The sequence below is a fragment of the Glycine max genome, chromosome 14 (assembly GCF_000004515.6).
Source record: "Glycine max cultivar Williams 82 chromosome 14, Glycine_max_v4.0, whole genome shotgun sequence".
Lineage (NCBI taxonomy): Eukaryota > Viridiplantae > Streptophyta > Magnoliopsida > Fabales > Fabaceae > Glycine > Glycine max.
In genome coordinates this window covers 11,027,979-11,100,067 of record NC_038250.2, presented here as the reverse complement: position 1 = coordinate 11,100,067, position 72,089 = coordinate 11,027,979, and the positions used below count along the sequence as shown (strand labels likewise).

Below are 72,089 nucleotides of genomic sequence, written 5' to 3'. Positions count from 1 at the left end.
TCAAATTTTGCCATAACCCATTTAGCTGTTTTTTGCTCAAAACTATTGCTAAAACAAAATTTTGGCTGATTTCTATTTGAGTTTAATTTATATACACTCTTCAATATAAAATATTTATACATTGACATTCGATAAGATTTGCTATTTTTACCACTCCATCCTAATCATTGATATAATTCCTATTAAATTATGAAATTGTCTTAATATTGGAACTAACTACCTCTTTTATGTATAACTGCAATCTTTGAGCAGTAAAGTAAACATTTTCTTATATTATCATACGTTAATGCAGATGACAGCAAACACAATGTCAGAGAGTGCTGAGGAATGTTATGCAAATGGTATGGACTCGTTTGTGTCAAAACCTGTGACATTCCAAAAATTGAAAGATTGTCTAGAACAGTACCTGAGGTGATATATCCATGTAAATTTCCGCTTGTGTATAATAGAATAAGAGCCTAGGAAAGTTTTGCAACGAATGAATCATGTTCTCTCCTCTTTCATCATCAGTGTCTACCTTAAAAACTGTATAGATCTACTCATCTACAATATTCTTTTTCATCTCTCCGAATGCATAATAGCTATTAGAAAGCTAGTAGGACTAGCTGGAGCGTGCAAAGTAGAGGTATATAACATAAGCCTTTCCTATTAGGCTATGTATTGGGAGTTTTGGCAAATATTGGCACTACCAGAAATCATAAGAGCACCCTTTTGAAGGTGATGGTAATATTTTACTTGCTGCTAGTAGAAATTATGTAGAGCTTGCCACTAAAATTAAAGGAGTGAAAGAGGGGTGTGCAAGAATTTATTATGTACATCAGTATTATTGAATAGGATCAATGATCTGACTAGGATTTGAGTCTCCTGCAGTATTGGACGGGGTGCAGTTAGGGAAAGGAAGAGAGTAGGACCCTGTCTAATTTTGCAGGAGATATCATCTCAATTCTCGACTTCAATATTTATACTCGAGATCATTTTACGTTTGTTCAGCAACCATATGATGTGCATAATGTAAATAGGAATAGTAGTGTTTGCAATACATTTTTTTAACAATTTATCTAACACATTTTTATCAGTTACAATTCATGTAACTCCCACCATTTTGGAAATAAAACTATTAAATAGGAAATAAATAAGACTCATGTCCTACAAAAAAGTAAAACCTACATATATATATATATATATATATATATATATATATATGTTGAGATACCCTCTACTCCTCACATGTATACTAATAAAGGAATAAAAATTCAAATATTAATTAAAAGTATTTTTAAAACATTTTTAAATACAAGCCTTTCAAAGGAGTAAAAGGCTCACATTCACTTTCTTCTACATCATATTCAAACTTGTCCAAATAAATAATAAAGTCATCTCGGCTCAAACAAGGTCGTCTAAGCTTCATACAATTAATATAGAACCTATATCCTAATGTCACATCCTATCAGAGCGCTGTGTTCCCGTGTCCTCTAGCATGAGGTTTTTCATAGTCATCCACCTATTCATCTGCTCTCCCGAACACAAAGTTCAAGATTATCACAGGATTCAAACACAAACAGCAAACCGAGAGTGAGTTATCAGATTCCTAACTACTAGAGAGAAACAAGACAACATATAATAGCCAAATACAATTTACTTAGCATATCTCACATTATTTCATCACTTTGTCATTCAAAATTCACTTTTCAATCATCAATCACAATACACAAGAATCACACACTCCGATCAAGACATAATAACACATCAATTTCATAATAAACAATTAGCAAGCGTATGCAACAGTTATGCTAAGACTCAAGCCTATATGCAATGTGGTACCATGTCAGTGAAAAACCTCATCGAGCACCTAGGAGTACATGACAAGACAAACCACACACTAACAAGTCAAGTCACTCTCACTAGGTAATATCATAGGGAGACCAGTCAGGGTCACAATGTTTTGCGAGAATGCTCCAACCATATGGGATCAACATAGGCTTAAAGGAGCACTCAAACCGTGTGACCCCCAAGGCCTACACTCCGAAGAGTCCGTCAGGGTCTCTCCCTCCTGATTCAGGTTCAACCCAGAAAACATTTTAGCGCACAGACTCTATCTATGAACTGTATAAAACACACGACTCCTCAATTGTTCTCAAAATAGTTTTAACTCGTCGCCCTTAAAGGGACTTAACATTAACTCGTCGCCCAAAAAGGGACTTAACATTAACTCGTCGCCCTTAAAGGGACTTAACATTAACTCGTCGCCCTTAAAGGGACTTATAGTCGTGTGATTGTACAATTCATAGTTAATACTCAATGCACACAACATCTCAATCACATACATACACATTTTATCACATACACTCGATCTCAATCACAATGGTATAATATCAAAATAGCATGTTATCACATCTCATGAATCATATTCACTTTACCTATGAACTATGCAATATACACAACTACTCAATTGTTTTCAAAATCATTTTAACTCATCGGGTTCACACAATGGATCCCATCACAATACTCGTCGCCCTTAAAGGGTCTTACAATTGTGTGATTGCACAATTCATAGTTCACAACTCAATACACACATCTCATCTCAATACACATGTATTTCATCATCCGTCACATGTTCAATTTATCACATAATCACAGTTTGAATCATCATTTCATAACCTCAACATAACAATTTATACAAAAGATTTTATCACAACATGGGGTGTAAAATCCCTGAAATAGTTTCTCACAATTATATCAAAATCAATTAATCAAATTCATGGGTTAAACACAAAGACATCAAGAACACTCAAGTTTATCAATCAATTCTCATCAGGACATCAATTGGTACATAGAACACAATAATATTGTATTTATAATCATAAAGAGAAAATTATAATTCAATAAACATCCCAAAATAAACCCAAATTTAGTTCTCTAAGGATCCCTACACATGTTCATTCTAACCCCCAATTGCGATAAATCCCTTACCTCTGCATGGACTCACGTGTCTTCCGACAGCGATAGCAGCATCTCTAACGGTTCCCTGAGATTCCTCCAGTTATTCCTCTGACTGCTCCGATAGAATTCCCAAACATTAGAGAGACGGAGAAGAGATTGAAGCCTCCACTTGTACTGTCTTCATGCAATTTATTTTTCTCCCTCCAAAAATATTATCTCGCAAATCCCAACGGTTAAAGTGTGCGCAATTTAATTTTGAACAACATATCCAAATTTTACTACAATCCAACGGTTAAAGAATCCGGGATCTTAGTTTTACCGAGACAGTTTTGGATTTCTGCGGGAAAATAAAAGGCTACAATGAGAAGGTTTTTCCTCTAAGCTTAGACATGATTTTGAAATTCCCAACGGTGAGAATTTTAGGAATTGGGTTGCGAACTTGGTATTCAAATTTCACGACGATCCAACGGTGAATAATTCCAAGATCATCGTTTTTCTGAGACTAGTTTTGTGGGTTGCGGGAAAAAGAAAGGATTTTGGAGAGGAGAAGAGAAAAAACGAAAATGAGGCAAAGAAGAGACATCATCAGTCTAAAACTGACCTAACATCGCTATTTATACCTAGGGTACACACAACTTATTATTACTCTATTTATTTATTTTTAATATTTTATAAAAAAAAATCTATTTTATTCCTTATCAAATGAATAAATCAAATATATTTTTTTTCTTCAAATCATTATTTCTCATTTTTTATTTCTTTATAAAAATATGATCATTTTTTTAAAACTATTTATTTATAAATAACAATTCTTTTTAAATTAGTTTATGAAGAAATGGGATGTTACATGTGTGTTATAATATATAAAAGTTGAAGCACGAATGGGGATATTGATATTTTAGCTATTCATTAACATACATCTTGCTACATCGGCATTTTGTCATTTGTATCAAATTTTGGTTCAATCTTTCACTTCCTCTTTAAGAGTAAGAGTCTATCAACATCTCCTTCAATCAATCATCTATCTTTCTTACCAATAAAGTCTAAGTTCAATTCCTAAGAATTAAAAAACAGTACCTAATAGGTTTGTACTACATTTAGGTAGGAAGCATTTAGAGAATCATTAAGATAGAGTTAATGTACATCATATGGTTTGTACTATATTTATATGAAAGGGTATTTTGGATGATAAAAAATAAAAAAAAAAGATGATATGTTTAGTAATTAGGAGCTGTAAATAGTAACATTCAAAAAGGAAAAGGGATAATTGGGCCAAGCTCAATTCAAATATGGCAATTATGCTAAATACAACTCATAAATTACTAAGTGTACCCCTTTCATCTTTTCCATGCATTATCCCTTCTAATCCCTATTTGTTCCAACAAGTAGTGTTATTAAACTTGGAGCAGACCAGCCAATCTGACCAATTCAATTGGATACTAGAATTGTGATCGGTCTGAATAGTTATTTTAGATCGAACATGCTCTTGACTTTGTATAACTTGACTCTAAATTGGAATGAATTAGTCTAAATCGTTGGTATTTTGAAAAGAGCACTAAATTGTCCAAATAAAAAAGTGATAAGTAAATTAGTTTGCTCCAAATCATGAATGAGATAACTCCTCTCATGGGTCTTATGTTGTTTAGAAGCATAGGCTACCACCTAATCCTTCTGCATAAGCACACCACCTAAACCTATATCATCTATTAATCCCAATTTTTTTTTTTTTTTTATCAAGAAACCAAAAGGAAAAGACACAAAGTCATAATAACAATAAAATGCTTTAAGGTATTCACAACCCGTCCAATTGAATTAAAACATAAAAACATAAGCATGCACAACTATAATTGGGGTCTAAGGTAACCCCGCTAGCCCAACCATGATCATACTCGTGAACGAGAGAATCTCACTCCCCCTTTACCTAAAAAATGATTCCACGACAAAGGTACAAGTAATGACGGTTCATTGCAATTTTCCTTTCACTTCTTTGTTCCAGGTTTTGATAACACAATTTCCAAATAGAGCAAAAAGAAATGTGAGGAAAGATTAGGTTTTAAAGAGCCTCACAACTTTTAGAGTTGAATTCAGCTTCCTCAGACTAAAGGCCCAAAGGCAGGCATTTAACCTAACATAACTTATTTTTATTTAATTAAAAAAATAACATAAAATATTTAATAATAACTAATATATATATATATATATATATATATATACACATATATATAATATTAAATTGGAGTGTTACAAATTTTCCCCAATTTTTCAAATCTTCATTTTATTTCTAGTGGTTTTACACATCTAGAAAAATTTTAACACCTTAAAAGTGCTAGGCTAGGGGTCACACTCTCTTTTACACACACTTCATTTCATTGGTCAATGTCACTTAAGTTCTTAAATTGGTTACTTGCTTACCAATTCCGCAGGTTCAACCATCTTTTAATTTAATTTTATTATAAGGGTCCAAACTCAAACCATCATCTTCTAATTTCTTCCTTTTCCATCTTTACCTCCCACACAACAAGCTTTTCAATTTTTAAAAAAAATATTTTCCTCTTTTTTCTACCCCCGCTTCTTATCCTTAGTTTCCTCTCTCAAATGCCTCCATCATCGTTCAATTGAACCATTTCACCCACTTTAATCGTATGTTTGGATGGGGGATTTTAACTGGAATATTAAAATGCCTTGCTATAATGTAATCCATTTGGATAGGATATTTTAAAAGTAATTGAAAGGTTAGCATTTTTATGAAGCATTTTAATACACTAAATTAGGAGAATTTCAAATTCTTATAAAAAACGAAGGAGTTAAAATTCCTCACTCGCGAAACACAACACACTCTTTCTCTACTCAAGCTTTACGTCGCTTGCAAATGTGATCTCACTCACTTTGCAATCTCGATCTCTCTCGACTGGTAGGTTCTTCTTTCTATTCATCACGACCCTTTCTTTCTCCCATTGGTAGGTTATTCTCTTTCTCATTTCTGTGCATTTTTTCTCTCAAATTGTGTTTCATTGATTTTGATTTCAGTTTTGTGGATACGACGTTCATTCTCTTTGAAGATCTAAAGCCAACATGGTGCTTTTCTCATCTCCATTATCTAGGGTTTCATTTCTCATATTAGGGTTTGTTAAAACAATTTGTGTTTCATTTTTTCTTTGATTATTGTTTCAATTTGATTTTATTGATTTATGTTTCGTTTTCTATTTCATTGATTTGTTTTTCACTGATTTTGATTTCTTGGGTGTAGATTTGGATGGGGTTTTGGGTTGAGATAGGTTTTGAGCACCATGTGTTTGTGAATATGCAAGAAAGAGAAAGATGGAAATAATTGATAAATTATGCTTAATGATGATATTGAATACAAGACTTGGTACTATCATTGATAATAATTGCTTGTACGTACTTGAAATCAGTTAGAGATAATCAACTCATCAATTTTTTTTATCCTATTTGTCTAGATTCAAAATTTAGAACATAATCAATTAGCTCATTATATAACTTACCCCATGAACTAATTTCTTATTGCAGAATTTTAAACACAAGTAATCACTAGTTATAAATAAAAAAGCCTTGCATCTGGTTAAAAACATACTTAGGCAGATGGTGCTCCTTATTGTTTCTAGCACCTAGTAGCTCCCAAAATTAACGCCCAACTTTGCCAAATATGGAACTACAAGAAGCTTAGGTGTAGCATTTGTAACAAATTGGTTTTATGGATATATATGCTTTCTGCTGATATTATCTTATTTTTCTCTACTTAAGTTTGTTGTTGTAGTGGTTCCTTTGATGATTTTGTTGGATTCCAATTAAAATTCCCAACATAAAGGAGTTAGATTAATCCTGAAATCATTGGGTTATACTAGCTATAAAAGAAACATACTATTTTAATTTCACTGTGATGTTCCGTACAAGTTAACTACTCTAGCAGAACATTTGTAGATAAATAGAAGATTATGATGTTCAATTTCCAGAACCCTATGATGCTTGGTACAAAGAATCCAGTAGAACCACAATTGTTTTTTTTAACATTCAAACTAATTTACCTTCTTATAGCATGACTGTTACAAAGTTAGATGGTTGGCCTCTTAGCTAAAAGGCTTGCCTTCCTTAAAGCAGGAACCCACCCCTATGATGCCAAGAGGCACTTGGTCCTTCTGGTGCCTTAGACATGCCTTTAACTATCCTAAACATACTATATTCATATAATAAAGAAAGTAGGCATTGATTAGCATATCATTAGTACATAACTACTACGTATACCAACTTGTTTTGAAAGCTACAATGAACTACATTAACTTAACCAACCTCTTCTCCTTCTTGTATTGTTTATTCCTTCCATGATGGTTAGGATTTTCAGAGATGGTGATAAATTATTTATTGCTATCCCCACAATAAAATAGCTCTATTACAATTGTGTCCTAATGTATTTGGACTTTTCCTTGCCAAATAACTTGTTATGTTGTTATTGCTACTGAGATATTTTATACTTCAACAAAGGATTGACTTGAGCCATACTTTTTTAGTTTCTCTTTGTCATATTTAATAATATCACTTTTCTTGTGTATGAATCAAATATGACTGAGTTGCTTATAGGTTTTTTTATTTCTTATTTTTTTTCTCTGAAGAGCCTTAATTCTATTAATCTTTTAGAAACTTCACATTTGAAGATTTGTTAGGGGTTTGGATTAGGAAGAAATGGATGCTAGCATAATTGACACTGCAATTGCTTCAAGAAGATGTAAAAGAGAAGAATTTAAGAAAATATTTAATATTGCTATTGTTTGTGTCATTTATATGATTATGGGTGTAGTAGCATGGTATGATAATAATCATTTTGTTAAGGAACCATCCCGTAATTGGCAATTGGAACAACGTAATCACCTTAATTGTCTCATTAGAGGGTCAGAAAAAAGTTATATTGAACAATTGAGGGTTAGTAAGAGTGTATTTTTCAAGCTTGGTAGAATATTACAAGAAGGCAATGGATAAGTAAGAATACAAAATGTTCCAATAATTGAAGCAGTGGCGATGTTTTTACATATCCTTGCTCACAACCTTAAGTACAACATAAGGCAATTTGATTATTATATATCTAAAGAAACAATAAGTAGGCAAGTCAATAATGTCTTAAGAGCTAAGTCCAATTCATTCTTCACTCTCATGAAAAAATTCCATGGATCTCACGCTTAGCACATATGCCCCCCACGCTTATTCCTAAGAGGTCAAAGAACAAGTTATTTTCTTCTTGTTTTAGGCTTAGCGCTAGAACATGTTAGGCTTAGCACCAGATTTGGTGCTTAGTGCTAAGGTTTGTGGCACTTAGTGCCAAGAGGTCATATAGCTCCCATGCTCTCTACCTCTTCAAAGCTTAGCTTCAAAATTGATGTTTATCATCAATCTACGATTTTGCAGAATTTAGGTCGCAATCTGTGTCTTTTGGGGTCTCTCAATTCATTCTCAAACACCCAACATGTAATTAAGAATCTAGAATTGATTCCTAGCATGTTCTTAGTCTTTTCAAAGTAACACATGCAACACCAACAACAAATCACTAATGAAACAATTATCCCTAAATCCCTAATTCTTCAAAAAAAAAAAAAAAACAATAAAGGGAAAAGCATAGCATTAATCAAACAATCAAGATACACCAAACAATTAATAAATTTGTGCTTTAGAGTGTTCACAAACTAACCTTTCGTAAAATAAAATTGAAACATAAATTCTATTAGGGTTTAGAGCCAATTCCTCTACCCATGGCTAATGCAACACTTACAAGCAAGAGTTCATACTCCTCCTTACCTTGAATGATGAAAGTGTAAGCAGTACTTCTTCGATTCACACTCATAACTTTTATGACTCTTTGTATGAAGGTTCTCTAGAAGACACAATAGTGACAACACACGTTTCCCAAAGAATTTAAAACAGAGAGAGACTTTTAATAAGAGTTTCCATGCATCTTTGTATGAAGGTTTTTCGAGTAGGAGTAATGTACTTGATAAGGTATGTGCCTTTTAATAAGAGATTTGGTACCTCTTGTACCCCTATTTAATATATTTTTATCTTTGACGGGTAAAAACATACATTTTATGTGGCCAAGGTTGTTTGTTTTTTCTTTAATGCATGATATATTTTCTTACCATCGTTGTCATGTAGAGAAACATTGGAAAGTTATTAGCATATTTGGACCCTTTTTTTCCTTGTCACTAAGGAGTGGATTTGGAGCAATTTTTTCAAAAATCTTTTTAGAGTGAATAAAAGTATTGTAACTAATTGATAAATAAACTAAGATTATATATACAAAGATAAAAGTATTTTTATAATATTTATATTATAAATATAATTTTTTAATCTTTGGGTTATAATGTAACTAGTTTTACCAATTGTATAAGGTTATATTGTAAAACTTGTGGTCCACTTGGAAAAATTATGGGTGAAGAAATCCAAGTGCTAGATATAATTAATATATTTTCCTAAATCTCTTATTAAAAGGCACATATCATGTCAAGTACATCACTCCTATTCGAAAAACCATTATATGAAGAGGCATCGAAACTCATATTAAAAGTTTCTCTCTTTGTTTCAAATTCTTTGGGAAAAGTATGTTGTCACTATTGTGTCTTCTAGAGAACCTTCTTATGAAGAGTCGCAAGCTGTGAGTATGAATTAGAAGAGTATTGCTTCAACCTTTCTACAGTTTCATTATTCAGGGTAAGGAGGAGTGGAAACTCTTGCTTGTAGGTGTGGCATTAGCCATGGTTAGAGGAATTGGCTCAAAACCCTAATAGAATTTACGTTTCAATTTTATTTTATGAATTGATTAGTTTGTGAACAATCTAAAGCACAAATTTATTAATTCCTTGATGTATATTGAATGTTTGATTGATGGTGAGCTTTTCCCCTTTTTGATTTCTTGAAGAATTAGGGATTTAAGGATAATTGTTTGATTGGTGACTTGTTGTTAGGTTTGTGTTTGTTACTTTGAAAAGACTAAGAACATGCCAGCCAGGAATCAATTTTAGAATCTTAATTACATGTTGAGTGTTTGAGGATGAATTAAGATGCCCCAATAGACATAAATTGTAGACCTAAATTTTGCAAAATTGTAGATTAATGATAAGCATAAATTTTGATGCTAAGCTTGGAAGAGGTAGAAAGCATAAGAGCTCTCTAATCTCCAGGTTCTAAGTGCCACAAACCCTAGACACTAAGCACCAATCTAGTGCTAAGCCTAATATGTTCTAGCACTAAGCCTTAAGCGAGAAGAAAACAACTTGTTCTTTGGCCTCTTAGGAATAAGCATGGAGGGCTTATGCGTTGAGTATGGGATCATGGACCTTGTTCATGACAGTGATGAATGAATTAGACTTAGGAGTCTAATTTAACATGCGCTCTGAATTTGTGTTTTAATTGTTATAATTATAGGCCCTTTGTTATTTCTTCTCTAAATTTGTGTTTTAATTGGTGAATGGTATGTGAGTGTTTATGAATGCTAAGATTTTTTATGAATGTTATGTTTGTAGTGGTTGAGACTATTCTCACCCTTTTCCTCAATTGGGTCTCTTTGAATTTATAATTTTGATGCAAAGTCGTTGGCTTTTGTTTCTTTAGGGAAGAGAATTGATGTGGGGGTTGGCTAGGTTTATGGATGAAAATGGAACCTTTGTATTTCTTTTGAAATTGTACTTGGGTTGGTGAATGGACTATGAATGCAAATCAATAATGCTTGGTATCTCATGCTCGTGCCTTCGGTGTGAATTACTAGCTTAAAATAATGGATATTGTGCTTTCAAATATTTATTTCATATTTGCTTTCGTGGGGTATAGATAATTTTCTCTATGCCTTGCCTTTTACATTCGTTGTTTGTTCTTACTTCAATAGAAAATGACAACATTGTATGAGGCATACATATAAAATTGAGCCTCATGTTTGTTCTTACTTTGATAATTTTCTCTACACCCTGCCTTATACTTTAGAATTACACTTGGACCTTATTGAGCATTAGTCAATCATCAATGTTGCACTTCAAATTTATTAGGCCATGGTCAATCATTAGTTTTATACTTAGATCTTATTGGAATTTGGTCAATCATTAGTTTGATACCTCGACCTTATTGAGTCCTGATTCATCATTAGTTTTATATTTGGGTCTTATTGAGCCTAGACAATTATTAGTGTTGCACTTGGACTTTATTAGGTTTTGGTCAATCATTAGTTTTATACTTGTGTCTTATTGGACTTGGTCTATCATCACTGTTACACTTGGGTCTTATTGAGTCATTTTGCACTTCTAACGTTATATTCTTATTCTTTTTTATTTGTAATATATGTTAAATATTTTTTAATAGTCTTAGGTTTATTCTATAACAAAAAATATTATAGATGTATATTTATTTATGATTTTAATTATATAAATAGTGTTTAACCCACTATATTAACATGACAAGTAAAGTATCTTTATTTATTTTAAAAAAACAATTATGTTGTAAGACTTTGTTTTTATGCTAGGTCTTTTTTAAAAAGTATTTTTTTTTTTGAAAAATTACATCCAAAATAATTTATGGTTATTATGTTGTTGTTGAATATTTCTTTATTTCTTGTATCTTGCTTCTATATGGAGAGACAACAGAGTTAGGTTATTTTGTATGTGAGCTGTCTCTCTCTTCTTATGTACTCTATATATATGTCATTCAAAAAGCAATAAAGTTTAAGCTAAAGTGAGACAACTTTTTACTCACTAAAATATCAAAAGCTTCAACTATTGTTATTATTATTATTTATATTTTAATTATATTTGAACTATATACAACACTCTTAAATTAATAATTAAATAGTTGTAATGGTGGAAATAGTATTATCAAAATAGCCAAGTTTTATAATTTTCCAGTGGCGGAATCATTTTTTGGTGACCAATTTGAATTTTAAAGCGACAAAAGTAGTGACCAAACTAACTTAGTCGCTAAGCATTAAAATGTGTTGCGGTCGAGCTATCCTTTAGCCTCAACCCTCAACATCAGTTGCTAAATTTTCAAAAAAAAAATTTAAAATTTAAACCACTTAGCGACTGAATTAGTGGCTGCTTGGGTTGTCACCATGCATATCGGTTGCAAAAGTGCTCTCTGGTTTGTAAAAGTGACAACTTATATAATAGTTGCTAAATTGGTCGTTTTTTGTCACCAATATATTTGGTCGCTATTTTTAGTCTTTAATCTGCATATTTCTCGTGGTGATAGTATTGAACAATTTTGCTTCGAACATATGTTTGTGTGTGTATAGCATAATATACACAACTAAAAAAAAAAGTAGTTTCAACGATTGAAACTCAACAACAGTCCTCTGAAACCCGTCATTATTTTGTTATTTTTTAAATGATGGTATTTTTGTAAATATAAGAAACATTTGAAAGATGGTTGTTTTCCAAATCCGTCTTTGAATAAGGTTGAGTTTTTATATTTTTTGAGTGCTCAGCTCGCGCCCTAACCCTCTTGCATTCCGCTCACTCCGTCTTTGAACCTCTGGAAGCGTCTTCCAACCCTAATTTTGCACTCCTCCGACTTCTGGACTTTCAAGGGTTTCACCAAATTCGTCACGCGCCTCCTCTCCCTCCGTGACGCCTCGCTCGCACTCCTCAAACTCGATTTCGAGCGCCGCGGCTGCATCGAGCCGCAGCTCCTCAAACGGATCGTCAAATATGTCGTTTCCCACAATGTTCGCCAGGTAGGAATCTACGGTAGCATGCTATTTCCGAAATCGCTGAATCTCACGGCGTTAACCATATTCCAAAAATGGTTTAGGTAAATGCTTTCAGGAAAATGTTGGAAGGGAACCGAACATATCCTATTTGCAGGTCTGACTGTCCAGACATATATTAGCTATTACAATATTTGTTTGATTTGTTTCTCTACCTCTCTGTATTATGTTGCTTGTAAATAGATTGGATTTTGACTGGTATGTTTGGGAGTAAGGTTGTGGAGGAAAAGGAAAACAAATTTTTCATTTCTAATAAAATTTTGTAATTTTGGTAATTTTTAAAATAAAGAGATAAAATGATATTCTAATCCTTTGTTTATTTGAATGAACAATATATAACTTTCTGAATTAAAAAATTTGACTGGGAAACTCTTTTGTGAAGCAAGTTGAGATTCCTTTGAAGCCTGCTTCTGTTCTACTGCAGGTAACCTTGTCCAATTCTGCATGCGGCAAAAGAGTTATTTTCATGGATGGGGATATAAAGTAATGCGTGTTTTATCTTTAACCCGTTTTTTCTCCTCTCCTCTGGATTTTACTGGAATCCCTGCTGTTGTTGACCTGGCTTGCGTGCGTGATGCTAGGAATAAGCTTGGCAGTGATTCTAATAAGATTAATCCTCTGGTATACATCATTCTTACCATTTTTCTGTGCTTTTGTTCTCTGAAGTCATTTTGATTTGTAGAAATTTAACAAACAATTTTGCCTATATGTTATATTTGCTATTGTATAAGTGGCTCTAACTCAGCTACAATTGTTGTCAGGTTCCTGTTGATCTTGTCATTAATCATTCAGTTCAAGTTGATGTAGCAAGGTCAGAGAATGTAGTGCAGGCCAATATGGAGCTTGAGTTCTAGAGAAACAATGAGAGATTTGCTTTTCTTAAATGGGGATCAAATGCTTTCCGTAATATGCTTGTTGTCCCTCCTGGATCTGGTATAGTACATCAGGTAAGTTCAAAACAGACATTCCAAATGATTTTATGGATTTTCTTTACTGCTATTTTTTTTAATACCGAGGACTTGTAATGTCTCATTTCAGGTCAATCTTGAATATCTTGGACGCATTGTTTTCAATACTGAGGGCTTGTTGTATCCTGACAGTGTAGTTGGAACTGCTTCACATACAACAATGATAGATAGGCTTGGAGTTGCTGGATGGGGCTTTGGTGGTATTGAAGCAGAGGCAACAGTGCTTGGCAAGGTATATTTACTTGAATTTTGGTTTATTTGTAACGAATTTGTTCTAATTATATTCCTATAAATGTAATGAATTCTGATAGTTTGTGGTTTAGAACTATATGTTTCCTTTAACTCAAAATAAGCTCTTGGAGTTGTTTAGCTAGTGGTGATCCTAATGTTGTCTGCTGTAATAATGATAGCCTATGAGCATGGTGTTATGTGTTGTTGGGTTCAAGTTATCTGGAAAACTGTGTAATGGTGTTACAACAACTGACTTGGTTCTAACTGTGACACAAATTCTTAGGAAACATGGTGTTGTAGGGAAATTTGTTGAATTTTATGGTAATTAAGTTCACCTTATCCTCACATATCTAATGAACCTTTAATCCATTTATTCTCTACCATTAGTCTACTCCTAATCCAGACCCTTGGCCTTGATGTAATGATGAGTAGAGTATCATTTTCACGTAGATTTTTGAGTCAATTAGCATTCACTATCAAGCTATTGCAAGTTGAACTAACCATGAGGATTGGTGTTGATCTAACAGTACCAAAATAAAGAATAAAATGCGACAATGTAGTAGAATGAATGAAATGCAATGGAATTGCAAGAAACTTGGAAAAACACAATATGAAGTTAATACTATGAATGATTAAGTGGTTAGGCATTGGTATCCTTCTACCTTCACTTAATCCAATCTCATTATTCTTTGATTACATCTAATCCATTCAATTATCATTTGAGATCACTAGAATAGGTAGAACCCTATTCCTTGATGAAAACTCTTCAATTTCACTTGAAATGAAGGTGAGGAGGAGTCAAAACCTCACTTTCTCTCACAGCTTTATTAGATTCAAAATGTTACATATATATAGGATACAAAAAAAGAGAGAGGAGAGATGACAGTGACATCTCACTGCTGCCTTCTGAATAAGGCTTACAGATTAAGCTACCAAACAAAGCTAAAATACAAAAGAAATATTCAACATTCAACACTCCCCCTCAAGCTGGAGCATATAAATCATATGCACCAAGCTTGGAACATATAGTCTGAATTCTGGGTCCTCTTAGGGACTTAGTCAAAATATCCGCTGGCTGGTCATTAGAACCAATGAACTCAGTGACAATCTCCTTGGACAGAAGCTTCTCTCGAATGAAATGACAATCAATCTCTATATGCTTAGTCCTTTCATGAAAGACTGGGTTTGAGGCAATATGAAGAGCAGCCTGATTATCACAATACAACTTCATTTGCAACTCTTCACAAAACCTCAATTCTTGCAGAAATTGTTTAATCCACATGAGTTCACAAGTAACCATAGCCATCGATCGATATTCAGCTTCTGCACTAGACCGAGCTACAACCGTCTGTTTCTTGCTTTTCCAAGAAACAAGATTTCCTCCAATGAAGACACAATAGCCTGATGTAGACCTCCTATCCATGGGACAGCCAGCCCAATCAGCATCACAATATCCTGATAATTGCGTATTACCTTTGTCTTCATACAACAACCCTTGTCCAGGAGCTCTCTTAATATACCTCAAAATACGCATGACAGCATTCCAATGGTCCAAATGAGGATTTTGCATAAATTGGCTAACCACTCCCACAGCAAAGGAGATATCAGGTCTAGTGATGGTAAGGTAAATGAGTTTTCCCACAAGCCTCCTATATCTCTCGGGGTCAGGATAAACTTCACTTTGATCTGCCATGAGCTTCAAATTAGGATCCATAGGACTTTCAACAGGTCTACAATTTTGCATACCTGTTTCTTCTAAAATATCAAGGGCATACTTCCTCTGAGAGATCACAACACCATCTCCTGATTGAGCCACTTCAATACCAAGGAAATACTTCAAAGATCCCAAATCTTTGGTCTGAAAATGACTGAATAGATGCTCTTTTAGCTGGCTGATCTTAGTAGCATCATTCCCTGTAATCACTATATCATCAACATAGACCATTAGATAAACACATTTTCCAGGAGATGTATGACAATAAAATACAGAGTGATCAGCTTCACTTCGTTTCAGTCCAAACATGTGAACAACATGACTAAATTTACCAAACCAAGCACGAGGAGATTGCTTCAACCCATAGAGAGATCGATGAAGCTTACACACAAGGCCATACTCCCCCTGAGCAACAAACCCAGGTGGTTGCTCCATATAAATATCCTCCTCAAGATCACCGTGGAGAAAGGCATTCTTAATATCAAGCTGATGGAGGGGCCAGTGACGAATAGCAGCCATAGCAAGAAACAGACGAACAGTGGTGAGTTTGGCGACAGGAGAGAAAGTATCACAGTAATCAATGCCATATACCTGTGTGTAGCCTTTAGCTACCAAACGAGCCTTAAGCCGATCAACCTCACCAGTGGGCCCAACTTTAACAGTGTAGACCCACCTACAACCCACAGGGGTCTTACCAGGGGGAAGAGGAACAAGCTCCCAAGTACCATTATTTTCAAGGGCCTGCATTTCATCAATCATAGCCTGTCTCCAGCCAGGATGATCAAGTGCCTCACGGACAGTGGAAGGAATGGCAAGGGAAGACAATGAACAAACAAAGGAACTGTATGAAGGAGACAAACGGTGATAGCTTAAGAAATTATAAATAGGATGAGGATTACGAGTAGAACGAGTACCTTTTCTGATGGCAATGGGCCAATGTGAATCAGAATGAGGAGAAGAAGTGGAAGGAGAGGGCGGATCCATGAGTGGAGGACTGGTTGAAGAAGGACGAGAATCACTAGGAGAGGCTTCAGGTATTGGAGATCCAATCTGCCTTGTCCTGTGTTGATCTGTAGTCAGAGGTGGTAAGATGACTTCAGGTGAATTTGGTGAGGAAGATGGAACAATACTGACATTTTGGCCTGAGTTATCTAGGGGATAAGGAGAAGGAATAGGAAGAACTTCCTGAAGAGATGAAGAATGGTCCACGGAGGGTGAAAAGAAAGGTGTGTCTTCAAAGAAGGTTACATCTGCAGACATGTAGTATCGTCTCATGGTTGGAGAGTAGCATTTGTAACCCTTTTGAAGACGAGAATAACCCAGGAAGACACATTTGACTGACCTAGCAGAGAGTTTATCTAAACCAGGAGACAAATCATGAACAAAACAGGTACAACCAAACACTTTAGGAGAGACATGAAATAAAGGATCATGAGGAAAGACAAGTGAGTGAGGAATTTGGTTTTCAAGAGAAGAAGAAGGCATCCGATTTATTAGGAAACAAGCAGTAAGCACCGCATCTCCCCAATGATGTATCGGAACATTCGAATTTAGCATTAGGGAGCGTGCAGTTTCAAGAAGATGACGATTCTTCCTTTCTGCAATACCATTTTGTTGTGGTGTGTGAGGACATGTGGATTGATGTAGAATACCTTTGGAAGACAGAAAAGAAGAAAGATCATGAGAGAAATACTCTTTAGCATTATCACTTCTGAAAATTTTAATTGTTTTTCCAAATTGATTCTCAATTTCATTGTAGAATGACACAAATATAGGCAAAAGTTCAGATCTGTCTTTCATTAAATAAACCCAAGTACATCTGGAGAATTCATCAATGAAGGTTACAAAATATCGAAAACCAAAAGATGTAACACGACTTGGTCCCCAAATATCAGAATGAATGGTAGAGAAAGCTGAGTTACATCTTTGTACAGTTTGAGGAAATGACGACCTGACATGTTTTCCTAGTTGACAAGACTCACAATCTAAGACTCGAAGATTCTTAAGACTAGGGACCATCATCTTCAATTTTGATAAACTTGGGTGTCCTAGACGATCATGCAAAAGTTTGGGTTTTGAGATTGCAAAACAAGACCCAGGTGGACTGGATTCCAAATAGTAAAGTCCTCGTGATTCATGTCCTTCTCCAATCAGTCGCCCCGTCCCATGTTCCTGAATAACAAAAGAATTAGCAGTAAAGGTTACTGAACAATTTAACGAACGAGTTAATTGACTTAGTGAGATTAAATTATAGGGACACTGCGGAAGGAATAAAACAGAGTTTAATTTCAAGGAAGGAGACAATGAAACTTGACCACTTCCTTGAGACGCAACCTTGGAGCCATTAGCTACAGTGACGAGGTGAGGAATTTTTGGTAAGGAAAAGGATGAAAAGGAAGACTTATTACCAGAAATATGGTCAGAGGCACCTGAGTCGAGTATCCAAGGACTAGGACCTTCAATTGATTGAGAGATACAAGCTGTTGAAAAACATGGTACAGATGAGGATTGAGCTTGGTTGCTGGGTCTCTCAGATTTGAGCTTCAAATACTCCTGATACTCCTCATCAGAGAACTTAGACTCTGCTTTCTCTGATCTAGAAACCTGTGCAACCTTGTCAGGAAACCCATGCAACGAATAACAATTCTCTTGGGTGTGACCCATCCTCTTGCAGTAGGTGCAATGAGGACGTCCACCCCTTCCATTGCGGCCTCCTCTGCTGTTGCGACCGCCTCCTCTACCACGTGATGCAACCATTGCTGACGTCTCCACACTATCAGTAGGATTTTCATCCTTCGATAAGTGAGGCACACGGAGAAGCCTAGTGATGAGAGAATCCATGGATGGAACCTGATCCCCAACGAGTACTTGATCACGAACATGATCAAAGTCTGAGTGTAAGCTTCTCAGAATAAGGACCATGTAAAACTTGTCCAGTTTCCTGTTCACTTCTTCTAATGAATCAGCCACAAGAAACTTTCTCAGCTCTTCCACGGCAGCCCGAGCCTTACCCACATGAGCAATCATGTCATTGCTGGTTTGCTTAAGGGCTGTAACCTTCATGGTTGCATCAAATAAGCTCTGAATATCATTGGCAAAAATTTCTTGAGCCTTCTTCCAAAAGGAACGACACGTTTTAAATGATCTAAGGATATCCAAAATATCCGGCTCAACTGATTGCCATAACACAGCACACAGTTGATAATCAAGCTTCTCCCATTCGGCTCTTTTGTCACTTGAAACAGAATCGAAAGCTTTCTCCAAGTGGTCATGGTGTCCTTGACCAAGAAACCAAAGTTCTACGGAAGCAGACCATGAGGGGTAATTTTTCCAATTGAGTTTAGCAGCTGTGATGGTTGGAGTCCCGGAGAAGGAGAAAACAGGTCCAGGGGAAGCCATTTTGACCCACAAGGTGAAACCCTAAGGGAGCAAAAAGGTGGAGAGAATAGGACTGTAGCGTTCCAGGTGACGAAACTGGAAACTGAGGGCTGGAACGGACTCAGGAGAAGCCGACCAAGAGAACGGCGGAGGCGTGGCGCGATTCCGGCGTCGGGACGGCGGCGCGTGGACTGCACGCGCCGGAGGACGCGCGGGACGGTGGCGGCGCGTGGCGGCGCGTGGCTGCTCCGTTGCTGACGCGAGTTGGCCGACTGGCTCGCGCTTCCCAAGGCGAGCCTAACCCTGGCTTCGCCAGAGAAATGGCCGCCGGAAAGTGACGGCGGCGGCGGCAGACGGCGGCGGTTGCGGCGGCGACGGCGGCGGGCGACGGCGGATGACACCTGCTCTGATGCCAACTTGAAATGAAGGTGAGGAGGAGTCAAAACCTCACTTTCTCTCACAACTTTATTAGATTCAAAATGTTACATATATATAGGATACAAAAAAAGAGAGAGGAGAGATGACAGTGACATCTCACTGCTGCCTTCTGAATAAGGCTTACAGATTAAGCTACCAAACAAAGCTAAAATACAAAAGAAATATTCAACATTCAACAAATAATTAAGTGGTTAGGCATTGGTATCCTTCTACCTTCACTTAATCCAATCTCATTATTCTTTGATTACATCTAATCCATTCAATTATCATTTGAGATCACTAGAATAGGTAGAACCCTATTCCTTGATGAAAACTCTTCAATTAGAAACCTAATTCCTTAGGGGAACTCAATTAAAGAGAAATATTAAGTTCAAGAACAATTTGGTGAACCAACTTAAATGGTTGTTTCCTTTCTTATTCCATCACTAGGCCAAAACTACAATATGCAAAATGCAAGTTGACTCCTATTTGCAGCCTGTTGACAGGGTTAAGGTAGTAGTTTTTATGAATTAATGATACTATATATTTAGAATTTTAAATAGTTATACATTATATATGTATTTTTGATAAATCTTCATATTAATATACAATTTATGTTAGAAAGATGTTGGATTTAGTTGAGCTTCATCAGCCCCCATTATGTACCCAAAATAGTGAAGGGTGAAACCAGTTTCACTTGTGTCATGAAGTTTGGTGGCTCCTCTGTGGCTTCTGCTGATAGGATGGAAGAGGTGGCTACCCTTATATTGAGTTTTCCTGAAGAGAGGCCTATTGTTGTTCTCTCTGTTGTGGGAAAAACAACAAACAAGGTTTTGCTGGAAATTTTTTTTTGCTCCACTTTTTTTTTTCATGTTGGTTTTTGCACTACTTTGGGTTGTGCTGGTTAAGGATTGTTGTTGAAGAAAAAGGTTGCTTTCTGGTTTTGTTATGCTGGAGAGAAAGCTGTGAGTTGTGGTGTTATCAATGTATCAAGTATTGAGGAGCTTTGCTTTATAAAAGACCTGCATCTAAGGCAAGAGCAATGAGCTTTCTCTTTTTTGCTTTTACTAGTGTAGCATAATAATATTTGAAGAAAGAAAAATCACTTATTTTTTTCCCAAAAGGAATGTTATTTTATGATTGGATGTTCTCACCTGCATCTCAGGACTGTGGATCAGCTTGGTGTGAAGGGATCTGTTATTTCAAGTAAGTTGCTTTTTTCTCATGATGGTTAAGTTGGAGTAGGATCATTTGAATATTCATTAATTTATTTGTTTAGATAAAAAGTTCTTCTTTGATCATTTCACCAGACTGGATCTTGATGTTATATATGCCAATCCAATCTGGATCTTTATTGTTCAAGAGTTAGAATTAACAATTATTTGGTGCAGTGGAAGAATGAAACATTTTCACATGCAAATCAAGAAGAATTTAATGATAAATCAGAGAAATTTTACTTAGATTACCGCTAAACAATTACAAATCAAATGCTTCAAATAGAATGCATAAGGAAAAGGAAACTAGGAAAAATAACTTAGAAAAGGAAACTAAAAAGAATAGAAACGGTAGGAAACTAATTATCTCAACAAAATAGAAAATAATTATCATGTGCTGCATCATTTTATATACAGCCTGAAGCAACAGCTACATTGTATATGCATTAATGTCTCTGATGAAATAGACCTTGTATGAGTAAGATGAAATTGTACGCTATAATTGTGATTTTGATTTGCTGCCACAGGAAAAAAATGGCATTTCATACTTTGACTTTGTCATATCATGCACTTTCAACATTGAATTTCAGCTTATCAAACAATTTAGAGAAAAATAGTGTCACTATATATCTCTCAAATCAAGAAAAAGCTAAGAGTTTGGCATAGATTTTGATTATAATTGTAACATTAACCATGAACTTTGTCATAGCCGCTGCAAGTTTTTCATCTCATTTTATCACTTTATGAACTAAGCATATTTTATTATGTCTTCTTTCTTGCAATTTTTAAGCTTATTTTTTAAATAAAATAAGTAATTTTCTGATGTATTTGTCTATTTTTTTAAGAAACAAACCCTATATATTTCTTTAAAAAGAACTTATATAAAAAATGGTTTTATTTTTTTTTTTTATTTTTTTTTATGTTTAAACAAGCTATTCTAGCATATGATTTTAATCATGTTTTATATTCTTTAAAATTTTTATTTTCAGTGCTTGTCCTATTTTTGTTTGGCTTTACCATCTCTATTCTTTGTTTACCTTGTTTTCATATTTCCCTTTTGATTTTTATTTTCATGCTTTCAATTAGAGCTTTGAATCTTGGTCAGTGATTGTGATTTTAAGTCCCGTTTAATTTGGTGACAAATAAAACGACACCTTTTTTTTTTTTTCCAATTTTGAGGCTACCATGGTAATTCTTGAATGCATTCCCATTGGCCCCTTTTCCTTAATAAAACAACCCTTATATTACTATAAACTCAAATAATTAATTCTCAATTAGCCCACCGTGTTCCCTTTTGGCCAAAGGTGTGTCTGTAAAATTTTGAGAAAGCCAATTAGGATAATGCAGGGAAATTTTTTGTTTTTTCTTTTTCTCGGAATGGGGTTGCTTTGAGGGTCTGGGTATGAGCTAATGCACAGGGACATATCCTATCTATTTTATTATATGTCTTTGTGGTGTGTGATTTAATGTACAGGGAAATTTGGAATTTACCTATGCAATTTGTTGCCTATTTTTCTATGGGTTACAGAGGTTGCAATATACACGTTGCAAGATATGCCTTCATAGTTTATGTTAGAAGATATGTTTCTAGTGTAGAAGTAAAGTGCAATGTAGTTAGCATTTGTTGGTCTTTGGTATACTGGCTGTTTCGGGTTTGATAGGAAAAGTATGTTAAAATTCAGTTTGATGTTTTTTCTTCTTGGGGTGACATTTGTGATAGGCCCTAGCACTGTTTGGCTTAGAGTAGTGCTATGGCAATTGAGATGGTCCGCATATTGTTTTGCTTTTGTGCTGAAAAATAGCTTGAAAGTCCTTGCATATGTCCTCAAGTCGTCTTTATGAAATCACATGAAGCAATTTTTTTTATATTTCTTTTTATTGTATAAGGTACTAAGCTTGCTGTATTTCTTTATTATTGGAATTATATTATGGATGCACGTTATTGAGTGTATTTAAATGGGCCTGCCAACATCTGCCAGTGTCTTAACATTCATGCAGGACATTCTTTATTACTTTCTTACATGGATTTGTTTTGCATAAATTGGTAGTTTAGTTTATTGTTTTACACAAGCATCTACTTTTATGTATTTTGTTGTTAAATACTTCATTACTAAAGAGATTTTAACAATATCCTGGTGATCTAGTTGGTATTAGACCGTGCTTTTATGATAAACCCAAAACTTTTATTTACAATCAATCATTTTTAAATTCTGTCAGATCTACCCTTTCCAAAAATTGTGGGAAACTCATGGTGCATGGTGAGGAATGTATTAGCTCAAAGACTGCAATAGAGATGGTATTCAGGTGTTCAGATTCGGAATACAAGGATCTCTTCCAGTTAACAACTTTAATTATATATTATATATTATATATATTTACACGTTACTTTTTCTCCAATTGTATAATGCTTTGATTCTTCAATTGTCAATCACAATGCCTCAAGCTTTTTTTGTGCTTTGAGTAGCTGTAGGACTTGAGGTAATGAGCTACAAATACATTCCTCACCTTTTAAAAATACATTTTAAGATGGTTCTTTGAAAAATTTACATTTTAAGATGATTCTCTGAAAAAATCGTCTTAGATTGTAGGCATTTTAGGACAGTTTTCCAGAATCCTAAATTTATTTTAATTTTTTTTAAAGAAAATTATATTTTAAGACTGTTATTTGAAAACTGTCTTAGAATGTTGTCATTCTAAGACGGTTATTTTTCCGAAAACCGTCTTAGAATATATAGCTTTTCTAAGATGATTTTATAAGAATCGTCGTAGAAAATTTTGACTTTCTATGATATTGGTTACAAATCAATCGTCTTTGAATGTGTCATAGAATCGATGTAAAAACATCTTTTTGTTGTAGTAATAATTGCTTTTGAGCCTATTTGATGTTGTTGTTGACTAATTTTTCTTTGTATTTTTTTAGTGCATGGGTCCACTGAGACAGAACTTGTCCTATTAAATATCAATTACTTTTTTATAGTAGCAAATTTGTCTGTAGTTCTATATTGAGTTGTAGTAGGAGATTGTGGGATGGAAAAATGATATGTTGCTTCTCTCACTTATTTTTTTGTGTATAATTGTGCAGGTTAATCTGGAGGATATGTCATATGCGTGTTTTCAATTATGTTCCAATATGTACCTAGCACATGAGTGCTTGAGTCTATGACTAAATCTATCTTTCAAAACTTTGTAAATTTTGTCGTGTTGAATTGATGTTCATTTTGTTTTAATTGTTATGTCACACATGTTGTGTTTATATTGACAATACGACTTCTATTTACATTGTTGAATTGTATGTGAAGTGTTATGAAAATTTAATTCATTATCAATACACAATTATATCAACACCCCTTGCCAATGATGATATGCATGTCTTTTATAAAGTGGTTGATTTGGGTTGAAATCTTGGTAGACATGTTTGGTTGTGGTTTGTAACAATAATATATGGTTTTCATTTTGATTGATGAATATAATTAAAAAAGATAAGTCTTAATTTTGTCACAATTTAAGAAAAGAATTTTGTACTTAATCTTTCTACTCTTTGGAAAAATTTAGTATTTTTTGTCAAAGATTTAATAAAAGTAAATTAAATAATATTTATTTTATAAAAATTAATATTAAAATTAATTTTTTGGATAAATATTTTAAAATGAAATTCAATTGATATTTCCAAACAAAGAAATTAAAATACAAAAAAATTAAATTGTTTTATCCAAATAAAACATTTAAAAAATGAAAAATTCAATTGCAAGTAATTTAAATGTCAAGTATTTCAATTTCCTTAAATTTCTAAAATTTTCCATCCAACCGCTAAAGGTTTCAGAATTAAACACAGAAATCATGTTGAGAGAATACATTGTCAAAGTTTTGTCCATACTCAACAATATTTATTACACATCAACAAATGAGGTGGAAAACATTAAAACTTATACTGCACCAGCAGAGTATATAGAATCAAAGTTAGGAGGCAACGAATATCGCCCCTGTAGAGAACGTCATGCGGTGAAACTTGCGTCATGCGATGAAGAAAAAAGCGTGCAACATGCACCCTTGTAGAGAACGACGGTTTGGGTTCTAATTTTTTTTAAAAAAGAAAAAACTTGCAATTTTTTGTGCGTGTGTAAGACTTGATGCGTCATAGCAAGAGATTGAAAAGGAGGGCAAGTAAAAGATGAGGGTTTGGATCCTAATAGTAATAATAAAATTAGAAAATAATTTAACCTGCAAAATTAGTGAGCAAGCAACCATTTCAAAAATTTAAGTGACATAGACCAATAGTATGAAGTGTGTGTAAAAGAGAGTGTTTGGGACTTGGGAGTGTGACCTAACATTTCTACATCAAACTAGTAATGCATATGGGAAGTTATGTGATTCTCACATTATCAACATAATTGACGGACTAAATTAAACAGATAAAAAAATCATGAAAAGAATAAAAACAAGTGTTATAAAAAAAATGAGACTAAAAATTAGGGTTTACTAACAAAATTTGTACATGAATTTCATGACAAACTAATTGATAATATGACAACTCACATCATTATCACAACATAATTAATTTGTTATTTTACAGCAAAGATTAATTTTTTAATGAAGAAATAGTTCAGCAGCTAAGTTTGATAAAAAAAATAAATTGTTGTAAAATAAACGTAAAAATCTCAAAATAAAAATAGTGACAAAAAAAATATTAAACCCTAACAAAATATTTTAAAATTCTCTCATAACATCTTTTTATCACCCTCGCTTGCGTGATAAATCCTTTATACATCTATCGCTTCTTTCTCACATCATCTTTCCACGTAAAAACTCTGATGAAGAATCCCACATTTTAATCGTGTTGTAGGAGGAAGCTTCATGGAAAAGGATTGGCGTTAAAGCATATGTGTACGTTATTCTACCGTGTCAAGTCACTCACGTCCGAGGACAATACATTTTTCGTTTTGACAAGTTAGGTCGTTACCAACTTTATGTGTAAGCCGTCATGACCTAGTCTGATCCTTATTCCTAACTGCATCCAAAGCGTATGGTTCAAATTCAATTTACACCAAAGTGATGGCTGGATCCTTAATTATACGTTAATTTTTTTATGGCCAGAGATATAAAAGTCATTGAACGTACTCTAAGGGGTTGTCTAGAAGAGATACAGGATCTCGCATCCCCAGAAAGCTTTTCCTACTTTGAACAGGGGCACCATCCCTTTTCCTCCCTAACTTGCAGATTTGCATCTATATTTGATATACATATATAATTGCCTATGACTAAACGCTTAAAGGAATTCCGAATTTATACGATGTCTCATGTATGTATAGGTTGGCTGTGAAAGTGAATATAGCTGAGTCCATACCATATATCTAGCATCATCACTACTAAAAAATGATTTTATGAGCGTATGTTTATTGAGAGTTCTAGTGTAAATAAACTGAGTTGGAAATGCACGTTGAGTCCATGGAGAAGGACATGAATTTGATCACAGGAAAGAACTTTATGTGTGATTAAGTCATAAACTAAGAATTCATCCCATAGTCAACTGAAGGGATCGAAACTTATAGAGATAGTTCAGGATCTCATCAGAAAATCAAAGACCCTAACTATGGTGGTCGAATAAAAACAAATATTAATGGAAACTTCTATTAATAATTTATTAACCGTTACAATGATAAACATTACTGTATTATACTAATTATTGATCAATGAGAACTTTTATTAACAGTTAAAAAATAAATGTTAAAATAAAAAAACTCCTTATGAACGGCTTTTTAAATAATCGTCAAATAAAAGTCCTTTTCTTTGTATAATAGTAGTATGGGACTGACCATCTGGGAGAGGTATGAGATGCTACAATTAAAGCAATTTACAAGTGGAAACATTTACACTGACTTGTATGTCCAAAATCCAATCCATCATGTTATCAATTTTAGTAAAGAATTATTCTTTATTTTATTATCATATTTATTGTTTTATTAAATTGTTAATTTGACTAGTCCTTGATTAAAATTAGAGATTATGATAATGAGAAATAAGTCTTTTATAATTTTAATCTAAATTATTTTTTATCGTAGGATTATTGTGAATAAGACATCAATAATCCAAATAAATTAATATATATGTAATGGTCTTTATTGGATAAAGATAAATAGATCTTATTGATTAAATTGCATATATAAATGATGTACATGTGGATGTCATCATTGAACTGACATAACTGTAAATTCTTGATAGTTTATATTACCTTGATATGTCAATAGGAAATTCTCAAGAAGAAATATAATAGTTTCTTTTGACATGAGATTATCAAAGTAATTAACAACATTATTTGTTATATTTTAATTTCGGGAACCTAATATCTTAGGGTACTAGTTGAATGAATAATGGATATGATTAAATACTTGTAGAATTAATGATTAATCAAGAAGGAATCCACCAACTCTAGGTAATGAGTTTGAGCTCTACGATAGAATCAAAACCTTGGTCATTGCAATTGAATGAAAGAAAAAAGAGTTTCAAGTCATTCATTGATTAAATGTGTTAGCTTATTAGAGTTTGACAATAATACTACACTATAGAGTTAAACTTGAGCTATAAATAATGGAAGAAAATATTACATTATTCTTCTATTGATTCTTGAAGGTAAAAGATGTTATTGCATATTATTTGAACATTAGGAGTGTTACTAGACGCCTACCTTGGTTAGTAAATTAATTATGATTAATTTACTATCGGTTTAGTATTGAACCTACGGGGTCACACACAAAAAGTGTTCCAATCTTTGTAAAAGAAAATAATTTATTTGATAATTAAATTAGAGAATTTAATTTAATCAAATAAATATTTTAGTGAAATATTATTATATTTTTTGCTAGCACCAATAATATAATTAATATAAAATAGACGAGTATTATTTTATAAATGTGGAAGTTGTCTATAAAATAAGAATAATATTCTATTGCTACGTATCAGGAATGTGATCGTAAGTAGTCATGTGATTAAGTGTGAATTATTTTTGTCTTATACCAGGAAGCTTCTTAAAATAAAATATATAAGATCATTTTTATTTTTATAAAGATAAAGAAATATGAAATTATTTTAAATCTTTCCTTTTTTTTCTTGGAAAAGAACCCGAATCCATATCTCTTTAATGTTATAAATAGAAGTATATACTTGAGACAAAGTGCACCACACACAACCTAGAAAAGTTCTAGTGTAGTTTTAGATATGAAAATTACAAAGAGGATTTCCTCTATAGATTTCCACTCATCAAAGTAGAGTCTTCACACTATTGAAGAAAAGTTTTGTTACTTCAAAAACACACATCTAAATACACAAACATATTTTTCTCTATTTATTATTGTTATATATTTTTTTAATACAAAATAGATCATTTTCTGCTGCAAGTATTAAGAACACTCCTGTGTAACTGTCATGGACCATCGGAGATTTTAAAAAAGCTTAGTTCGGATAGCAATGGCTGAGCAGCAATTCTGGACATGAGGGACACAAATAGAATGTAAGATCTTTCAGGTGAATCTCTAGGCGGATTCATGTAATCATAAAAGCAACTTAGTTAAATTAACACCTTGCAGTATGCGCAACCCCAAGATTCAGAGAATATATATAGAAAAATAAGAGATCAATTTCTATGCATTGTTAACATAAAAAAATTATATTATAAATTAGTAAAAATCATTTTTAGTATAACTTTTTAAAATAATTATTATAAAAGTCAATAAAATTATTATACTAAATTGGACTTATGTTGAACCAAATCCAATGTTTAAACTAATGACTTGGAATGAACATATATAAATCAACACCCAAGAGTAAGATTTCCAAGAAATGATTATAAGAGGAGAATATTATCATTGAGAGGCCTTGGGTCCATGCAATGAATCTAACCTATTCTAAGTTCTTATAAATTTAACTAACTTTGTTGTATGACAAACACTTTTATTTCATAATGTTACTTTGGTAGGATATTTAGTAGATTGAGTATCAAAGCCTCTTTTATCGATATTCATCTGATTTTTTTATGGAGATTTGGCCTAAGAGAGCTCATCATCATCAGGAGTCCTCGAATTTCAAACAAACAATTTTAGCTAGGACATAAGTTTGGTCTATTTCAATGAGGACATCAACTTAGTCGACCTATTTCAAAATATTATCATTTATCATACTTAATAATTTATTATTTAATGATAGAATATAATCTTTTATATAGTCAGTACATACTCTATTTTTCCTATAAACAAATTGAAGAAAACATATATGTATCAGAGAAATGATATAATATGTATTATATGAACTAAGGAACAGTACAATGTAGCAATTGTTTGTTGGGATTGTTTTATGATATTGAGATAGAAATAAAAATATGGAAATTGGAATTTTGAAGCAACGTAAATGATAGCTCACTTGAGTCAACCTGGTTCAAGGAGAAGATGAAAAATCAGAATTAACATAAGGGGTTAGAGAATGAAGATGAGCTCACGAAGAAGATGGACACAGAAGAGAGAGAATCATACCAACAATATACCCTTCCTCAATGAGTAGAACCCCTTAATAATTCTTGTATCCAAAACAGGTTCAGGTTGAATGATTGGGCCAAATTTTGTTGTTGTAAGTGGCATTGGTAAGTATTGCTGTGACAGACTTCCTTGAAACTTCTTAAGTAATGAAATGTGAAAAATTGGATGTATACATGCAGCCTCAGGTAATTTCAACTTATAAGCAACCTGTCCCACGCGTTCCACCACTTCAAAGGGTCCAAAAAAATGCATTCCCAGCTTCTGATTCTTTCTAAGAGCAACAAAGTGTTGCCTATATGGTTGTAATTTCACCAAAGCCAAATCTCCCACCTCCAACTGAAAGTCTCGTCTCTTCTTGTATGCTTGCATTTTCATGTAATTCTATGCTCTAGCCAAGTTCCCCTTGAGCTTCTATAAAAGGTTGTCTCTGTTAACAAGAGTTTCTTGGAGAGATATAGGATCCTTAGGATGGACTTGATAAGGAACAACTGCAGGTGGTTCTCTGCCAAATACATCTTTAAATGGACTCATATCCAAACTGTGATGATAAGAAGAGTTGTACCAATATTGTGCCCAAGCTAGCATGGGGTACCATAGCTTAGGATTATCAAACACAAAGCACCTTAAGTACATTTCAAGAGTCTTATTAAGGATCTTCGTCTGGGCATCATTTTGAGGATGGTAAGATGAACTCATTGCTAAAGTGGTTCCTTGAGCTTTAAATAGTTGCTGCCAAAAAGAATTGATGAAGACTCTATCACTATCATACACAATAGACTTAGGAAATCCATGTATCTTTGCCACATGATTGATAAATGCATCAGCCACCAACTTGCTATTAAACTCAGCTTTTAAAGCAATAAAATGGCCAAATTTAGAAAGCCTGTCAACTATGACCGTGATAGTCGAATAGCCATGGGAAGATGGTAAATTAGTGATGAAGTCCATAGCAATGTCCTCCCAGATTTGTTGTGGGATGGGTAATGGCTGCAGCAATCCTGTAGGTACTGCTTGATCCACCTTAGCCTGTTGACAGATACTGCAACATCTGATATAGGACTTAATGTCTTCTTGCAATTTAGGCCAATAAAATTGACTGCAAATTCTAGCAATGATTTTATTCCTTCCAACATGGCCCCTCATTTTAGTGTCATGAAATTCTTGTAAAATCTGGTTTCTCAAAGCTGAATTTTCAGGAATCATCAATTTCCCTTTTCCAAATATTAATCCATCCTTTACATCATACTTAGGATCAATGGTTCCTCCATGATCATAGCAACTGATTAGTTCACTCAGTAACTTATCCTCCTTAGTAACTGCTACAACTTTTGCTAACCAATGATTAGTAGGCTCTGACCAAGCTATGAACAAGCTTCTAGACAATGCATCAGCATGGATATTTTTCCTACTTGGTTTATACTGTATGGTGAAATTATAACCAAGGAATTTTGGTAACCATTGTTGTTGTTCCGGAGTCTGCAATGTTTGCTCCAACAACTCCTTAAGGCTTTTTTGATCAGTTCTAATAATGAACTTATGGCCTAACAAATAATGCCTGAATTTGGCCATGGCTTCATTGATAACATAGAATTCCCTAGTATAAGTATATTGCTTCTGCATTCTAGGGGACAACTTAGAGAAATAAGCAATAGGATGTTGAGATTGACTCAGTACTGTTCCATTACTTGAACCAAAAGCATCGGTCTCAAGTACAAATGGTTCTCTAAAATTAGGAATTGCTAACACTGGAGCTGAAGTCATAGCTTTCTTGAGCTACACAAATGCTTGAGAAGCAGAATCAGACCACTGAAAGGAGTTCTTCTTCAATAAATCAGTGAGTGGCCCAACAATAGAAGCTTAATTTTTGACAAATCTTTTATAATAACCAGTGAGTCCTAGAAACCCTCTTAATTGTTTTATAATAGCTGGTTGTGGCCAATTAGTAATGGCTTCCAACTTAGTGGTTTCCACAGTCACTCCTACACCTGGAAAAACATGGCCCAATAATCAATTTGTCTAACACCAAAAGAGCACTTAAAAAATCTAGCATAAATCTTATGTTGTTGTAAGGTTTTTAGCACAAATTCCAAATGAGAGAGGTGATCATTCCATGTAGAACTATATATCAGACTGTCATAAAAAAAAACCAATACAAACTTCCTCAAGACTCTTCTAAATATGTCATTCATAAGACTTTGAAATGTAGTAGGGGCATTAGTGAACCCAAATGGCATAACTAGTCATTCATAATGTCTATGGTGAGTCCTGAAAGCTATTTTATACATATCCTCAGGTTTTAACAAAATCTGGTGATAACCAGACCTTAAGTCCAACTTGGAGAAAAATTCAGCTCCAAACAGCTCGTCAATCAATTCATCAATTGTTGGAATAAGAAATGTATCTTTAACCATAATAGTATTTAATGCTATATAGTCAGTGCACACTCTCCAAGAACCATCCTTCTTCTTGACCATAATAATTGAAGAAGAAAATGGGCTCTTACTTGGCTGGATGATGCCTTCCTCAAGCATTCCTTGCACCAATTTCTCAATTTCATCTTTTTGACTATGTAAATACCGGTAAGGCTTGACTTTAACCGGTTTTGATCCCTCCAACAAGGGTATAGCATGATCATAAGACCTTGGAGGTGGTAAGGATGTGGGAGTCTTAAAAACAGGTTCATATGTATGCAAAAGAAGTGCCAACTCCGGTTCTAAATCTATAGGTAATTCAAATAAATGAAACTAAAAATTGGAAGGTTCAATAAGTTGCATACTGAAAACTTCAGCAATAGAATCAGTAGAAATCATTCTCCTAATATGATGTAATTGAGCCTGAGTAGGAGTACCATCATCATCGCCCTGTAGGGTTATAAATTTCCCATCATGTAAGAACTTAAGTTGCAAGGAATCATAATCCGCAATGTGAGAACCAAGTGTTTTCAACCAGTTAGCTTCTAATATCAAGTCAACAATAGAAATTGGCAGCAATAATACATGTAATTGAAACCTGTTGCCTTGAGCTTGAATGCTAAGTTCTCTAATCATGCCTACAGTAGTCATGTAATTACCATTACCAACCATAACTTTAAACAAGGGTGCTGGTTTTATAGGTAGTTTCAAAACTTTGGCCACTCTTGGCTGGAGAAAATTGTCTGAACTACAACCATCAACAAGTACCCTCACGGGTAAGTTATTGATATGAGCTAAAAATCTAATAGTGCCAACACCAAGAACTCCTTTCAAGGCATTCAAGGAAAGATGGTGAAGATTGTCAATCACAGTTTCAGCAGTACTATTATTATCTCCAGACACAACATCAAAATTCATCTCAGCTTCACCTTCATCATCCTCAAATTGTAACATTCACATCTTCCTGTTTGGGCACTTATGATTAAATGTGAACTTATCATCACAAAAGTAGCACAACCCTTTTTCACGCCTTAATTGCATCTCAGTGGGAGAAATTTTCTTAACAAAATTATTTCTAAGAGGAGGAGTATTAGGAGTAGGCAACAATGAGGGCAAAGATGTTTTGGTAGTATTTTTAGCAGCATTAGAAGGAGCAGAATTGAAATTAACAGTATGAGCAGAAATAGGGGAATATCTATGAGAATAATTGTGGGTCTGATTAGAGTTTACTGGTTGATACTTTTCCTCATATAATTTGGCTAAGGACACAACTCGAATTAATGTCATAGGCCTCTGAGCAATCACATCTCTACGAATATCAACATTTAACCCACTCAAAAAACAATTTAAAACAACTTCATTAGACAACCCTTTAGGTCTATTAGCTAGAGCCATGAATTTCAAATAGTAGTCAGAAACTGTACCAGTTTGTTGAAGTTTGAACAATTCACCCATAGGACAATCAAAAGGAGACGGTCCAAACTGAGACTCCAAAGCATGAGTTAGATCGGACCAGGAATTCACCGACTCCATGTGCTGAAGCATTTGAAACCACGGTATGACATCCTTCTCAAAATGAATCGCAATAATCTTCACTCTATCAGAGTCAAGAGTATGATGATAATTGAAGAAATTTTTAGCTTTGAAAATCCATTCCAGAACAGGTGTATGGCCATCAAAATGGGGAAATCCCAGAGAAATGTCTTTGACAGGCGCAGATGAAGAAATTGGAGTTATCAGAATACCACCCGAAGAAGAACTGCCTGAGTTCGAACCACCAATGGACAAAAATGGGTGCTGAAGTAACATATCCATAGATTTCTGCAGCTTCTCAAAACGATCATGATTTTCTATGTCGCGCTTGTGCTGCTCTTCCATCCACGAATTCAAGGTATTGATCTGAGTTTGCATATGTTGAAGCCTTGTACAATCGTTGTTGTTGTCCGCCATTGATGACAATGAAAACACCAATGTAACAAAGAAACAATATAATATGTATTATATGAACTAAGAAATAGTACAATGTAGCAATTGTTTGTTGGGATTGTTTTATGATATTGAGACAGAAATAAAAGTATGGAAACAGGAATTTTGAAGCAACGTAAATGACAGCTCACTCGAGTCAACCTAGTTCAAGGAGAAGATGAAAAATCAAAATTAACATAAGGGGTCAGAGAATGAAGATGTGATCAGGAAGAAGATGGATGCAGAAGACAGAGAATCATACCAACAACATGCCCTTCCTCAATGAGCATAACCCCTTAAATACACGTTCTCCCTGCGGGCCTTGTGCTCCTTCTCGTGGTCAAGTTTTGCGGATCGTTTTCCACGTGTCCATCATTCCTAAGAGAATTTTCAGCATAATTGTCACCCACGGAATTACTCGTTACAATATATCTCCCGTAGAATTTGTTATCTTTATATAAATTAGCTAGGTACAATACACCACACGTGTATCGCAGTTACTGTACATGATATGTAATTAAAAAAAATAAAAGAGTTGTAGAATGGTTAGTGCAATTTCTTAAAAGAAAAAGAAGAATAAAGGAGAATAGGTAAAGGATAAATCAATATTTTTGTTACTTTGATTAATTTAGTCTATATTGCTCTCTTAGTCAGACCCAAGTATTTATTAGTTAATCAATATAAAGAAACATGAGCTAACCTGAACTTGAAGTGCTAGCTTCATTATCTGGAATTATGTTGGGGGTGGCACACATCAGAGAATATAGGTTTTTCAATTAGTGGAGCTATACGTCACAGATCACACATCCATGCAACGATGCAAGTGGGGGACCAATTGTGTTCTCTCGATCTGTCTGTGTCACTTTTCTCCGGTTGCAACAAAAGATTCTAACACCAAAGGTCTAAAATTATATGTAATTTAATTGCATTGTACACTAAAGTTTCTAAATACTAGTAAATCTCACCCAGGACTAGTGCTGTATCCACTTAATTTGTTACATCATCTAAACATCATTATTATAGCGGTTAATAAATGAGATAACGGACAATTGTTTATGCTCCAAATACTGCATAATTATTAATCTCTCGATCTCTTAATGATTGAGGATTTGAAGAGAATCAAAGGCAATGACGTTTGAGCAATTGAGCCACTAAAACAACTGCTTTAATATTCGTTCAATGACTGCAAACCAATTGAATCTTGTCACAAGTTTCGGAGCATATAGATCACACCTGATATCTCACTATAATGTTGCATATTGCTATATATGGCTGCCACATGAGTTTGATCAAATCAATATATATATATATATATATATATATATATATATATATATATATATATATATATATATATATATGTATGTATGCGCGTGTGAAAGTAATAAATTTACTAATTGAATTAAAAAGTATTGGATTTTTTTAGAAGGAATTAAATGTATTTGATAAAATTAGCTTTTAAGTTAAATAATAAATATATAAAGACATATCCAATTACTTAAATATAACTACATATATTCAAATAATTATTACTATTAACATTTTCATTAATTTAATTCCCATTAAAAAAATTAAATCTTAATTTATTTCAAATAATTTATCATCTTAAAAATTAGATTTGTATTCTCATTTTTAGAAAATATTAATTGAAAAGAGATTATATAAATGGATTTTATTATAATTTTGATTATTTTCTATTATAGAAATTTTTTTATGAGGTTGCTAGAGTGTTAAGGATTTTTTAAAGAAAAAAAAACAAAATTAAGAACTTGCAAGTCCAAACGTTACAAAAAGTAGTATTTTAAAAAATGCAACAAGTTTGTAACATAGACTCGTTAATCCAATAACTATTTTTTTAGTTTTTAAGCTAATTAACTTAAAGTCAACTTTTGTAAAAAAAACAACTTAAAATCAACTTATTTGTCTAGTCAAACAAAAGGCTAAAAAAAAGAGGAAAATTTTATAATTATTTGTAAAAATAAAAATACAGGTATTTTCTCAAGAACAGATGTTTTATGTTGGAAATTCGCTTTGTATCTGAGGCAAAGATCAATTGCTATATCTGGAACTAGATTTGAGCTTGCTTTAGTGGAATGTTCTCTCTTTTTTTATTAATTAATGTCGGATGTTTCTAGTAGCTGAAGTACCTTTTTATCATGGATTAATGACTAATGCATGATTAGGATGATGATCAAATAAAATATATAGCTAAAAAGGAATATAGACTTCAGATCACTTAGCCAATTAGAAAATAAGCATATATAAGTGGTTGAGTGCAAATTTAAATATAGAATACGATAGATATCAGGGACGAGCTAGTAGGAATAAAAGTGACTCGACCCTAAGAAATATGAAGAATCAAAGTTTGGAGAGCATTTCAACTTCTTTTTGCGAATGGGTACAGAATATGTTTTGACGTAAGATAGCAGAATAAAATGAAGCATCAAAGTGGAAAACTGGAAATTAAATTTGCCAATGGTAAAAGGTGATTCCTATATAGATCCAAAAGTGTTTATGTTCCGGCTCTTCACTATAATGAAACTAACTAATCAAGGTAGATAGAATATGGAATCAGCTGCTACGTTAAAGAACATTTAAACTTGCTTTATACATATATAGAGACGAAGAATCACATGATATTAGTGTAACTTACACTAATTATTACAAACATTTAATAACTTTTAATTAAATATTTTTATTTAAAAAACCATCATTATTTTTTTATATATATCAAAATTGATATAATATATTTTTTAAAATATAATAAATTATGAATTATTTGATAAACTTTTTATTGATGTTCAATTTTCATAAAATTTAACACAAATAATTAGAATAATATATAATTATAATAGAATGATTGGATTGATCACATTCACATATTATATAATGTTATTAAATGATATAATAATTGATGTAAACGTGATATTCTATTGGATCACATTTTTCTACTAAATAATTGTGTAAAAGGTGGTTGGAACTTCATTTATTTAGTCAATTCTCGATGTGAGATTTTACTTCACACTTATACTCCAACAATCTCTCCCTCAAGTGTGAGTCTCTTTCATATGCTAGTCTCTCCTTCGAGCGAAAGTCATTATCATCCACGAGTATAGTCATTAGAACCCACATGCTCTAGGTACTTGTGGTACTTGCACCGTCACTCCATCCACGGGACACAACGCCTAGACCTACTGCCAAGAAGACTTTCGATATAAGGGATCCCCTAAGGCTAAGGATTCATCGCTGTCATCTTACTCGTTTGAGCCGGTCACCAAGTCGAACCATCAACTCTAATACCACTCTGATGGGGAAAACAGGCTAACACAATAACAGAGTAATAGGCAGCGGAAATAAATTCCCCCAAACTTACAATAACCTGTGAGGAGCACCAATAAAATATAGAGTGCAAAATATAAATTAAGAAAAACCAGAGACACAATTTGTTTAATGTAGAAAATCCCTCAATGCAATGATAAAAACCACGAGTCGTTCAGACCAAAGAAATAACTTCACTATAATCAATAAAGATACAAGAGAATCTCCAACAAGTGCACTGAAATGTGCTACAAACGGTCAAAGCAAAGCACATCCCCAATTGGTACAATAGAGATAAGAAGATGAAATACCAAAATATAGAGCAGAGAAAGTGAAATACTTATCTCTCTCTCCAGATATCTTTTTAATGATCCAACCGAACAATTTGAATTATCATGTGTTTAGAACCTACTTTCTAAAAATCAACCTGATCCAACGATTAACGAATGCGAAGTTTCAATCTGAAAAACGCTCTCTGGTGGCTATGCGAAAATCACAATGATTTTCCCTCTCTTTTCTCTCAATAATTTGTAATTGTTTTTCCCTCTCAAATGAGTCTTTCTCTCTCTTATCCTAATCTTACCCCTCTTCACTTAAATAAGTGAGACGCAATGGACCTTCTCATTTGGGTCTTTATTCCACATAGGAAGGGAGCTAAAAAAACCCAACAAATCTCTCCCTCACAACTATGTGGAGGTGACCGTCAAACCAACGATCTCACAACAAGCTTTAAACTTGCCTCTTAGTAATGCCTTAGTCATCATATCAGCATCATTATCATTAGTATGAATTTTGGCTAACTCTAACAGCTTAGCATCCAAAGCATCTCGTATCCAATGATACCTCACATCAATATGCTTAGACCTTGAATGAAAGGTTGAGTTCTTACCAAGATGAATAACACTCCGACTATCCACAAATAGTAGATATTTATCCTAAACAAAACCAAGCTCCTGGAAGAATTTCTTCACCCATAGCAACTCCTTGCATGCTTCAGTAATGGCAATGAATTCTGCCTCTGTAGTAGACAAAGCTACACACTTCTACAGCTTGGACTGCCAAGTCACAACTCCCCCTGCAAATTTAATCAAATAACCCAAAGTGAACCTCCTGGAATCAATGTCTCCAGCCATATCTGAGTATAAGTACCCCAGTAAAGTAGGCTTATCACCACCAAAACAAAGCCTCATATCAACAATACCATGAAGATACCTCAAAATCCATTTCACAGCATTCCAATGCTCTCTACCTGGGTTTGACAAAAATCTACTGACTATACCAACAACATGTGCTATATCTGGTCTTGTGCATACCATTGCATACATCAAACTTCCCACCGCAGATGTATAAGGAACCCATTGCATATCTAAGTTTTCAACTTCACTTGATGGACTCTATATAGAACTCAACTTAAAATGAGTAGCAAGAGGAGTGCTCACTACCTTAGCCTTTTCCATCTGGAATCTCTACAACACTCTTTTGATGTAGTATTCTAATGACAACCACAACTTCTTCTCTTTTATGTGACGCATAATTCTTATACCAAGAATATGTTTAGCAGCTCCCATGTCCTTCATGGCAAATGACTCACCATTCATCTTATCGGAGTGGGCTTTTTATCTGATTGTGGCTGGTAACCGCTCTTGAATTGTTGGCATGTCTTCTACTTCCAACAAATCCTAGGTTTTAAAAAAAATTTCTCACTAACAATTGCTTCCTATTTTTAGGAACTATTATATCTTGATTTCCTTTTAACTACTATAATTAAGTTACATATCTAAGTCCACAATCATGTGAAAAATTATTTATTTTAATAGAATTAACTCAACTATGCCTCAATTAACTTCCATGTGCCTACATTATCTAAATTCATCTTTAGCCAATACACCTCAATAACCAAATAACCTTCCATTGACTAACTAAATCAATTCTGAATTCAATTGAAATTGAGTAGGTGTTTGGATGAGTGTCAGAAAAATTGATTTTATTTTGAATGAAATTAATTATGCGAAATTGATTCGATTAAAATTAATTTGAAAAAAATGTGATTTATATTTAAATGTTTTTATTATATAATCAAGTTAAGAGTAAACTTCAATATAAATTTTCTGATCCAACACAAAAACTACTGAAAGTTATTTCAGTTTAGAATTAATTATGAACTCATAATCAATTTTAAAATCTTCTAGCTTTAGCATGAAACCAAATATATAAAAATATATTTAAAATTAATTCTAAACCTATAATCAATTTTTCAGCATCAAACCAATCACATACTGAATCTTGTTTGTCCTTATTCAACTAACCTACCTTATTCATGTTCAGTTGACCTTCTGTTAAGCTATCACTGAAAATCAATTGAATCTCATGCTAGTTGATCAATTCTGTTGAATCCTCAATAGACAAACTTCACACTAGTCCGACACCACTTTTGTTGAATCTTGAATAGTCGAACTTTACACTATATAGCTTACACCAATTCTACTAAATCCTTTAATAGTCAAGTTGCATACTAGTTGACACCAATTCTGCTAAATCCTTAGTAGATGACGTCTAAAGCACATACTTATTCTTTAGCTAATTTCTAAATAAAAGAATTCAATGTTTCATCAGTCGACCTTAAACTCAGTAGCTCTGTTCAGCTACTTATTTTCTTAGCTAATCATCTCAACTAATCGTAAATAAGCTAATATCAATTATTAGTTAATCAACCATCAATAGTTTTTCTGAGTGCCAACAACATGTATGTATGAAACGTGTGTGTGTATTTAGTCAAACTTTTTACACTTATGCCATTTAATAACTTTTTATGCAATACAAAATTGAGTGCATATCCTTAGCAGTGAAATATAGCAGTATTTGGTGCAGTAACTAATTGATTGATAAGCTTAACACCTAAACTATACACCTAACCACACTTTTTTATTATACACACTCACATTTGTTCTATTTAATTTATTTTATTATTTTTCTATTTCTGTTTTTAACAGCACGTTATTTTTCATTTTGACACATTTTATTTTGGTGCATCACGTTATTGTAGCCCGATTATTTAATTTTGGTATGCTTAAGTGGGAGTGGATATAACAATGCCTCATTGCTCCATCTTGTTACTGTCACACTCGAAGAGTGAAGAATACCATGAGCATATAAAAAAATGTGAGACTCCAAAGCACAGTATGCCAGCAAAATTGATTTTTTTTTTCCTGTGTTGAATGTAAAAAGCCTCAGAAACATGAATAGAAATAGAAATAAATAAATAAATAAATAAAATAGAATAAATGTGGGTTGTATAAAAAGATCTAGTGTGGTTAGCTGTATAGTTTAAGTGTTAAATTGATTAATCAGTTGGTTACTGCATCAAATACTGCTCAATTTCACTACAGAGGATCTACACTCTACAAAATTAATCAATCTATAACCATTGAATTGAAAGCTTTTATAAAATTTTAGTACAAATAAAAAATTATTATGACAGGTAATATATTATTTAAAATATATGTTGTACTAGTCAAGTTGTTCACTTACCAAGCTACAATTCGACACATCTACGGGTCAATTTGTTTAAATTTATAAAAAAATGATTTTTTAAGAAAACTCAGTTTAAAAAAGCACTTTTCGAAAGCAGATAGAATTTACTTTTTAAAAAAATAAAATAATTTGTTGTTTTTAAGAAAAAGTAATTTAGACAACCACATAAAAAAATAATTTTTTTATTTTATTAAAATAACTTTAAAAGAAATGGGACATATATTCCCTACTAGTCTACCTAAATAATTCGTTTACTCGGATTGTACACTTCCTAAGTAAAATTTAATGGTTGCACGAGTACCAATAATATTCATGGACATTGGCCACATGCTTATTAACACCTCGGTAGCCTAAGTATTTCCTTTCGTAATGGTTACATGAATTTCACAAATAACTAGGACATGATTATCCAACAAACATAAGGATGGAAAGGATGGAAATCATATTATCTACAAAAAGTATGGAAAGTGATCACTGTCCTTTTTTTTTCACACAAAATAAAAAAAAACTAACTGACTAATTTGAGAAATAGAGTGTCTTTACATATATCACTCTTCCACTCAGAGTTGTTGTTGGAGGACTCAAAAGACAAAATCATAAGTTAATTTGTTACAACTGAGCAAGAGCAAGAGAGAGTACCCGAATTTTGGCAAGTACATAAATAAATGCCCATTACTAAAATTATGATCCAACAAATGTCTAATTTATGTGAAATTTGATATACATGATTAAAAGGATCATTTCAAATGATTTATCAATTGAATTGATTGATTTTGTATTGTATAGAAAGTTATTAGGTTGTGTTAATGAAAAAGTTTGATAATTAAAGTCAATTGATTTTTTTTTCTTTTATATTTCTTACTTGGTATGTCATACAGAAATATAAAAGAAAAAAAAATCAATTAACTCTATATATAAAATGTATTGAAGGGTAACTCTTTATTACGGGAAATAAAATAATAAAATAAAATTATTAGATCATATTTGAATTTAATTATATATATACATTTTTTTGCCCTGTTTAATAAACTAGCAATAGCAATAGGATTATACACACACAAAAAGTCTAATTATTGTGAGAATTGATAATATTTAATTACATACAGCCTTTAGATTAAAACTAATGAAGTTAAGTTTATATTGAGCTCAGTTACTTTTTTTTTTCTAATTATAAGATATAATTAACTAATTTATATTTATTAAGAAAGATAGTTAACTTAGCTATTAACATTAAATTTATAATATTTTTTTTAAATTTATTTTTAATTTTATTATGAACTTATTTATCTTCTACAATCTTTATAGGATAGAAAAAGAAATAATTCAAGGTATTCTAATAAGAAAAATAATTTATGTATAAGAGAGATGAAATAAATTCTTATAATAAGGGATAAAAAAAATTGTTAACTATATCTTATAAATAAAGATAAAAGTAATATATTATAGCTTGACTTTTTTCTTTGTGTGTGATTCTAGCTCGATCTCAAAACATATAATTGATTCTGTTACTATTAGAATAAAAGAGAATATGGATGAAAGTTTGAAAAAAAAAAAGAGAAAAAAAAAAGCTTCAAGTCCCACATCCCTCAGGATAAACACTTGAATAGTGTTTCACTCCCTATATATAGAGAGCTCCTTTCTTCTTTTTTCCTTGCCCCAGTTGAGAAGCATTTCCTCAACTTTTCTTTCTCCCTCTCATATTTTAGCCGATGCATTTCCAGCAAACTTCTTCCTCTTTCTTTCTGTCGCTCTAAAATTTCGGTTGACTATAATAGTGACTTTTTAAGTCATATTTTCGGTTGGCTATAAGAGTGACTTTTTAAGTCATATTTTTCGGTTGGATATAAGAGTGACTTTTTAAGTCATATTTTTCGGTTGGATATAAGAGTGACTTTTTAAGTCATATTTTCGGTTGGCTATAATAGTGACTTTTTAAGTTATACTTTTCGGTTGGCTATTAGAATGACTTTTCAAGTCATATTTTTGGGTGGCTTTAGAGTGACTTTTCAAGTCATACAAGAGGGTGTAATTCTAGAAAAGGTTTCCTCAGTGCACTGGGAATCTTATACAGTGATCTGGGTTGTTTTATCCTGGGGACCTTGTGGTTGATAGTCTGCTTGCACATTTTTTGACAGTGCCATGAAACGTCTTAAAGAAAGCGACATTGTCCGCGACTCAGTCAGTAATTTTTTCGATTTGCCATAAACTATTGTTACAACAACTTTAACACGCTTTCGATTCTGCTATGGCTACCGTAGATATTACTGGCTCGAACAACAATGACCTCAACAAACCTTTTAGGTTTGAAGGGTATCATTTCAAACGTTGGCAACAAAAGATGATGTTTTCTTTAACTATGAGAAAAGTTGTCTATGTTTTGAACACTGATATTCCAATGGTACCTGAGGATGTTGAGAAGGAAGTGAAGGATAAAATGACTATGGAATTAGCTCTTTGGAATGAAAATGATTACCTATGCAAGAATTTCATTTTGAATGGGTTAGCTGATGATCTCTATGATTATTATAACCCATATAAGTCTGCCAAATTAGTTTGGCTAGCTCTAGAAAAGAAGTATGATACTGAGGAAGTTGAGACTAAAAAGTATGTTGTTAGCCGCTACCTCAAGTATCAAATGACTGATGATAAATCAGTAAAGTCTCAATCCCATGAGATACAGAAAATTGCTCAAGAGTCATACATAGCTGTGATAACTGAGATCAATATGATTAGAGGATCAAATGAATGGTGGGTAGACACTGGCGCCTCCCGCCATGTATGCTATGATCGTGCTATGTTTAAAACATACACGAATGTTGAAAATAAGAAAGTATTGCTGGGTGATTCCCACACCACTACTGTTGCTGGAACTGGAGATGTTGAACTAAAGTTTACCTCTGGAAAGACTTTGATTCTCAAAGATGTGATGCATACTCCAGAGATGAGAAAGAATCTGGTTTCTGATTTTCTTTTAAATTAAGGAATAGTGGGGGTACTTCATCCAGTTATCTTCTTGCTATTAATAGTGAAAATCTTGCACAACCAGAACCAGATATAGAGCCTCGAAGAGGTAAGAGAGCAAGAATTGCTAAAGAGTATGAGCCCGATTATATGACCTATACATTAGAGGAGGATCCATCAAGCCTCCAAGAAGCTTTGTCTTCTTTGGATGCTGACTTGTGGCAAGAAGCCATTAATAATGAGATGGATTCTTTAGAATCTAATAAGACCTGGCATTTAATAGACTTGCCTCCTGGCTGCAAACCTATTAGATATGAAATCATTGTTGTGTAACAACTTTGATATGAAAGACCTCGGAGAAGCAAGTGTAATCCTTGGTATTAAGATTACTAGGTCAAAAGAGGGAATTTCTCTGGATCAATCTCACTACATTGAGAAGATCTTAAAGAAATATGGCTACTTTGATTGTAAACCTGCTAGTACACCATATGATCCAAGTGTAAAACTGTTTAAGAACACTGGTGAAGGTATACGACATATTGAGTACGCAAGTATCATTGGTAGCCTTAGGTATGCCACTGATTGTACTAGACCCGACATAGCTTATGTTGTGGGATTATTATGCAGGTTTACCAGTAGACCTAGTAAGGAGCATTGGCACTCTATCGAAAGGGTAAAGAGGTACCTTAAAAGAACCATAAACCTTGGATTACATTATAAAAGGTTTCCCGCTATACTTGAAGGATACAACGATGTAGATTGGAACACTCTTTCAGATGATTCCAAAGCAACCAGTAGCTATATATTTAGCATAGCTGGTGGGGCTGTTTCTTGGAAGTCAAAGAAACAGACTATCTTAGCTCAGTCCACTATGGAATCTGAGATGATAGCACTAGCAACTGCTAGTGAGGAAGCAAGTTGGCTGAGAAGCTTACTCGCAGAGATTCCGTTATGGGAAAGATCGATACCAGCTGTGTTGATCCATTGTGATAGTACCGCGACTATTGCAAAAAAATTGAGAACCGTTATTACAATGGTAAGAAACGATAGATGCATCGTAAGCACAACACTGTTAGAGAATTACTCTCAATAGGAGCTGTTAGAGTGGATCACGTACGCACTGATGATAATTTAGCAGATCATTTGACGAAAGGATTAGCTAGAGAGAAAATCCATTACACTTTTAAAAGAATGGGACTATTGCCCTTACTGCGATGATCATTCATGATGGTAACCCGACCTAAATGACTAGAGATCCCAAGAACTAGGTTCAATGGGTAATAACAAGTTATGAAGTGATATGAGATGAACATGCTGTTATAAGTGAAAGCAGCATGATTCCTGAAGTAACAAGAGGATGAGTTATGAAAAAAAAATTCGTAATTCTTAATGAGATCTATACTCTATGTTGAGTGGTGTACCTAGGCTACAGGAGTACTCTTGATAGACTCACCTATGTGAATGTTGAAGTGGGGGTCGCTTCATATGAAATTTTGGGCAAAAATTTCTAGAGCGCTCACTATACCGGGATAAACGTGCATGACCTTTAACGTACGGGCTTTATAAAATACACCTATGAAAAGGTTGTGTGTGGTTTGATGTCGGAGACAGAGTTCAAGACTTCGAGTCACTCTAGTAAAATCTGAATCTTACTCACTATGCAAAGGTTCAAGTTGTATGACACCTTTGTTTATGCACAATTTTATGAAATCCTCGAAAATCTTCTTTTCAAATTTCAAGTGCGGGATTGTTAGAACAAAAGAGAATGTGGATGAAAGTTTGAAAAAAAAAAGAGAAAAACAAAGGCTTCAAGTCCCACATCGCTCACGATAAACACTTGAATAGTGTTTCACTCCCTATATATAGAGAGCTTGTTTCTTCTTTTTTTCATTGCCCCAGTTGAGAAGCATTTCCTCAACTTTTCTTTCTCCCTCCCATATTTCAGTCGATGCATTTCCGGCAAACTTCTCCCTCTTTCTTTCTGTCGCTCTAAAATTTCGATTGGCTATAATAGTGACTTTTTAAGTCATATTTTCGGTTGGCTATAAGTGTGACTTTTTAAGTCATATTTTTCGGTTGGCTATAAGAGTGACTTTTTAAGTCATATTTTCGATTGACTATAATAGTGACTTTTTAAGTCATACTTTTTGGTTGGCTATTAGAGTGACTTTTCAAGTCATATTTTCGGTTGGCTGTTAGAATGACTTTTCAAGTCATATTTTTGGGTGGCTTTAGAGTGACTTTTCAAGTCATAAAAGAGGGTGTAATTCTAGAAAAGGTTCCCTTAGTGCAATGAGAATCTTATACAGTGATCTGAGCTGTTTTATCCTGAGGACCTCGTGGTTGATAGTCTGCTTGCACATTTTTTGACAGTGTCATGAAACGTCTTAAAGAAAGCGACATTGTCCGCGACTTAGCTAGTAATTTTTTCGATTTGCCATTAACTATTGTTACAACAGTTACACATGCTAATTAAGATATGATTTTTTCAAGAATTGATTTGATTCTTTAATTACTTCAAATTTTTATGCTATATCTATTTTTTTACAACTGCTACATATATTTTTTAGATTAAGCAAATAATATATTTCAACAAATCTAAAAATTATGTATATTTTTCATTCAATTGACTCAATCTTATATATGTTATTATATATCATTGACAAAATATTTTTTTATTTGTAAAATTATCATAATGAATGCATAAATATTAAGAGATAGAATGATATTTTTTTTTATAAACTATTCATAAATTTTATTTCCTTTTATCTTATCTCAATGCTCTTTCTTTGTTCAAAATACAAAGATAGAATAGAATAACCAATGAGTTCTTATAGTAATAATGTATAGTAGTCATCAAAATGTTCACTGCAAAAGAAAACCAAAAAATAACTAAGTGACCCCTCTATAGTTGAATGATACTAACAAAATGAAAAATGGAAAATACTATAAAATTGAGAGTTGGGTATATTAAGTTTGGAAACTTATACTTCAAATTCTTCTCGTTGAAAAAAAAAGATATATATTAAAAAACTGTGTCAAATAGTGTGTCGTTAATATTTCTTTTTTGTCCAATGTTTCCTTCTGTTGGGTGAAGAACTGACGGAAAAACGGAAAATAATATGGGTTGAACTGAGTTGCAGTGTTACCATGACAACCATTCATTTTCTTGCTACATGAGAAGACTTTGCATGCGATTCAATCAATATTTTTTACCTTTCCCTTTCATTTTTTTCATCCAAATATACAAAATAAATTGTCAAATCCTTCTCTCTTTCCCTTTTAATTCATTTTCTCCCAATTCGAAGGGAGAACTAGTTTCATCAATAATTGAGACTATAAAATGATCACATCTGAAATCCAGCTGATGAAACAAAAAGAAAAGGCCTCAATAGCTTTGTTTCCGCTTTGCCCACATTGTTTATTCTCTTTTATCCCCCAGTTGCATGATTGTGGTTGCTTTCACAATATATAATTAAACATCTAATTATGCAGCCTAATGCGCATTCACTAGCTATGGCCTTGGATTGTGACCCCAATAACCCACGTACGTGACTCTTCTAATAGACAATATCTATTGTTTTTCTCTATTCCCTTCTTTTTTTATCTGAATACACCATCACTCAAGAAAACATATATTCCTTTTGTAGGCGTACTGTTAGTACTCGAGGATAAGGTTAACGAATATCATCATAACGTCATTGATGTTTATGCATCATATTCTTTGTAAGGAGTAAAGTCTTTGGTAGGGAATTATAGAGATAATGACCTGTGTTGTTTCACTAATTTGACATGGTTTGATGCGATTTTCATGGATTTAAGTTTTAAAAACTATACTTACGCTGTTTGTTTAAGTTTATTTAAAACTAGAGTTATTTAATAAAATAAGTATTTTTTTTTTGTTTTTTTAATGTATATATATATATATATATATATATATATTACTTTTTTAAGACGTAAATATTTGTCTACTTCTTAAAAAAATCATTTAAAAAAATACTTCTTTAAAATAATTATTTAAGTTTAAAAAAAACTAATCCTTGATATACTTTAGAAATGAATTTGGAATTTTACTTTGTGTTGTGTTTTATATTTTTTTTAAAATTCCTATCATGCACAGGCATGCACATGTTATAGATGAATCACCCGTGTGTATATAGGAAAGTATAATATGATTTTGAGGAAATAAAGTATCCTCTCATTATTAGTATTTATTATATTTTTTTAGGAACATGAAGTATAATATAGAGATGAATTTTTTTAATCATTAGATTAATCTTTAATACATTAACTTTCCACACTGTACTGTTTTTCCCCTACTCTCTCCCCTGTGAACCTCATCGCCAACAATTGCACTGGTTGCAGGAGGTGATTTTTGGCATTTATTCTTCTCCTTTCCTTCAGAGTTCAAACTCATTCATTATTTCACATCCATGGCTCGTTCTTGACAACATCAGTGTCGCCCTCGCCCCGCCACCTTCATCTTCCTCTTTTAACCACCGTTACCAAAACAACAAGAAAACAGTTGAAAACAAGGGGAGGGGGAAAAAGATCTTGGAAAATTGATCTTGAATCAGTAACAAAAATCAAGGGGAGGGGGAAAAAATCTTGAACAAATCTGTATCAAAAACAACAACAACAATGTGAGGGAGAAGGGTCTCACAAACTAGTTCGGAGTGGATTTGACGGTGCTTCCGATTTCATGGTGATTGCATTGGTGACGTCGCGCATGACAATGTCGTGACTCCGAGTGCAGTAGAAAAGAACATCACACCGATGTTGGAGTTGATAGGTTTGGGTACCTACGACGCAGGTTTATTTTGGGGATGGCGGTTTACGCGGGGGCAGAGAGCAATTTTGCGGTGGCAATGTCATGATCACGGTGGAGGATCTCTACCATGTGCGCGATGCAGATCGAGGTCTTAGTTGTGGTGGCAAAGAAGGGATGTGAAACAGAAACAGAAACAAAGCAGGGCGATTTGGGGTCACAATTGTCATGAAGAGGGAGATGATATATCCGATTATATCATTTTGAGTAAGTAAAGTCTTTAAAAATGCAAAAACCTGATTATCCGATTATATCATTTTGAGCATCGGATTTATGCACATGAGACTCAACTCGACCTTATACTATCTTACAATTTTTTTTAATTTTTATGTTAAATAACTCTAATTTAGACTCTTAAAATTATTAATAAACTCGTTTATAATATAATAATAATTTCTTGTTTTTTTCCTATTTGCCTAATATTTTATATATTTTTAGTATGCAGTTAATTCACCCAATAACTTGACCTGATCCAATAGATTGGGTTAGTTCGATTTAAAATGGTACTGCATTAATTAACTATCTCAAATCAATCAATATTCATTAGTTTAAATCTAAATATGCTATACCTATAAACCTTATCTAACCTGACTTGTCACCACTCCTAATAAAAAAATAAAAACTAGAAAGAAGGTAAAGTAATCGCAATTTTTTTATTATAAAAAAACAACTTAAAAAACCGCACTCAATTTGATTCGCATAAAACGAGATACACATTACACACACAAAATTCCAATTCGACAACCAGTGTAAACACTAAACATCAGTAAGCACACACATACACACCTCGTTTCTCTCTGTTTTATAATACCTTGGTCTGAGAGGTTGTTTGCCACTATAAATACCCTCTTCCCCCATGTTTCTCTTTCAAGCCCAACACAAATCCTCCACCTGCTTCTCTTCTTTTTTCCCAAAGCACAAACCAATTAAGCAAAAGTAAAACACAAAAAAAATAAGAGAAAACTAAACTAGCTAGCAGAATGAGAAGCACTCCTATTCCTCCCACCACCAAAACCAATACATTAGCACCAGCAAGTTCTACAGCAGTGGTGACGACGACGACAACGACAAATACAACCTCTGTTGCTTCCCCATGGCACTCTCCAGTGCCCTACCTCTTCGGAGGCCTCGCTGCCATTATGGCTCTCATAGCCTTGGCACTGTTCATGCTCGCTTGCTCCTATTGGAGACTCACCAGAATCACTCAACAAGAGAGTAACAACGACGATGATGATGACGACGATGTTGTCAAAGAGGTTGATGATGATTCTGAAAAGAAGGAACAGCCTAAGGTGTACGAGGAGAAGATCCTAGTCATCATGGCCGGGGATCACAAACCAACCTTCTTGGCCACCCCTTCATCCTCCTTAGGTTGTAGCAATTTCGATCACAAGCACCTCGGAATTTCCGAGGATTCCAACAAGTCCCAGAAAGAAGTTATTGTGGACGACCATGTTGTTGTTTCGGATGCTGAACATGAAAATGGAAGTTTTCGACATGAACAACGTATAGTCAGTGAAAGATTATGAGTTTTGGATCTCTTCTTCTCAATTGGTGTAGTCACCAATCTAAGATTTTGTTTCACCTGTTAATTGGGAATTAAGGTTCTGTGGTAGTGGTCCAGATTTGAGAAAGGAGACTGGTGGAATGAAATTCCAATTTTGTTTTTTTTTTCCTTTAATATATAACTCTTTCTTCCTTTCTATCATTTCTTTACTCTTTTTTTTTTTTACCTAATTCGACTCTTACAAAATCAACAATTCTCTAGAAAATAAAATAAATAATACTATCAGTTATTAAAAAAAATAATTAATTAATATATAATACATATAGGAAATATAAGATTCATTCAGACCCATTACTTTGGAAGAAGGAAGAAATTATAGGTTGAAATTATATACTTTCTATACACTACTAGAAAAATGGCTTTTTACGACACGTGATCTACGACGGTTATTTGCGGAACCGCTTTAGAAAGTGGTGCGGTGGCACTTTTGTAATTTTTGTGTAATAAATTGCATTTTACAACGCACTTTCTAAGGCGGTTATTGAAAACCGCCTTAGAATGTTATGTTTAATAAAATTTACGCCGGTTTTTAAAAAAAAACCGTCGTAATTCTAAAAATAAAAAAGGCAAAACCGCTTGCTTCAAACTACGAAACCTCGCGGCTGTACGTACCTTTCTGCTAGCTTTCTCCTTGCTGTGAACCCTAGAGCTTTCTGCTTGCTTTCTCCTTACTGTGAACCCTACACCTTTCTGCTTGCTCCTTTCTTTGACATTGACCTCAGCTCTTTGACATTGAAGCCCTACCCCTTCTTCCATTGAAGCTCCTTTCTTTGGCATTGACCTCACCTCTTCGACTTCATCGCTCCAACTTCTCAGCTCGAAGTTTCCTGAAGACAGAGATTGGTTAGTCAGTTAGTACCTTTGTTAGGTTAAGCTTATTTTAACCTTGTTTTAGGTTAAGTGGTTGGTGTACTGATGAAGAAAGGTCGCGGGTTCCATGTATTTTCTTTCAATGGTGATGTTTGGTAATCGTGGTTGCAGGGAACATGCGCGCATGTCATCGATGAGTTGTTGATGAAGAAGCTGATGCATTTTTGAGTGGGCTGCAAACGGGTCAGTGGTTATTCTTATTGAAGCTCTGGTTTATGTTTTTTTAATTTGATATTTTGTTGATATGTTCAACTTTGTTCATATACAGTTCAATCTTAGCTTTACATGGTAATTGTTATGATGATAATAAATTTGTTGGTCTTCAATCCCTTCCAAAAGTTAGTGTAGAATCCTAATTTTAGTGAAATTTAAATTAAAATGGTTGATTGAAGTCATCAACTTCATTCCTTTTGTGCAATTTCGCTCCCCAATGTGTTATATTACTCCAAATCCAAAAGAATGGCACAATATTGCAGAGAGTTGGCTACAAGGGTTGCACTTGCTTTGCTGAAAACAGAGGGCTACAAGGATCAGGAAACCCATAGCTCCCCAACCTGGTTTTCTCTTCTTGTCATGCATTGCTGCAAAAGTTTTTAAAAAACCTATTTTTTTTAATTGAAATCAACTCTTTGGTTCTCATTCAAAACCTGTTCCTTTGCTCCGATAGTGGTAGTGGAAATATACTTGAGTTTCCTATACTATTTTCACTACGTAGCAGCTTTAACTTCATTAGTTCTGCACTCTCAAGAACATGATTTTCTCTTGTCCTACCACTACTAGCTATATTGCCAACATATGTTGTGAGAGCAGTTGCTAGTGCTGATTGAAATTTTGGGTTGCTTCTGATTATTGCCTCAGTTGCAGCAACAATGGGATTAGGGAAAGAATGCTGAGAATGTAGAGGAGAGAAACCTGAGGAAAAGTTAAGGTTTGTTGATGAGTATTTTGGCATGCAAGTGAAGCTTGAGTTTGAGGAAGAAGTTGGAGGTGTTGTAAGGTCTAAAGTGATTGTGGGGTGAGAATTCAAGGTTGAAATGGATGAGTTGGGGAAGTAGAATTGTTGCGGTCTTGAAACTTGGTGTGTAGAGAAGTTTAGAGCATTATTAGGGTTGTAATAACGAGCACTAGAGTTGATGATGGAGGATATAGCTGAATCAACTAATCCATGTTGTGAACTCAATGAGGGAGATTGGAGCATGGAAGCTGTAGCAGAAGTTTTGCAGGCCATTGCAGTGGCTGACATAGGAACAGGGTGATTGTGAGTTCCTTCATAGGTGGTAATCAATATGGACATGTCTTCAGCACATCTTTGCACCTGAAAATTAATTAATTAAAAGAAAATGATATTAATTAATAACATGTTTAGTAAAATTAGCTTATAAGCTATATAAGTTAAGAGCTGAAACCTTGTAAGCTAATAATAGTAACTTATATCAAACACACCAATTTTTGGATTCTAATTTCAGCTTAATTTGATGTCATAACATCAATAAAAAAGTTAAGAAAACCAGTACTATTCAAACCTGATAAATCTACCTTTACTTTTACTAACTAATCACTTGAATGCCCAAGTACAAAGTGGTAGAAGTTAAAAAGATTTGAAGTGTGATAGTGTTTTTTTTTTTGCTTAGCAAAAATATGTATATTGTATTAATACTAGGAGTACCAGAGGTACTGAAAGTACAAGCAGTGGTTATGTAACCAGCTGGTTCAGAGGTGAATACATCCAAACCAGCTCCACAAACCCTGTTACAAAAATCCAGTCCCTACCCTTCCATCCTAGGTAGAGAACCCTACATTTAGATTAGAGGACTATTGATTGAAGTGTGATAGTGTAGTGAAGTTTAGAGGAAATAGAGTACCTTACTAGCTATTAGGCTTCCCATCCCATGGCACAATTAAATTAGCAACTCAATTTTTATTAATGTATCTAATCTAGTCCAATGTAATATATAAAATAGTGAAAATTGAGATACTACTTAAGACAAACAAATTGAAAGAGTAAAGAAAATTAAACAAATAAAATTAATTAGTCAATACATGACTGCATGCATGCATCATATGTATGTAGACTAATTGTTAATTTTCATTATTTTCTATATGCCCATCAAAAACAAAATTTATTGTTTTCTATTCTGCTCTGTTTATTAATTATTCAAAACAAGTCATTAGAGGATTCATACATGTTTTCTTACTGGACAAGATGGAGAAGCAGTGCATCGATAGTAAGCTCGGGGGCATGGATTTCCTTTGCCCATTTTCTGCCCATATTTTCTGCAATGGCACCCACCATATTTTCTGCCCATATTTAATTAGAGAATATTATAAATCATCACTGTCACGTTCATTTCTATTCCCTGGACCATGACTCACATGATGATCCAATTTATCATCAACAACAGTCATGCTTGAAAAGATATCAGCATGCTCTTTGTTGTCATTAGAATGAAATGACACATCAGCAAAGGGATCATCATTTTTTAGTGATTCACTAGCTACTCTAGAGTTCATAAAATTTCCAAATAAATCATCAGCCAGAGCTGGAGGTGTGGATGGTGTCAAATTTGCTATATTTTGACCATTCTTACTCTTTGTATTATCACCTGTTCCATGAGGAGTCATTCAAATCACCAGTGTCTATCAAGTCAAGTAACTCAGCAACAGCAGCACTATCCATCTTCACAGCTTTCTCTGAGTTAATAGCATTGTTTAGTTGGTTTCCACCTAAAAGACCAAGAACCTGTCCATCAAAGGTCAAGTGCTAAATTTAATTACAAAATATTAATCTTGCAATCAAAAGGTTGCTCTTAAATTTATCTGCATCCTACTTAGCTATTTGGTAGAGTGATTCCTTTAGTCTGTGTAATTTGAACAAAAAGAGGAAAGAACTGCACAATATTTTGCAGAGTTCTGAGATATAACTTAAATTCTCTATCAGCATCTATATTTTCATAGTAACTAGCACATTATTGTGCAGATTTAACCAGTGGCACACATAATTGAGTTGATAGAAGAAGGGGGAATGAATACAAGCTGGATTATCAGATCTAATGAGAAAAAGGAGAAAAGTAAACCAAATGGGAAAACTAATTCTATCTTCAAATTTTAGGCCTCGGCATAAATTTATTAAAAAAAGGAAAGAAATTAAATCCTCAACTTGGATCATTTGGCATATATTACACCAAACATTTGTTACAATATTTCAAAATATATTGTAAAATTAATCAGTATTCAAATTGAAGAAAAAATCTTGTGAGATATTTCATTATTTAATTAGGGTGAGGAGTCTTATTGTGTTAGGGTGGGCTTGGGTTTACACCAATTGCAATACACTAGTACTTGACCTATTTGTTAGCACCGAGAAAGTCTTTTCTATTTTACACACATCAAACATCACATATTACATCTCTTTGTTTCTGGTTTTCTTTGTATTGGATTAATGTTCATTTGACTTATTCAAAAGTTGGAGATTTTGATAACTAACATAATTTGTTTTAAACGATAGAGATTTTGATAACTGACATAAGTTGTCTTTGCATGGGACACTGTCAATAAACCTTTTAGTTTAGTGACTAGCATGCCCCAACAGCAACACCACCTAGTTCCTACATGTCTTGTTGCTCTTGCTCTATTGGTTTGCCACATGCTTTGGGTGCAGTTATCCTTGTTTTTTTTTATGCTTGTAGTCTTCAATCAACAAAGCATTAGTTACTCATGCATATCTTATGACCATGTAACCAAGAAGTATATATGTCTATAGGTAAATTCCTATAAAATTGATTTGTGGTGATAGCTGTTAGTATATGATCAGAATAAGACCATAGAATACAATACACCATTTGTATTGGTCTAACCTTCCAACCTGCTGCTTCCAGACCACTTCTGTGATAGCTGCTGATTGTTTTGTTCTTATGCTTGTTATCTTTTTAGGGTGGGATATCCTTGTTATAGAATTTAATTTTACCTATTGCATGAAAGTGAAATGTATTCAAATTTTATGGCACATATTTTCCCCTTAAATACGCAGAGGTAGGTTCTTATTATGTTTAAAGGTGTAATTTTTAAAAAAAAAATTGTGTTTGTTGTAGATAGAAGAATATAAAGCAGAAATCAATAGACTTGAAGCATCCCAGGCAGAAATTAAAGCACTAGCTGTTAATTATGCTGCTCTGTTAAAAGAAAAAGAGGTATGGATGGTATTTGTTAATTTGGTGTGGTTCATGTCTTCATGTTAGTTTGCTTTTTAATTTATTTGACAATGAGCTGTAGTTTAGCAAACTTTATATGTTATTATTTTTCAATTTTTTATTTTTATTTCAATTTGGTTGCTGAATAAATTCATTGAACACGTCTACTTCCTCTTGTCTGTTGAATGAGATTGGCCAATTCCTTTCGTGAAGGCCTTTTGTAAGAAACTATGTTTTTCTCCCTCCCCTCTCATTCCCTTGTTTCTTCGACTTTGTTTTCTATCTCTTTCCTCGAAGGTCTCAGTGTTTGTGGTTATGTGTTATGCTCCCTCTTTGTATACCAAAGCCAAATTTGTCTCAAAATCCTTCACCACATTTGCTAGATTCTCCGGTGGAGTTATGTTGTTAACAAACTAACAGCTGCTGTAACAGATTGGAAAAAGATTTCATGTGTCAATCTCTCCAGCCTGTGTTGGAGAATCAGTGCCCCTTTCTTCATCTCTAATTCTAAAACTCATTATATACTTTCTTCTTTCTTGCAAACTGTATCTACACACGATAAATGTCCTTAAATGAAACTACATACCGTAAAGAGTCTCAGAAGTCAGAATCCTCCCCTCTCTATTTATTTACCAATTTTCATTAAAGATATAAGATTTTACTTATATCATTAGTAAAACAGAATTTTGTTTATTAAAAATAATATGAAAGCTCATTTAAAATTTATAGAAAAATGAATGTTTATGAATTTGAATATATATATTTTTTTACTTTCTTAACCGATACCCTTAATCCTTATTACATTGGTTAACGTTTTCCTTTATATATAATAATAATAATATCTTCTTAATTTCCTACCTATGTTGATCTAATTTTTTTCTTCATATTTAAATTAAATATCAACAACTGTTTTTAAAGAAATTATTAATAATTAAAAACAAATTTATATCATAATTTAAACTGTTGACTATAAACTCAAAATATAATTTATAAATATTTTATTTATTATAAATTTTAGGTATGATATAATTTGAATATTAAAAAATATACCTAAAATGCTCATCTCATTTAATATATTAAAAAAATTATATATACCTATAATTTGAATATTAAAAAATGTTAAAAAATTTAGGTATAAATTTCTCCTTCCGAATATGAACATCTGGAACATTCCTCCTTCCGAATATCTGTGCAATTAAAATCAGAAACAAAAATATTTATCACGGATTGAACTTGACATTAAACATGAATACCTCATGATATCTCGTGACTGGAGGCCGAATTTGTGCCACATGTTTCACAAGAATGCTTTCCTCAAGAGACAATCTCCTATTCCTCTGAGTGGCACTCTTGGCCCCAGCAGCTGGTGATTCATTCGAGTTAAAGATTATTTCAGCTGACTTTGAAGCTGGCTGTAGTCCACCTTTTGAAGCCCATCTTTTCTCCACATACCTGAAACATTTTAAGCAAGTTCATGACACCAGAATATGGGAAATTTGATGCAAATTTAATCTTCTGGTCTCAAGTGATGTCATGCATAAGAATTCATTAAAAGTTTTACTTGGAACGAATAAATTTCTCAACTCCATATCCATTTCTGTCAAAATTTGGCGGTAATTCTGCCTCCCAGTGCTTATTTGACTTTGCATTACCAATTACTGCATAAAACACACAAATCAAGAGATGTGCTAGGTAGACATTATGCAGACAACCAAAGTACTCTGTAAATTCAGCTGCTAGAGAATGCAAGAGCCCAGTAATTTTTTTCTAACAATTACCCTATCTTCCATAATTAGTTTTATCAACCAACTAAATGGGTATTATTTAATCTCCTACACATGATATATCTAGCAACATATATACCAAACAGACCATACCCCTTATGTTCAGACCAATACCAAACCTTTTAAGAAAACTAGTAAATTCTCTTATTTTGAGAAGAGAAGAGTTACTCACATTATCTCATAATTTGCTTAATCGTACTTTAGACTAAGAAAGTAAGAAACGAATTGTGTATTTCCTTACATTGCATAAAAGAAACTTGATCTGGCAACCATGTATCCAAAGTTGTGGACCGCACCTAGTTGCAAAATCAGAAGACTTAGCCCATAGCCCATTATCAATTTCTAAATTGGCACAGAAAAAAAGATGAACATAAACCTTTGATATATGCACTCCAAGACTACGGTGAATTCCTGAACATTGCATGCAAATGAATATCCCTAAGTTCACACTTGCCCATCGTGGTGCCCTGATATATTAAAAATATGTGCTTATAAACCATGAAAAAAACTCAACAATTTCTAAGTAATAAATGATCAATGCTAAAGCCCAAGTTGATCCCAAAATCAAAGGATATTGAACAGCAGAATGAAAAGGAAAAGTTAAAAGTACAAAAGAAAAAAATAATTAAATAGCTGATGTACAACCAATATCCATGTGAATAAAACACAAGTACTCAAAATTGTTTAATACTTCCCATGCTCCCAAAGAAATAAAAAAAGAAAAGACAGGGCTATTCAATGACCTATTGTAGTTGAAGCTTCACGATTAAAAACACTATGACAAATTACATTGACACCCGTTATAGTTTCTTGAAATTTTACACGATATTCATTGTCCCCTACCTTTTTTAAGCTTATAGTAACTCCCCTTAATTGTTTGAAAAACATTAAACCCTGTACCCTTAATACCTAAGAAACACATTACATCATAAATCCCTGACACTCCTGTGGTTTCTTGAAATTTTCACACGATACTCCTAGTCCACTACCTTTTTAAGGTAACTCCTTTGAACTGTTTGAAGCACATTGGACAATGTATCCTTATTATCCAAGAAACACATAGCATCATGCATCCCTATAATGGCTGGAGTATTGTGTGAAATTTGAAGAAGCCACATGAACCATGAGCATAATTTGCCCGAAAACATTAATATATATGCTTAACACAAAACAATGGGTTGTGAAAAAGGCAAATACTTGGTCCTGCAGTCTGCACATTCCCTGTTGTCAGGTAGCTTAACAAGTCCCTCTAATATCTGCATTCATTCACAACAAAAACAAACAGAATAAAGAACACAACAAAATGGAAGAGAAAAGATGTTGCTAGCTTCACATGATACAAAACACACCATCAAAACATTATGATACAAAAGGGGTGGGAAAAAAAGGAACCTTGGTGTGCTTGGCATGGAGCTCCTTGGAGACGGAGGCTTTTCCGCTCATGTTTGCAAAACCTTAACCGTGCTCGTGGTTGAGTCACAGCGAAGGAAGAGCAAACAGAGAAAGTAAGTGGGTGGAGAAAATATGGTTCAAAAAATTAGAACTGAAGAAAAAAATTATGAAATATTGATTTTTGTTTGTTTTAATTTTAATTTACTGAATGGAATTACACATTCAATTATAGAAAGACAAATTTTTACTTTTATTTTTACTTTAAAATATCGTAAATAGCTTGTAATGTTATAATAAGCTTTATGTTTCTTCGTTATATATTTAACATTTTTACACATGCAATTCAATTCATATAATTAATTTTTGATCGGTTTCAAAATAATTTTATTTTATGTATGAAATTAATAGATCAAAACATATAACATAATAAATGCTGAGTGACAAAAGCTAGTTCTATTATTTATCAAGTAGCAATTACAATCCAATGATGTTCATAACCAGGTCAAGTTTTCATTTGTTTCACCATTCCAGCAGTAGCAGAAAATCCTAAACAATTGCTCAAGTAAATAGACAATGACTGGAGAATCTGATGCTTCAATGACAATGGATTGGGATTCATTTTTAGATTGAGATTCACAACATTTTTGTCTGGATGGTTTCTTATTCCTTCATAAGAATAAACTAGTAACTTTCCCTTTAAATGATGATTTCATACTCTTTGACTTTGTCAGCTCCCCCGACCCATGTGTTTTGCCAGCATTATCACAAATTTGAACAAAATTAGAGTTATTAAATAACTGCAGTACCTTCAATGATGTTTAATTTCTTTTGGATTGGTTTGTTTTGATTATCAGATGTAGATAATTGGATACGACTTTATATTTAGATTTTTCTTATAAATCTCCATTTCATTGTGCACATTTAAATACTTAATCTATTGAGGTTCTTGTTACCTTGCAGGGACCAAACACCAATCCCATCAATATTACTTGGAAAAAGCTGAAAAAGCAAGGAGGCAAAAACTGTCATCCAGTTCTGTTTCTGCCAAATCAGGTTCATCACTATTCTGTTGAAGAGCAAACTTTTTTGTTGAAAATACTTAATTAAAAGGCTTTAAATATGTTTGTTGGATGTCCTTTTCTCTCTCGTTTTATTCTATGGAATGGACATCCATCTTCCTTTTTGCGTTGTCCCATAGTGGTAAATTAGTTTTTTATTCGGGAAAACAAAATAGATATGATGTATGACAAAATTTCCTTATATAATAAAATTGGTTAAGTATGATTTACCTGTTTGAAGCACAACAACTGGATAGGGAGACTCCTCATTGAAGCCTGTGCAGATGTACAATGTATCCCATTTTTCATATGCTGAAAGTAATAATTTCATTGCAATGTTTGTAGTAACATACTCTTATGTTGTGCTTCTTAAAAATCATTTGGTAGCTAATCAAGTCATCAACATTCTCTAGTCTCTCTAGTCTAGTCTCTCACTACAAAAACATGGAAAGTATATTATTCATTTATTATTAGCGTAAGTATGTTGAAAATTTAGGATAAGTAATTAATAGAAAAGAGATAGTGATAGAGACATGCGACTTCCCACTAGCTAGTACTCCACTTAACTGTGACACTTTATATGAAAATGGACATTCAGCTCAAGCTAGACAAGGATATGATGAAGAAGGTGATGTAATTAATCCCAATCCCTTAGAAGCTTTGTTGGATTTCTGCCATTTGGCTCTATTTTGATACCTATCCATATAAAATAATAAATATTTGTAGCAAAAAAATATATACAAGTGCTTTACAAGATCGTTAGTGCAACATTTGAGTTCCATGTCCTTATTTCTAAAAGTTGGATGAAGAATTTTCCTTGAGAAATCGACCACCCCATGTCCTTATCACCTTTGGTAAATAAATTTCCTTTTGCAAAGTTCTTATTTCTAAACTTTTTTCTACATTCCATGTGATGAAGAATTTGACAGTCTGTTTCTTCGGATGGGGACCATTTCACAAAACTCTAAGCTTTCCAGAAGAATATAGAAAACCACCGCATAATTTGTTTTCATAATTATACGACCTTATGATATTAGTCAATGACTATTTAATATATTTTTTTCGTACCTCTGACGTCTCTGACTATAATAAAAAATTAGTACCAAACTTAATTCTTTTATGTCTGAAGAGACCTCAACCAACCCTGCAAACACAAGATAGTGTTCCACAATCTACACACTACATTCAAAGACTATCCACAACTGGAATCCATATGAGGCTGCAAACTAGATTTAGAAACTTACATTTAGTGTAACCTGACTTTTAAGGTCATCATAGCTAGGATTTCTATTACCAGGTCGAAATAATATATATTCTCGTGGGATAGGATAAGGCACCAACTTTATGGCAGCTTCCAAGACAATGCCATAGCCTGTTACTCCAGGAGGGTTATTGTCTTTAGAAACAAACTCCTTGTAGCTTACTCGGTTAGGAACTGCTATTCTTAGTGGCTTTCCATTGTTGGGGAACACCCAACCTCTTGGTTTAGCTGCAGTTTCTCCAGGCCATATAACACCATACAGTTGCTGGCTGCTTGTTGAAGTGTTAGCTGGTTTCTTATACAAAATTTCTGGAGTGACAATTGAGAGACCTGAGTAATTAGACCAATAACCAATTTTGCGCATTCCACATCTTCCAATATTCAACATATCATATGCTGGATGATTTCTATTCCTTTCAATATCAAAGTGAGCTGTTCCAGTCAGACCAGAGAAATTGGTGCTCAAAATTGTCTCAAGAAACAAAGGGCCATCATCAAAAACACGAAGTGAATGTAAATGCAACATGCTTCCATTTGTTTCGAGCAACTTAGGGTCAAAGGAGAAAGACACAACACTACCTTTTTGTCTGTACATGCTCAGCTGGAAGCAGCACCAGTATAAGTTCTCCCACTGAACCAGTTGCAAACACCATAGAAGATATCACTCTTTCGAAGATGTCGGAAAAATTTCTTGACTGTATAAAAAAAAGGCGAAATTCGATCATAATTCCAATTGGCTCTGTGCAGATTGGTGTATGTAGACATAGAGCTCTGCTTTTTAAGGTGATCATTTTATTTTGGTGACTTTAAGGTGATCGGTTACTATGTTCATGCTATAGTTTTGTGCGGTAGCTTTTCATTTTTTGCGCCTTATCATCTAATGCTAGTTAATTTGTTTTACAGTATTTATGTGATCACATGTCGCCACCAGGTCCTTGTGAGCTTGTCAGGGGTTACCTACATTTTTCACCACATGCCTGGAATATCATTCTGATTAAGAGGGGTGCTACATGGGTTCAAATGCTGATTGATGCTTGTCGACCTCTTGATATAAGACAAGAGAAAGATCCTGAATATTTTTGCAGGTATGTACGTCCTGAGTCAAAAGTGGATGTGGAACACCTTTTTCTTTTTGCAAAACACAGTTTGGCTTGGTATTGTATAATGTTGTCATATTTATATTGCTTTCACTTGAGTTGACTATATTTAAGATTAATTTTATTTCTCAATTAAGTTTAGTTATTGTTGATTCATGTTGAAAGATAACTTTTGGTATTAGTTCTATTCCCAATCCTGTTATAAATTTAGTATATGTTAAATAATCATCAATCATTTGGCATTTTAAAACTTCAATTGATTTTGAAATTAAATCTTATATCATATTGTAGCACGTAAAGAATATTGGTTATGGTTTAAAATTAGCAAACTGAAACCAGCAAACCTGGATCCAATTTTAGTTAAAATATTTATATAGTATCTTCATGGAGCCTAATCTTGTATAAATTAATGAATATCATAGATTTCTCCAAACTCAGTCTAAGCCTCGGTGCATGTTTGGATAAGGTTTCAAGCATATTTATGAAAGTTGGCATCACATTTTGTAATTATTTTGAAAATATCTTTATGGAACCCTGTCCAATATGAAACTAAATGAATATTAGTGAAAGGGGGCTCCTTAAACACCGTGTATTAAGATCTGCAATTTTTATGGAGTATGTGGAAGGGGGCTCCTTAAAAGTAAGATTTTCTCTACATTTCTTTGTTATTATTAACACATTTTTGGTTGATTTTATTTAAATTCACACTCTATTTTCTTGCAGAATTATCTGGAGAAGCTGTCAGAAGCTGGTGAAAAGCATGTTCTTGTGGAGTTGGCTTTGCATATCGCCAAAGATGTCTCATGTGCTTTGTCAGAGCTGCACTCAAAGCACATAATTCATCGTGACATAAAAAGTGAAAACATACTGTTTGATTTGGATAGGAAGAGAGATGATGGAACTCCCACTGTGAAGCTCTGTCATTTTGATAGTGCAGTGCCACTAAGATCAACTTTACATGTGTGTTGTATTGCTCATGCGGGAACATGTCCTCCCTGTATATGTGTTGGAACACCTCGGTGGATGGCTCCAGAGGTTATGCTACATATATATGTATAAAAAAAACTCCTATGGATTGGTAAGATCCTCTTTCTACTGATCAGCCATTTATTTTGAGTTTGAAATATATGAACAATGTCACTAATGGTGTTACTGGCATTTAATTTTCAAAAGTTAAACTATAGGTCCTGGTCCTTTGATTTTGAAAACATCTGTGATGTTGGAAAAAGGTATTGTGTCTATGCATGCAAAATAATGGGAGGTAGTTCTCTATGATAAAGTCAAATATATATTGGAATAATGACTTCTCCCTTTCTTTCAGCAATTTCCTAGCTTTCTTCAACACTTTTTTTTTCACTGTCCCTATTATTGTATTTCTCCATTTATCTACCACCTATTCATGCACATAGCTGTGTACCCATTTTATGTAGTTATATTACATGCTGAGCAAAAAAAAAAATGTAGGTATATTACATATGCTAATGGGGAGTGAATATAAAGTTTGGCAAAATTAGAGGGAATGAAAGTGGAGACCTAGTCTTAGATTAGGAGGCGTTTAGTCTACAAAATCTTTTTTCTTCCCAGGAATCATGTTTCTTGGGAATGTCATATATATGTTTGGTATGTCTAAAATATTCCCTGGAATAAGAGACATAATTATTATAAAAAAAATTCCCCCTTCATGATGGTAATTTTGAATTTCTATCCCCTCTCATGGGAAAGTTGTAGTGAAAAACATAATTAAAAAATGATTCCGGGGGAATGTTAGATTTTTATGAATGGTTTTTAAAATTATCATACAAAACATAGAAATTAACATTTTCAACTTAAGATTCCTTGGAAACTTAAAAGAATCCCTCTACCAAACACCTCCTTAGTTTCAAAATTGTTTTACAGTAATTTAGGTAAATTCATTATTCATTAAAGTATATGGCTGAAGTTGGATTATTTTGATTGTGCTTTTTAGATATTTTAATTTATGTGTTTGAGAAATTATTATGAGACTATCGGAGAGTAGATTAGTTTTATAAATAATTCGTTTTGATGTTACCAGCAGTGCATTCTTGAGTGTATTATTGATATATAATAATATCCTTGAAAGAGATACCTCAAAAGCAAATGATGTATATCTAACAGTATTCTTCACATGGATAACCAGTAAAACAAACTGATATTAATGGGGTTATAATTTGAAAAGTTGTCTTCTGTTTTATTTATGTTATTATACTAGTATGTAAGCTGGTGCAATGCATGGACCAATTTTTTGAAGAGAGTAACTAATTACTATTTTTTTAGAATTGAATCATGTTCACAAAATGAAGACATAGTATTAGAAAATTTAAATGTTTTGTATATTTTATTGTTGAATAAAAACTATTTAAAAGATAAAAAAACTACAAATTTAGTTTTACATAATGTGAAAAGTTGTGTTTTAGGTTATTATACTGGGAAAGATTAAGAGAACTATGTTCATAAGATTTTCATTGTATGATACTATGATTTATGTGCTTTCCTGAGGATCTTGTGTGGGGCTAGCTTTGCTTCTCATTTGAACTTTATAGATAAATTTATTGTGTAATGTCTTCTTTTTGGATTCCCCTTTTATTCTAGTGTTCCAATCGCATCATGTGTTCCTTAGGACACTAAGTCACTAATTTGGATGGACATGTCATGTAATCCATAATTTGGAATTGACCACAATTGCATTAGCTAAAATAATAAAAACATCAGTAATAATAAAATTATTTTAGGAATTTTGTTGTTCTGCTGCCTCTTGAAATTCAGCTAGTTTATCAAAATTGTATGGTATCTCTGTGTAGTTAGTTCAAATTGCTGATGCATTCCCCCCCCCCCCCTTCTTGTTTTGGTTAGAGGTGCAAGTGCATGTGTTGCTTCATGACTTTGGTCAAGAATAGATGTATAATTCACCCCGGAACCAGATATAGTATCTTGGGTTGTAATTTATCTATCTTTATCTTGTGACAGGAAGCTAACATTTGGTTGTTTGGATGCTTGCTTTTGGAGATGCTGACTCTACAAATTCCATATTCTGGACTTTCAGATTCACACTTCCTTGATAGTCTGCAGGTATGGTCATCTTTTGTACCACTTTAGGTGTGCTTGTACTATTTGGGTTCATGTGCAACTCTAACCTACCTATTTTAATTAATTTTATTACAATGACCAATACAGATGGGTAAACGACCACAATTGACTGATGAACTGAGAGTATTGAGTTCAATGAATGGACCCACTATGATTCCATCCGGTGAAGAGCTGGAAAAATCAGATGCTGGGGTAGACATGCTGAAATTCCTTGTTGATTTGTTTCATAAGTGCGTGGAACAAAATCCAAGCAAATATGTGTTCAGTTCAATCATAGTGCGTGGACCCACTGTGATTCCATTCGTAATTTTTTTCCTTATCTATTTTAATTTAGAAATTTGTTTCAGTTCAATCATGCTCCGTGGGTTATATGCTAAAATTGGGCTCTAATTGGTCGCTGAAAGTTGTGAGAAAGTGAATATTTCAAACTAATATGTGTTCCATACTTTAATTACGTTTGTCCTAAAATGAAACTCTGGTGGTTAGGATTTTGTTGTAAGAGTAATGATTGATCCAAAGGTGTTGGTTTAGTTCTGCTTTCTAGATTTTATTCTCTTAGATAAACAAAACTCTATGTTTTTCATGCCTCTTTGGTGGCTAATTTATTATAGATTATTCATTGGTCTTTTCTGGGGACCATTTGCTTGTGGTTTTTGCATGATTAATTTTGAAATTTTGTTGATCTATGATTTGGTTCTTGGTAGTGGTGGCCACTTTAAAAGCTTCATACCTTCTTAGGAAGATAGTGTTTGAAAATTTTCACATATGTGAATCTAGCTAGGCACCGTGGTTTCTAAAATTGGCAAATATTAGACTTTCAATGTCAAATCAGACGTAGGATTCAAAGACGGTTATTATCAAATAACCGTATTTGAATGTCCAATCAGAAGGAGGATTCAAAGACGGTTATTTGATAATAACCGTCTTTGAATGTCAAAGCATACAAAGCATTCAAAGACGGTTATTTGTTAATAACCGTCTTTGAATAATTATATTTTTTAAAGACGGTTATTAAAATAACCGTCATAAAAAGCAACTTACTTTTAACGATATTATATACAACGACGATTTACAACCATCGTTAAAATCCCTTATTAACCGTCGTAAAAAGCTCATATTCTAGTAGTGATATTGCCACCAAATGTCAATGTCAAAATTGTGAAACTCCGCCGAATGTAAAAGCAAATAATATCTCCAAACTACTATTCCAACACACCAAAATATATTATGAGTTTAATGTTTATGTATTAATATTGTAAAATAATTCTAGATATATGATGAGCTGCAATTCAATGATAGTACACACCATGCATAACTTCTTTTCTCACATATTATTGGGTTAAATAAAGAATTTTACTTGCAAGCAACAAATTCTTCAATCTTCATTTTATGCATTAGAATTGGTAATTGTACATTGAAATTTATCAATATATTTTATCCACTTTAATTCAAACACAACCTAGGATTAATTATAACATGTTTGATTTTGATCTGATTCTTGCCGAAATCAATTCAGATTTTTTACATTGTAGGCAAAGCAATTAATTGAGTTACTTCTAATTTTTCGTGGTGTAAATTTGAGTTCCAGCATGTGTCAATCCAAACGATCAATTACTCCATACTTACTTTAGAAATCCCTTTTTACTTGGGTTCTGGTGTAAATTTAAGGTTAGGGGAATTGAAGGGGGTTTCCTTTCAATCTAAGGAAAGCCAGAATTCGCATCTTGCGTGTCACTTGTACTCGAATTTTTCACGTTGAGTTAGGAGGCAATATATTCCCCCAACATGGACTTGACATTCAATTCACGATGCTAAAGTATGCTTCTCCTGTCAAGCAACCATACCAGTTACCAACGGCGCATTCAAATAATTAATTGTTACTATTTTTACTTTTTTTTTTATCAATTTCTTGAAATTCCAGTTGAAAGAATTTGTTTCTTGAAAGTAATTAATATTTTCTACCTTGTTTTATTATTTTTTAAAATCTTGTTTTGAAACAAGAAATGTTTTTTGTTTTTGTATTTTTTATTTATGTAAATATAATTTAATATATAATCTAAAATAAAAATTCTTTACAATTAAAAATATAAAATGCTTTTAAAATTTTAAAACATAACAATTATCTATGACCAAACCATTGATATTAAAGGCTAAGAGAAATTTAATATAGTTATTATTGACAACTTGAACATTGATAACTGTTTACCAGTTTACAGTTTTCGGTAAATAACTTTACAATAGAAATTTATTTTAAAATAGCAATTACATTTTTGGTGTGAACTAACTTTACAAATTACAATAGCTTCAGTCTAGTTGTCATTTGTTTTCTGACTTACTTTCAACCAGATTTAGGTCATCAATTAACTGTCGAAAATTAACAATTATTGATGGCTTTCCACTTAGACGACTACTTGTAATATCAAACATTATTGTTAGAAGTAGGAAAAAATGCTTAAAAATCATGGTTATATAAGTACATTAATATCAAAGTCAACCATTTTTGTTTATAATTATTATCGTTGTCTTATATTGACAAAACTGTTACCTATACAATAAGCGACACCCTGGTCACTTTAAAAAAATTGTTGCTTATTTTAACATAGTGGCCTTTTCGCTTAACACAATTTTGAGACATTTTGGTAGATGAAAAATATCGCAGTGATAAGTTACCTAGAAACATTTCAATTGCAAAGGTGGTAGTTTATATCCAAACAATCTAACTAGAGAAATCTTATTTAAAATGATAATAGAACATTGTCCTTAATTCACAAAGTTGAAATATTTAAAAACACTGGAAGGATACTCGTGCAATTTCACGGTCACGTTAATTTTTGTCCATATTCTAAAGGGATTTGTAAATATGCTAATAAAAATTATTTAATAAATTAATTTTAATTAATTATTATGTATTTATGTAAAAAAATTAATATTATCATATAAATGTTAATCAACAAAATCTTCACATCTAAAGTTATTAAACGTAATAATAATATAATAATCATTTATAATGTAAAAATACAGTTTTACTCTCTCAAATTTTAAGATATTTATTATAAAAGTTAATAAATTTATTTTAAATTAAATTTATAATTGAATGATGATGTAAAATTGTTTATTTTACACTGTTAGTATATAATTTATTTTCTCATATATATAAAGAGTATAAAACTGTAAAAGCAAAATAAAAAGAAAAGAAAAGGCACATAAAGAAAAAGAAGACGTAAAAAAACATAAGAGAAAAGAAAAGAAAAAAATAAGAGAGATGGACAGGGTGAGAAGAAACGTGTGTTTTGGAATGGAGGAAAGATAAAAATAAAATAAAAAATATTTAAAAAAGTGAAGCTTCATAATAGTAACATGTGTCAAACAAAACTGTGACATGTGACACTGAAGACAAACTTTTATAATTGAGTAAATAGATTAGTATTGGGTTTATAAGTTAGCATACTTATTTTTATTCAAGACATTCTTTTTTTTTTTTGGAATGATTTCAAGACATTCTTTATTATCATATAAAATATCATTAATATCATAAATAGTGAATGAAATCTACTATATTAAAAGATAAATCAACTAATACTATAATATAAAGAGGTTTATATAATTTTATTCATGTAATAAGAAAAAAAATGTTAATGATATTCTTTTTTTAATATTTTTTGTAATGGATTAAAATTTGTTAAAAATCATTAATTTTGATGGGTCATTTTTATCATTTAATAATTATCTCTTTTGATATAGATATGAGATCCATCAAAATTGATAATTTAAAAAGAAAATTAATCGATCATAAAATAGATATTAAAAAAAGGTTGTTAAAAAATATATTATTAACATTCCTATAAGGAAAACATACTATCAATGTACCCAAAAAAAAGTTATGTACCAAAAAAAGAAAAATATATTACTTTCTTGGTCTCAAAATTATAATCGTCTTAATAGTTGTTTATATTGATAAAATAAATAAATAAAAAAATATAATAATTTTATAAAATTAATCTTATATTAATATTAACAGATTTTATTATTTTTTATTAATATTATAAGAGATATAAATAGAAAAAAAATAATTAATATTATACTGAAAATTTAAAATAACAATTATTTGAAAAAAAAAATTATTACTCAATAATTACACTAAAACAGAGAGTATAAAAAAGTCATCTTAGCATTTATCACTTTATTAAAGTTCGAACTTCAATGTCAATATTCAATGGGCTGCCCGTGCATGGTTGGCGCCTAATAAATTTTGTGCTAGGCAGGCGGCAACAAGGACGCTTGGGGTCGTTTTTGGGTTTTGCCTTAAATACAACTCAAGTTTCTTTATACATATATGGCACAAAACAGTCACATAATCATTTTTTTTCTTTTTTTCTGTTTTATCGTAAAAAAATTATATATTTATTATTTCATTAATACAATTATTTAATGGGAAAAATAAAAAAATCACAATTCCAAATTTAAATGAAAGAAAAAGCATGTAAAACTAACATATAATAAATATAATTTTATAAAAAAAATATTGGAAAGGTTCTCTGCTGTTATAAAATTTTTGGAAGCAAAATTATAAATTTCATTGTTTTATTAAATAAATAGAGTTTAATATCTATGTACGTACTGTATAAAACAATTTTACATTATTATTCAATCACAAATCATATCGTTTAAATTGTTTTAAAATAATTATGTTTAAAATTAACAAACTTCTCATAAAGAACTGTTTATGACTGGACTATGTTAATAAATAGGCTAAATTATAATATTTTTTTCCTATAATTTTAAAATTAACAAATCATACCATTTAAATTATTTTAAGATAATTATTTTTAAAATTAACAAACTTCTTTTAAAGAGTGGTTTATGACTAGACTATGTTAATAAATACGTTAAATTATAATTTTTGTTTCCCTATAATTTTAAATCCACGATTTTGATCCTTATATTTTTAAATTAAAACATTTAATTATCTTAATTTTCAGAATAAACAATTTTTATTCTTACTGATGATATTGTTTTTCCATCAAATTGGAGCTATTATATAATTTCAATCTTATCCTTTAAAATTAAAATTTAATTATTTTAAAATTTTGAATATGATGGGTGATAAATATGATGAACTTTTAAGCATAAAAAACATCAAACTCCTTTATCACATACCTCTTTGTCTCTTTTACCGCTTTTCTCTTTTTCTTTTGCTACCTTTTATTTTTCTTCATTCACTCTTCTTTTTATCATGCTTCACCAATGTTTCATCTTTTGTGTTTATTTAAAATAGTTAGCTACAATAACTTAACTATATATGTCACTAGGATTCATTATCCCGAAAGAACTATGTATCTTTATTTATCGAAGGAAGTATGGAGTAATAATTTTTCTGTCAAAATTGAGGGTGCAATTGTAAATTAACTAGGTTGATAATTAATTGAACCAAAAAAAATGAAATAAAAAAAGCTAATTAAAACATTAAACTCCTCGTATCAAACGTACAGAAGATATTGGTATTGGAACTTTTAAATTAATATTGAAACAATAAATATCACACTCCTCGGTAACACATCATATCCAACGAGATATTTATTGCTTCATTTTTCACAAAGCATGCAATAAAGTAATTAATTGGAAACAAGCCAATATTAATACACTTTTAGTTTCAATTAAATGAGGATTGCATTACCTTTTATTTTCAAAAAATGAAATTGTGAGTGCACTTCTTTTTTGCTTCCAAAAAATTATCTTCTACCTCTTAATTATAACAACAACAATCCACATGCATAAATTTTTTATCCTGCCTCTCATGCACTCACCAAATCATATGACATGAAATAATAAAAAGCAGCCTGCGATAGACTGCGCAGCAGAGCTTTCATGAAGATTAGAAAAAGGAAGTTGCAGATTATGATTAAGAGAATAAAAATATTTCAAATTATAGGTGTCATTGCTTTCTTATTAGTATGGTAATTTGGTACTTTTCAAACATAAGTAATCAACTAATTTTTATATTGAATACTCTCAGTTTTTAATCCCAATAGTGACTTGAAGAAGAGATACACAAACAAAACCATTATTATGATTAAATTTCCTGATTGCATTGTACTTCCAGGTGTATTTGCTCCATGAGAACCAACTACTGCTCTCTACACATTACTAAAATTACGGTTTTTTAAGTCGATCATATAAAATATTTTACGACAGTTTTGATCCGTCATAAAAAGGGGTTTCGTAAAATGGCATAACCTATATAACAACGGTTTTGAATCCATCTTACAAAGTTGATTATACTAAGACGATTATCCAAATAACCGTCTTAGAATGTTTCATTTTCAAAGGTGGTTTTCAATCCTAACCTGTCTTGGTAGAATAGTCATTCTAAGACGGTTATTTCAATAACCATCTTAGAATGTTAGAGATACTAAGATGGTTATTTGTATAAGCGTCTTAGAATGTCGTTGTTGTAATTGGCTTTCTAAAACGGTTATGCAAAAATTATCTTAGAATGTTAGGGATACAAAGACGGCTATTGAAATACCCATCTTAGAATGTTGGGGCTTCTACAACGGTTAACCAAATAATCGCCTTAGTATCTCTAACATTCTAAGACTGTTACTTGTGTAACCGTCGTAGAATTTCTTTTTTTTGTGTTCTCTGGTAGCTTTAAGCAAGACACTGTACATTGATGGAAATCAAAAGTATCATCATCATTTTCAACAATTATGAAGTCCCTTACTTACAATTGAGTATAATCATTTAATTTCATATTATAGGAATTTACATAATAAATGAAACTAATGTCAAGTATGAAAAAATGGATATATATAGGACCATTACAATACAATAGAATTTCTAAGCATGATGCATGTATGTAATAAGTTTTGGTATCAACAGTTGAGTTTGAAGCTTCATGCATGTGTTTTAGCCAAAATGGAATGGATTAATGGTTGAAACACTATATGTACAACACGGGAGCACATGATTTTACTCCTAAATTTGAACATGCAAATGAAATAAACGATCTTTGAACAACAGACAATTTACCCAATTGTAAAGTATCCAAGCATCCTGCAAATAACGCAAATGGTAGTTTGCATCAGTGAATTGTAAATATATATCTTTCCCATGTAATTATTCATTACAGATATAAACGGGTGACAGTGAACATGCATGATCCATTCACACAGATAAAACAAGGTTGAAATCAGAACTTTTATATGGTTAGCAGAGTTGAACCTAAGGATGACTCGTCTGCTAGCAAATAAATGGTAGAGTGTCATTATGTTGTTTTTGGGAAATTTTACAATTGAAATTTGCTGAAACAGAAACTTGTTGTTGTAAAAATTCAACAAACCAAAATACAGGTGAAACATTTAGATTAGGGTCTGTGCATTTAGGTCAGTGAGACCTTGATCAGTTACACTGAACTTAGATCAGGTTTTCCATCTTAATTTTGATCCTGATATGTGCAAAATCGAAGTCGATGCAACTAAGTAATTGCCTAAGCATTGAAGAGCTACTCACTACTCACTGCTAATATCTTATCTGGCATTTTAAAACAATTGATTCAAAAAGATCACATCTCCAACAACCAAAGCATGAACTAGACTAAAGTGCATATTTATTAAATATCACAT

At 32.8% G+C, this 72,089-nt stretch overlaps 5 protein-coding genes across 9 annotated transcripts in view; 4 read left to right on the top strand and 1 right to left on the bottom strand.

The window, feature by feature from the left end:
• Positions 1 to 475, top strand: part of LOC100796072 (histidine kinase 5) — a 7,722-nt gene extending 7,247 nt beyond the window's left edge. The window contains exon 13 of the mRNA XM_006595996.4: positions 293 to 475. Within this exon, the coding sequence (XP_006596059.1) occupies positions 293 to 415 (123 nt within the window). The 3' untranslated portion in view covers positions 416 to 475. The remainder of the gene's footprint in view (positions 1 to 292) is intronic.
• A 13,121-nt stretch (positions 476 to 13,596) lies between these two features.
• LOC106796010 (aconitate hydratase-like) lies at positions 13,597 to 14,216 on the top strand. The gene is made up of 3 exons (XM_041009022.1): positions 13,597 to 13,635; positions 13,727 to 13,888; positions 14,067 to 14,216. Exons 1-3 carry the CDS (start codon positions 13,597 to 13,599, stop codon positions 14,214 to 14,216), a joined length of 351 nt encoding a protein of 116 aa, XP_040864956.1.
• Positions 14,217 to 47,518: 33,302 nt separating this feature from the next.
• Positions 47,519 to 65,086, top strand: LOC102665419 (uncharacterized). Of its 5 annotated transcripts, XR_005888328.1 has the most exons (8): positions 47,519 to 48,350; positions 50,692 to 50,763; positions 54,669 to 54,767; positions 58,904 to 58,996; positions 61,166 to 61,347; positions 62,083 to 62,437; positions 64,345 to 64,446; positions 64,552 to 65,057. XR_005888328.1 is itself a non-coding variant. In XM_006596587.3 (4 exons), the coding sequence occupies exons 2-4, from the start codon at positions 62,318 to 62,320 to the stop codon at positions 64,852 to 64,854; spliced, it is 525 nt and encodes a 174-aa protein (XP_006596650.3). In that variant the 5' UTR covers positions 61,368 to 61,999; positions 62,083 to 62,317; the 3' UTR covers positions 64,855 to 65,057. The 5 variants fall into 5 exon arrangements, 2 of the variants coding, with proteins under 2 accessions (XP_006596650.3, XP_040864940.1); XR_005888329.1 differs by lacking the exon at positions 50,692 to 50,763 and having other exon boundaries at positions 47,520 to 48,350; positions 64,552 to 65,086; XR_005888330.1 differs by lacking the exons at positions 47,519 to 48,350; positions 50,692 to 50,763; positions 54,669 to 54,767; positions 58,904 to 58,996 and adding an exon at positions 59,009 to 61,045.
• LOC100817393 (protein GLUTAMINE DUMPER 5) lies at positions 48,840 to 49,846 on the top strand. The gene has a single exon (XM_003545366.5). It carries the CDS (start codon positions 49,124 to 49,126, stop codon positions 49,670 to 49,672), a length of 549 nt encoding a protein of 182 aa, XP_003545414.1. The 5' UTR covers positions 48,840 to 49,123; the 3' UTR covers positions 49,673 to 49,846.
• On the bottom strand, positions 55,898 to 58,086 carry LOC100816853 (probable ADP-ribosylation factor GTPase-activating protein AGD15). The gene is made up of 6 exons (XM_014766694.3): positions 57,944 to 58,086; positions 57,749 to 57,807; positions 56,928 to 57,018; positions 56,793 to 56,847; positions 56,329 to 56,425; positions 55,898 to 56,219 (listed from the first exon to the last, which is right to left on the bottom strand). The coding sequence occupies exons 1-6, from the start codon at positions 57,992 to 57,994 to the stop codon at positions 55,988 to 55,990; spliced, it is 585 nt and encodes a 194-aa protein (XP_014622180.1). The 5' UTR covers positions 57,995 to 58,086; the 3' UTR covers positions 55,898 to 55,987.
• Positions 65,087 to 72,089: the final 7,003 nt, after the last annotated feature.

What these genes read in the sequence shown, in the direction of transcription:
- LOC106796010 (XM_041009022.1), top strand. Translation starts at nt 13,597, where the DNA reads ATGCTTGTTGTCCCTCCTGGATCTGGTATAGTACATCAG. An exon ending in GATCTGGTATAGTACATCAG is followed by an intron (nt 13,636 to 13,726) that starts GTAAGTTCAAAA and finishes GTCTCATTTCAG; the next exon opens with GTCAATCTTGAATATCTTGG. An exon ending in AGGCAACAGTGCTTGGCAAG is followed by an intron (nt 13,889 to 14,066) that starts GTATATTTACTT and finishes TAATAATGATAG; the next exon opens with CCTATGAGCATGGTGTTATG.
- LOC100817393 (XM_003545366.5), top strand. Translation starts at nt 49,124, where the DNA reads ATGAGAAGCACTCCTATTCCTCCCACCACCAAAACCAATACATTAGCA.
- LOC100816853 (XM_014766694.3), bottom strand. Translation starts at nt 57,994, where the DNA reads ATGAGCGGAAAAGCCTCCGTCTCCAAGGAGCTCCATGCCAAGCACACC. An exon ending in TCCATGCCAAGCACACCAAG is followed by an intron (nt 57,808 to 57,943) that starts GTTCCTTTTTTT and finishes GAATGAATGCAG; the next exon opens with ATATTAGAGGGACTTGTTAA. An exon ending in TCAAGTTTCTTTTATGCAAT is followed by an intron (nt 56,426 to 56,792) that starts GTAAGGAAATAC and finishes TGTTTTATGCAG; the next exon opens with TAATTGGTAATGCAAAGTCA.
- LOC102665419 (XM_006596587.3), top strand. Translation starts at nt 62,318, where the DNA reads ATGTGTGTTGTATTGCTCATGCGGGAACATGTCCTCCCTGTATATGTG. An exon ending in AAAAAAACTCCTATGGATTG is followed by an intron (nt 62,438 to 64,344) that starts GTAAGATCCTCT and finishes ATCTTGTGACAG; the next exon opens with GAAGCTAACATTTGGTTGTT. An exon ending in ACTTCCTTGATAGTCTGCAG is followed by an intron (nt 64,447 to 64,551) that starts GTATGGTCATCT and finishes TGACCAATACAG; the next exon opens with ATGGGTAAACGACCACAATT.